Source organism: Camellia sinensis, chromosome 3, assembly GCF_055761805.1.
Source record: "Camellia sinensis isolate YWXY chromosome 3, ASM5576180v1, whole genome shotgun sequence".
NCBI lineage: Eukaryota > Viridiplantae > Streptophyta > Magnoliopsida > Ericales > Theaceae > Camellia > Camellia sinensis.
The window spans coordinates 216,425,468-216,497,556 of record NC_138963.1 but is presented as its reverse complement, the minus strand read 5'-3'; the positions used below and the strand labels follow the sequence as shown (position 1 = coordinate 216,497,556).

Here is a 72,089-nt window from a genome sequence, read left to right as displayed (position 1 = left end):
TGAAAAGAAAAATATTGGAAGAAAAAATATAGAAAACTATGGAAAAAATAGAAATTCATTAGAAAAAATAGAACTTTTAATAGGATAAATTATAAGCGATTACCTAAAGAAGAAAAAGATAAAAGAAAACAAAGATATATTAGAAAACCCAACAGTAAAAAATGCAATTGTTTTTATGTGGAGAACCCAATCATTTTGCAAAAGCCTGCCCAAAAAGACAAAGGCCTAATACTAATAAACAGATAGAAAGACTACATATAATAGAATATTTAGAAGAAGAAATAGTTAGCATAAATAGTGATGATTCAGAAGTGTATAGTGTAGTCAGTGACTATGAATACCAAATAGAAGCCATAAGTTCAGATAGTGATTCAGAAAGTGATACAGATGTAGAAAATCTTTTAGGACAACTCAACCAAGAAATAGGAATGACTCCTTCTCATGATACTTTCTTTATGATGGAATGCAATGCAGATACTGAATGTCAGCATAATTTTCAAATAGTACTGGGATTTGATACCACTAGATGCAGTTATTGTAATTGGTTTCCAGCTAAAGATAAGAGAGCTCAGTGTTTATTATGCAGTATAACCTATTGTGTAATCTGTCTAGAAGAATTAAACATGACACATAAGACAACATCAAGAAATAACAGCGAGCTGTTAGAAGATCAGAGTATAGAAAGCAGAGAATTACATCTAACAATTAGAGAATTAGAAGTACAAGTAAGAGAACTTAAACTTCAAATACGTGAGATAGAAACTAAAGCTAATTTTGACATAGAATGTTTAGAAGCAGAAAATAGACAGCTTAAACAACAGTTAGAACAGTTTCATACTAAATACCCTTTAAAAGATAAATTGGTTGAAGAACATATGAACTCTTTAGAATTAGTCAACCTAGTTGATTCTCAACCCTTTATCAATATTCTCAAGCACAGTCAGATAATACATATTTATCATTTAATTACCCTGTTATACCCAAGCCAAATTTAGTTGAGATCTCTTGTGTAATTAAATATGTAGAAAAAACCTTTAGTATAGATGCCATGATAGATACAGGAGCCAGTAAATCATACATTGAACAACACATAGTTCCACTAGGATGGAGCACAGCTTTAACAACCCCAGCTTTAGTCAGTATAGCCGATGGAACTAAACAGACATATACACATTGCATTAACGGAGCACAGATTAGTTTTCATCACATAGGACCTCAAACTCAACATATAAAATGGTTCCCTTTACCTCAAGTTTGGATTGGAAATATTTGACAAAATCATCATTTCATCTTAGGACTTAAATTCATACTTAGTTTACACAGCGGCATGTTTATCAGCCAAAACAACATCAGCTTCTTCAAACGAACTGTACATACATCCACAGCATATGCCCTTAGCACCATAGCCCATTCATCAGAGTTGCATGCGAAGCGTGGTGGTACCATAGAAGTAGATTCAGTTCCCGCTAGTTTTTTATTTCCTAGTAGAAATATTTTTCCCAAGCTAGCCCAAAAGTATATACTTAATGAGATAGCAAATACTTCTTTAGAAAATTTAGACATAGAAAATTATGAATTAGAAGAATTTGATTTTGAAGAAAAAGGAGACTATTGGAACCTAGAAGATTTTCAACATACAGTTAACCTAGAATTAATTTTTGCAAAAATAGGAAAATTAAAGAAAAAACCAGTATACAGAAGAACAGAAAATGATTAAGATGAAATAATAAGACTAGTTGAAACAACAGAGATTTTAGGAGAACAACCCATGAAATATTGGGAAAGAAATAAAGTTTTAGCCAGTTTAGATATAAAAAATAAAGATTATAGGATTACATCAGCACAAATAGATCATACGCCAGCAGATATAGAAGAATTTAGAACACAGATTAGGGAGTTACTAGATTTAGGAGTAATTAGACCTAGTAATAGTCCGTATAGGAGCGCTGCATTCATGGTTAGAAATCATGCAGAGATAAAAAGAGGAAAAGCTAGAATGGTTACAAATTATAAAAGATTAAATGATAATACAGAAGATGATAAATATATGTAGACGCGCCCTCGAGGGCCTCCATGCTACAGTTCGGACTCAAATGTCACGGTTCTGAATCTAGTCTCGCAAAGTGCAATGCAAGACCGATAAATCACTAAAGAGTCCAAATCCAGCAAATCGTTTTGGAAAACTGATTTTTGTAAAGAAGTGCCAAACATGGACTGCTTTGTCAGATACAGAGTCGCCACCTAAATATTTTATTTTTGGAAAAATTTAGGAAACCCTGACTCGTGCCCAAGGCCACATGTCCGTCATCACCAAAGTTACCTCTACTCGGGAACTTGGGTACGATTAGGGAAGGTCAGCTATGAGCACCCCCGCTCGCCCGATCAAAGATCGGCCACTACTAAACACGATTATCTAGTTTTTGAAAACACACGTGTTCTTATTCCGGTTAATTAGCTAAAATTACTATGTGATGCGCACAGCAAAACAAGTATAGACTAGATCGCCTAATTTGGAACAAAGCATCGCATATCCGTTTGTTTGGAAATGGTTTGAAGTTTGCTACTCATAAGTAGGCTAAAATGCGGATTTCAATGAATTGTTCCAACTCAGACAATCCAACCTTCACCCACAGGCATTCAGGCAGTTAAACACTTAAGCAAATAGCCTCATGGCAAGCATGCTGTTATGTTAACATTCACACACATGCAAGATGCTAAAGCAGAAATACTTACAGTGTACTCCGAGCCAAAATAAAGAACTAGTTAGTAATCAATGCATGATCCTAGTTCATGTTAAGATGGCTAATGCAACACATGCAAAATGCAACTAGAAATAGACTCGGCTATCCTAAGATGGCATATAAGATGCAACAATTGATACATGTATTCAATTTGGAATTGAAATACAATGCAATTAGTATGATGTGCCGAGCCTGGTGCATGCAAGATAGATGAATGTATGCAAACATGCGAGCATAAGTATGCTAGACAGATGAATGGATGCAAACATGCAAAGCATAAGTATGCTAATTGAAACATGCCCTAAAACTAACCACTGAAAGCAGGTAAGTAAAGGGGAGAAAGAAATGGGGGTTGGAAGACATGCACACACGCACGCACACTTATTACAAAATTGGCCCTCTCGACGGAGGGTCCAAATAAATAATACAAACCAACTAATTAACTAACTAACAAGCTAATTAATTATTACACAACCGAATTGAATAACTAGCTACAACTAATTATTACAAAACTTAATTAATTAACAAATTAACTAATTAAATTACAAATTCAAAATGCTAACTAACAAGTAAGCAAAACAGTAAATAATGCCGTTCCAGCTCTGTTTGAAGAAGGAGAGTATGCATGCTCGGTTCCCGTCTCGGTAAGCTCTCCGGTTGCTCTCTAGAGGCTCTGTCTACAAGGTGTCCTTGAGACCTTGTTGCTGGAACTTACCAAAAACATGCTGGGGAGTGCATTAGTGGCCTGTCGGCCAAGGAGAGATGCTGCCGACCAAAAATGAAGGGGTGCCGGCCATCTGCAAGGCACTGCCGGCCACTGATGTGCTGGGACACCAAGCTGCAGTAGAGCACAAAACAGAGAAAATGGAGGGTCTCCTAAGGGTATGTACACACTATGCCATCCCATATCACGTTGAAACATCAAGGGAAAGGCATAGTCGGATCCACGACCATCAATCACTTATCCTGATGCATGATGGCCAAAGATCCAACTTGTGCAAATCAATATGAAATGAATGCACAAATAAACACATAAAGCCTAAAACTCTATCATGAATCATCAAGAGCGTCGGCGACCGAGAATTGAGACACATTTCATTACTTGAAGTATGAAACATCCCTCGTTTCTTATGCTCGGATTAACGCTTTAATCCAAACGACAATGCAAAACAAGCATGGCATAGACAATGCTAACTCGAACATGCAATCATGCAATATGACTTAAGCATGCAAAATGCAGTGTAATAAACATGCAATAACATGTAATGGAACTAGCATGCGACAACATGCAAAGGTAAAGCAAGCATACAACAATATGCAAGACGAGCATGCAACATGCATATAAGCATGATGTGAGGTAACAACCTTGAACAACATGATAAAATGCAACATGAACATACAAACATGCAAGGCATGTGAAGGCGGACAAGTATGCAACAATTTACGAAGTGGGACAAGCATGTGACAACATGGTAAGATGGGCTTACACTAAAGATGGATAGGCCTCAGCCATGCCTAAAATCAGTGGCCAATAGTGATGAATTGATAGCATGAGAAGCATGAAAAGGCAAGGTAAACATGCATGCCAATTGGCTCAAGGATTAAGGCACAAAGATGCAACTCTTAAGCACACTTAAAGAGTGACAAGCATGGAAGTATGACAATACTATGTCCTCAGAAATCTCATGTAAATTGATGCCAAATCAACTAAACAATGCAAGCATAGCATGTTAGAAAGCTCAAAGCTCAAAACTAACAAAAGGATTTAAGCCATGACCATGCAAGGCAAGCCCCAAAGGGCTAAGGGAACCTAAAACAGTCCCAAGGCAGGTCCAAATAAGACCAAAAATAAGCTCGAAGCTAGCCAACACAAGTTAGAACACAAGGCCAAAAACATGGAACACGCAAGGCTACAAAAGAGGCAATGCACTACACCTATTAAAGCCAAACATGGCATGACTTGGACAGCATAAAACAAAGTTACATCATGGTATAACAAGACCAAAAATGCACTGATATGATGACCCAAAGGCCTAGGTTTAATGGCATGCACAATGATCCATTCATGAGGCATAAAGAACCAAGGCTCCAAGGCATTAAAAGCATGTCAAATGCAAGTGTATGGCCACATTTCATGGACTGAAATAACATTTAGAATGATGGCAAAGCATGCAAACATCACATGTATGGCATGGTAGGGGTTTCAAAACCCAAGGCTAGCCTAAGCATTTGTACTATAGCTATACAAAACATGAGTGATATGGCCATGGAAGCCCAAAAAAGTGTTAAAACACCTCAAAGTAAGAACAAAATCATGCTGGAGCAAAGCCAAAATATGCTAGGATGATGAGTCAAAGCATCATGCACATGAAGCTAGTAAGCAAGATTTGTTCTACAAGTATATGGAGCATGCAAAATGCGACCAAACCAGTAAAAGATAGAGTCATGACATGCCAAATGATGACCAAATACATGTTGAAATGGACTGAACATAAGCTAGGATGACATGCTAAAGCAAGAAGCATATAAAGCTAGTTTATGAGATTTACACTACAAGTGTATTGCACATGCATGGAGTGACAAAACCAACCCAAAACAGATCTAAGGCATGGTAAAACATCACCAAAAACCTACTGAAATGGACTCAATACAAGCTAGGCAAACATGCTACTTTGATGAGCTACAAATGGGATTACACTACACATACAAGATGCATGCAAAAGGTGACCAAACTAGCCATGGAAAAAGCCAAGGCAGGTCCTAAAAGTCACAAAAAAGCCTCAAAAGTACAAAGAGGCATGTTCCTTTGGAAGGCCAAAAATGCAAGCAAACAAAAACCAAAAGAGAGGGGGCCACCCCCTCTGATTTGAGGCCTCAAAACTACATGCCTACCACTGAAAATCCACTGGATTTTAGTGGTTATAAGGCCAAACCAAGGCTAGCTCGGAGGCCTTAAGGCATGGCTCAAAACAACGCCAAACAAGGCCAACAAGAGGGTTGAAGACCCTCAACAACCAAAAGACCTTAAACAAACTTCAAAAGAACTTAAATAAAAGACTTTTTTCAGTTGAAAGCAAGGCCTAAAACAATATGCAAGGATGGCCAAAATGAGGTACAAAAAAGTGCCAAAAAGGAGAAGAAACTCACCATTGAAGATCAACTTTGAAACCAGCAACTTTAGGGGATGAAACCTCACTTTCAGAGCTCAAGAATTCCTCCCAAGAACCTCAACCCAAATATGGTGGTGTATCTCTAAGTGTTGTAGTGTAAAAGTGCAAGGAAAATGGACTTCAAGGCACAAATATACAACAAAATATAGAGAGAGAGGGATATTTCTTCTCCAAAGAGCTGAACCTCTTCCAAGGGGAGAGGCTCTCTCCTTATATAGAAGGAAAACAATGCAAAGCTTCTTCAACAAGCTTGGCAAGAGCTTCATCCCTCCATACACGTGTATGGAGGGCAGATAAAAGGATTCCAGCTGGCTTAAAATATCTGGAGTAAAACCGGCTGAGACAGAGGTTTTGCCGGCCATTAGTGGTGGCCGGCAGTGGCTCATTGATGGCCGGCAGGAATCATCAATGGCCGGCAGTGCACCAAGAAGCACATTCTGCAAGGACCAAGTCATGGTCCAAGAATGAGGCAGAAAGGATACAGGGTCTGGAAAGCTCGAACCTGTGACGTTCCGCCACAAAAGTCGAATACCCGATGAGCAATCGAACTTGTGTCCGGATGTACTTGCAAGCACAACCGAGTCTTGAGGACGGTCAAAAATGGGGTGTCTACAATATAATATACCAAATAAAGATCAGCTCATAAACAGAATACAGACAGCAAAAATATTTAGAAAATTTGATTGCAAGTTTGGATTTTGGCAGATAAAAATAGAGAAGGAAAGCATACTTTGGACAGCCTTTTGTTGCCCACAAGGACGTTATGAATGGCTAGTTATGCCTTTTGGACTAAAAAATGCACCTTCTATATTTCAGCGTAAGATGGATATTATATTTAATAAACATAGTTTTATACTGGTATACATAGATGACATATTAGTATTCAGTCCAGATAAAAATAGTCACATAGATCATTTATATATAGTATTAGAAGAATTCATAAATAATGGAATAATAATTAGTAAGAGAAAAAATGGTATTAAATAAACCTCATATAGAATTTTTAGGAATGGAGTTAGGAGATGGAAAAATCAGGCTACAACCTCACATAGTTAAGAAAATTTTAGATTACCCAGATAAATTAGAAGATACAAAACAATTTCAATCATTTTTAAGAATTTTAAATTATGCACGAATGTATATTCCTAACCTTAGCAAATAATAGGACCCCTATATAGTAAAACCACACCCACAGGACAAAAATATTTCAATCAACAAGATGTAGCTCTAGTTAGAAAAATTAAAGACATTTATAGAAATTTACCAGACCTACAACTTCCCTTAGAATCAGAATATATAGTCGTAGAGACAGACGCAAGTCAAGTAGGATGGGGAACAATATTATTAGCTAAACCCAGTAAGTATGATGGTAAAAATAAAGAACACATTTGTAGATATAGTTCTAGAAAATTTAAAGAAAAAGACACGACCATGACCAGCCTAGATTTTGAAATATTAGGAGTAGTATATATAATAAACAAATTTAGATTATTTTTGCACAAACCCTTTACAATTAGAACAGACTGTGAAGCTATAGTTAGATTTCATAATAAACTTAATGAGCGCAAACTAAGTACTAGAAGATGGGCAAAAATTTTAGATTGTCTAGTAGGACAAGGATATAAAGTAGAATTTGAACATATTAAAGGGAGTGATAATAGGTTAACAGATTGGTTAAGTAGAAAAATTTATTTAGAAACAGAAAATAACCAGCTTAATCTTTGTGCAGATAATGGAGAACAGCAAAACCATGAACTTTGGGGGATTTGCTCTTCCCATTTATGAAGGCAGAAACAAGTTCAGACCATTGACAGGAATTGAGCTAGACCCAGTTCAACAGCGTCTTCTAGATAACCTTTGGAACAGTCATAACCACCCAGCTAAACGTCTGTCAGCTCTAAACTCTTTTAGTATATATATTTCAAAAATCCAGAATAAACCTTTGTCCAAAAGTTTTTCTTTTTATGTAGTAACTAAAGGAACCAAGCCTGGTATTTACCATGATTGGTTAGAAGTTGAACTCTTAGTTAAAAATTTTCTCATACCTCAGTTTAAAGGATTTTATGATTTCGAGTCAGCCAATACATATGCCCGAAGACAAATAGGAACCAGCTTTATCAGCCAGATAGCTAAAGATTACCTGGACACATTGGGCAAGATGCAGTCAACCATTCTTGCTACTAGTGGAGTTCCAGTTAGCTACATAATTGGAAGTAGTAGTAATGATCCTCAGATAGATTCTCAAAATCCTCTCCAAATGTGCAGACATTATGAAGGCCTTACCAGAAATTTCAAGAAAATTATGGAAAAAGGCAAAAAAGTTAATGAAGAGCCAGACTAGCTCCGAGACGAAGAAAATCAATTGATAACAACCATTCGAATCCTAACCAACCAGCTTAAAAAATTAGCTCCAAGTAAAGCAACCGCCTCTTTTCCTAACCTAGAAATCAGACAACTCACTGGTGAGAAATTTGAACAATTGAGTGCTAGAATGTATTTCTTCAGGCATTCTATCATTCGATCTTTTTGTGAGAAAAGCCAAGAAATAGAGGACCTTAAACCCTATATATATACCTTAGCCGAAGATAGCAGAAAGAACGAGTTAGTCACTATTCAGCAATTTCTTCAAGATCTCTCCATAGTAGGAGTTTAATGCCCTGGTATAGCTTATTAATGGACTTATCTCTATGAAGACGAAGAGCAGTCCTTCTCAGAAGAGGAAAGATGTATGGACAGGTCAAAACATTTTGGTCGATGCCAGTGTAATTTAGATTTCAGCATTTGCCTTTGCCAGATAAATCTAGCAACGTTTGAACCATTGGAGATAGAGATTAGGGGCAAAACGCGTTATCTAACGGCCTCACAATTGTTAGATTACAGCTTTGTCTTTAGAATAATTTTTTCAGATCCAGATTAGACAGATAGCTTTGGAAATAAACTTGCTCATTCAGTACTTTGTGTAATGGAAGAGCATCATCCATATGTAGAAGCATTAATTGATAGCAGGCTACCTGAGTGGAAAGAAATAAGGTGCATTCCAGCCAAGCATATAATGTACCTCAGAGGAACCTCAACATTTCCGAGATATCCAGGACTTCTCAATCGGAGACCCTGGCCATGTAGAAAATTTTCACTCAGAGATCAGCTCAATAAATAGAGGAAATTCGCTAATAATCCTCTATTAGCATATAATGGAAATTATGGACATCTAGTTTACGAAGATAGAAATCAGAAGATATACTGTAACCCAACTATCCCAGGATATCCCTTCAACAAAGAAACATTCGTTGATGAAAGTCAGTATCCTAACTACCAGCATAGCGTCTCTCATGAGTCACCACTAATAGGAGAAGCTGACCAAGATAATCAATGGGAAGATGAACCAGCCATGGGGGATGATTTTTACGACCAACTTTCAGCGGCAGACCTGGACGATCTCTCAGACAGAATGTATGGTTTAAAAAAAAAAAAAAACCTTAGCCTTCTTTATTTTATATATATATATATATATATTATAAAAAAAAATTAAAAACTTAGCTCCCGTTTAGCATAAAGTTTTTGGAGTTAAAATGTTAAAATAATCACAAAAAGGATAAAATAGGTTAAAAAGTTAATATGATAAAATATTACATTTAAACCATAATTATTTCATTTTTTATCTTTTATAAAAATTAAAAAAAAAAAACCTAAATGAAACAATTTCAAAATCAGAACCAGACCCTAGTCAAGAAATGGCGACTAGAGACAGCCGCAGCAAATCAGAGAAGGTGAAGACAATCTGCAAACAATTCGACGCCAACAGAGACGGTGGTCTCAATAGGAAACAAATGGCGGCACTCGTCTAGAGTCAAATTCAGCGATGATCAAATCGATACCATTCTCGACCAAGTCTTCAAGTTCTACGCTGAATTCATCGACGCCGACAAGGGTCTCACCTGCGATGGCCTTTTGCGGAGCTACGACAACGGTGCCGCCGACTTGGATCGCGACTTCGATTGAACATGTGTGCTGTGCTTCTGCTGTTGATCATGACAATTAAGAATCGAAAATAGGATTTTGATAAAAGTAGAGGAAATCAAGGTGAAATTTGATTAAATTACAAATTACTAATAAGTCGATAAAAATTATCATATGATATGTGGTTGTAAAAAATAAGGACTGGAAAAAAAAAAAATTCAATCTCAAAATTTGATACAGAATTTTAGATTACAAATAAGGGCTCATGAAATCCGTTATCTGATTTTTGGTCATGGTTTGTAAAATTGTACTTTTCTTGATCGAATTATTTGTTAGTTCATGGTTTAGAACATTTATAATTGATCATCAATTTTGTAATTTTTATCTCTTAATTTAAAAATTGTTTGAAACATAGATTAAAATCTTAAGATTTTCAAAACAGTATTATTTCTCTATCTTAGAACACGAAATTTTTAAAGTTTGGGAGGCATCAATTTGAAATTCTCTAGCCCTAAATTAAAATTTAAATATCCAATTTTCGTAGTTGACCCTCAATTCTATAATTTTATCTCTTTATTTGAATATTTTGTTCTTTTTTATTTTTATTTTTTTGATCAAAGAATTTCTATTAAAATAAAGATTGCCAAACGGCACTTACAAAGAAATCATCAACAAGTTTATATCAAATTAAATAAAAATCTTGTGCAAAACCAAAAAAAAATACCAAAAGATGAAAATACAAATTTCACAATTTTCCATAGTGATAATAGTGAAATTTCACTACTTTCCGTCTCAAATTATTTGTAATTTTCACAATTTTAGACATCTTAAAAATCGTTTATATTTTTCAATTTTGAATGATTTTGAAGACTTTATCTACCAAATTAATTAAGATATTTTAATTTGTGAACAAAAAAATACATAATCTATTAACTTAAAAGACACAAATGGTACAAATAATTTGAGACAGAGTAATTACTAGTTATTTTTCAAATCTTCCATTTACACTCTCATTTTCAAAATGAATTCACGAAAGATTGTGTAAATGAACAAAAATGATTGAGAGCATTAAAAAGGGAGTATTAGAGGGAGTACTAATGAGCTAGCTTCCCATATGATGTGATGGGTGTCTTTGTTTGTTTGTTTGTTTTTTATTTTATTTACATTTTCAGCTCATTAGAGCTATTAGTGGTATATTTTTTAGAGCTCCCAATCAGCTCTGGTAAATGAATAATGTTAGATGTATCAATTAGTAAACAATTAGTGTATGAATCATGCTACGTAGCTCGAAAGAGAGGGCGCCTGAATCCCCCGAATTCAAAACGACGTCGTTTCGTCGTTTTGATTTTTTTTTTTTTTTTTTCAATCAAAAAAGAAGAAAGAAGAACAAAGAAAGAAGAGAAGAAGAAAGAAGAAGAAGAAGAGGCGGAGATAGAGGCAAGGGGCGGAGACAAAGGCGGGAGGTAGGGGAGGGGGGCAGAGGTAGAGGTAGAGGTAGAGGCAGGGGACGGAGGCGGAGGCAGAGGTAGAGGCGGGGGCTGCGATGATCGGAGGCGGAGACAGAGGCAGAGGCGACGGCAGGCGGAGGCGGGGTTGCGACGACGAGTTGCCATCTCCTCTTCCCCTCTCTTCTCTTTCTCTTCTAAATTTCGGGCTGTTTGGGGGGACAAATTTCGGGGGAAAAATCATTTTTCTTAGTGTATTAATAGATGATGTGACATAATTTTAGAGGTTTTGAGTCTTTGTAATGTATATAATGGGTGAAGTCATAATTTTAAAGTAACAATATTGTAGCATTTGTTGATATACTAATTAATATATTAAGTAATACGTATAGTACCACTGTTGTGTAAAATGAGAGGTGATGACATGATAATAATGACTAATAAATTTAAGATTTTTGTTAATATCCTTGAAATACTTGATAAGTAGTTTAAAATATTTATACATGAGAGTGTGTACAATAAATAATATATAATCAATTTAAATATTGTTAATCAATTCTCTTAAGGCTTCGTTTGGGAAGTGGGTTGACTTTTTGACTTTTTTGGCTATTTTAGCTTAGGCTAAAAAGCTTGGTTTGGGAAAGATTTTTTGGTTTTTTTGACTTTTTTTGTGAGAGAAAAGTATAATGATTATGAGTTGGATGTGATATTTTATTTGTTGTGACTAAAATAATTTATTTTATTTTTTGTGACTAAAATAGTCACAAACCATCTTCCCAAACCTAGCCTAAGACACTCATAGGCCTATTTTAAAAAATAGGTTAAAAGTTAATTGTTTTATTATTTTATTTTTTTTTAAGAAATATACAAAATAGTAAAGATGTGATATAATTAAAAAAATAAAAATAATTAAAAAGTTGACTTTTAATCTTATTACCGAATTAAGCCATAATCGAACTGTAAATGAAAATGCAAATTTGACAAAATGGTAATATATTGCTAATAAAATTTAAAAAATAAGAAATTAAAAATAGTATCCAGTTAACACCACCTAATAATTAATAGACACATATCCATTCTAGCCAGCTGGCGATTCATAAACTTTAGTCCCAAACCAGTTAAGCATATGAAAACATTCATCACCAAGACCCACTAACCAACCATACACATACATACCAACAAAAATTTATTAACAGATAAGAAGTCAATTATGGTGGAGTCTCTAGAACCCTACCACCTCCATGATCACAGCCAGAAAAAGTAAAAAGAAAACTGGAGAAAGAAAATGCAAGAGAAACTAGAGAGAGAAAGAGAAACTTTTAAAAACTAGAGAGAGAGAGAGAGAGAAAAGTGTTCCACTTTTTGTTTTCTCGTCTGCCTTTTTATCTTCATTAGATTAGATTAGATTAGATTAGATCCAATGAGACCAAGCTAACACTATCCACACAAACCCAGAAACAATTAAGAAGCACCCACCCACCCCCCCCGGAAACAATTTCAAGATTAAGGTTTCAAAATTCTTTCTCTTCTGAAACCCTAGAAATGGCGACCAGAGGTAGCAGATCAGAGAAAGTGAAGAGAATCTTTCAACAATTTGATTCAAACAGAGACGGTGGTCTCAACAGGGAAGAAATGGCGGCACTCGTCGTCGCTGTAAACCCTAGGGTTAAGTTCAGCGACGAGCAAATCAACGCGATTCTCGACGAAGTATTCAAAACCTACGCTGAATTCATCGATGGCGAGAAGGGTCTCACCTACGATGGACTTTTGCGAACCTACGACGACGGTGCCGGGGACGTGGACCGCGATTTCGACGCGCTAGGGCTCGAGCTGAAACCAGAGAGCGGCAATGGAGTCTCTGCGGCGTCGGAAGAAGCTTCATCGTCTTCGATCACCGACGAGAGGGTGGTGGAGCCGCACAAGAAGCAGAGGACCGCTGCGTGGGCTGCGTCGCCGAATCACGGCATTGTGTTCGACGATACGTGGAAATTGGTGGACGATTTGGAGATTCTGATCAAGAGATTGAAGGCGAAGCAAGCCAAGGATGGGAAATTGAAAGGGGATAATTCGGATGTGTATTCGGACCCTGGATGGTCTAGAGAATTGGGTCCATCCTCAGAGATTTCTGATAAAAGGGTTTTCTGGGAAGAGTCTGGACATGATTATGCCCTGTTTGTTAAAGAATTGGGTGTTTTGAGATCAAGAGCTGATGGAGCAAGGTCTAGAGAAGAGGCTTTTGATGGGCACATGGCCATTGGTAGGGTTTTGTATGAGCACCAGTTGTATAAAGAAGCTTTGGTGAGCTTCAAGAGAGCTTGTGAACTCCAACCCACTGATGTGAGACCACATTTTAGAGCTGGGAATTGCTTGTATGTCCTTGGAAGACATAGTGAGGCAAAAGAAGAGTTTCTTTTGGCATTAGAGGCAGCTGAGGCAAGTGGAAACCAGTGGTCTTATTTGCTTCCCCAAATTCATGTCAATTTGGGAATTTCACTCGAAGGCGAAGGTATGGTTATTAGTGCTTGTGAGCATTATAGAGAGGCTGCAATTCTTTGTCCAACTCATTTTAGGGCTTTGAAACTTTTGGGTAGTGCTCTTTTTGGAGTAGGTGAATATAAAGCGGCTGTGAAAGCTTTAGAAGAGGCTATTTACTTGAAAGATGACTATGCCGATGCACATTGTGATTTGGCTTCTGCTTTGCATGCCATGGGTGATGATGATAATGCAGTTAAGGAGTTTCAAAAAGCTATTGATTTGAAACCTGGTCATGTGGATGCTTTGTATAATTTGGGTGGGCTTTATATGGATATGGGGAGGTATCACAGAGCTTCAGAGATGTATACTAGAGTTTTAGGTGTGTGGCCCAACCATTGGCGTGCACAGCTCAACAAGGCTGTGTCACTGTTGGGGGCTGGGGAAACTGAGGAAGCTAAGAAAGCTTTGAAGGAAGCATTGAAAATGACAAACAGGGTTGAGTTGCATGATGCTATATTACATTTGAAGCAGCTACAGAAGAAGAAATTTAAAGGGAATGGAGGTTCGTTGGATGGAGGTGGAGACGAGTCGTTTGTCGTTATAGAACCCTCAAAATTTAAGACGGTTGGTGAGAGGACAATATTGAGGCAGGAGCTGGCCAATGCACTTGATATTAGGGCTTTTCAGAGGATCACAAGGTTGAGTCGCTGTGATGTTGAACTTTTAAAGAAGGAGATGACTGAAAGTGATACACCAGTGTCCTATTCTGGTAGTGGTGCTCCTGAGAAGTCCATACGAAAGGCTTCATTGGAGGTAATTCTCCACCGGTTGCTTAATTTCTTGAGGCCAGAAACTTTTGTTGGAGCTGTTAAAGCTATAAACCAGAAAATCCTCTCTGTTCTGGATGAAACAGAGACATGTAGAGTGGATTTGGGCATGTTTTTCGCTGTTCTTGCACCAATTTGCAGTGGCTCTCCTGAAAAAAGAAAACGAGTTGCATTTGATGCGCTGTTGTGGCGACCTGTGAATGAAGATTCTACTCAGATAAAAAAATCAGATGCTTTACGGTACATCAAATTGTTGAGGGCCATCTACATTCCAGCGCATGGTCTGAGTGAAATGCTGGAAATCCATGGGGACGCAGACGTCTCTGTGGTGTCTTTCACGGATTTCCTTGTGATGTTTGACGATCCAGACTGGGGTTTCGGTATCATATCCAGTTTATTAAAGCTTGAAGCTGTGGATAGAAATCGCCATGGTAGACATGTTTGCTCAATTTGCCGCTACCCTATCATTGGGCCCCGATTCAAGGAGATGAAATCCCATTTCAGTTTGTGCAGCCAATGCTACAGCGAAGGAAAGGTGCCTCCTACCTTCAAGCAAGAAGAATATAGATTCAAGGAGTACGCAACTGAGTCAGAAGCAATGAAGGACAAGTGTACGTGGTTCAGTTTGCATTCTAAGAGCTCCTCCCATAGCACCCCTACCTAGTTGTTTTCAGATGATTGTGTAATAATATCCCAGATATAAATTTAGTTGTTCATCAGTGTGAAATATATAGCCTCTAAATGTGTTCAGTGGGCTTTTGTGCCCTTTGTATAATAAAATCCTTGTAAGTGGTTATGCTAAATTCATTGTTTCCCAAAAGCATCTGTAGAGATTTTTTTGGTCAGTTGTCTTTGTTCTAGCTGTTGTTTTTCATGAGTAAAGAGGTCTATGGTCTCTTGTTGTTCATCACATCTTCTGTGCAGAATTTGATATAAACCGTGAAAATAAAATTCTGGTCTATGAGTTTACTGGATTACTTGATTAAATTTACTTATATATTTGGGAGGTTGATAAAACCTAGGCTTGTGTTCTTATGAAAAAACCACCATACGAATATAGTTTTACTTGGCCTAAAATTTAAAGAGATTGTTGCGCTATGGAGTTCTTTCGATTCAGAGTACTAAATTGAAAGATCTAAAAGCACTACTAATGAGGTGGTAGTGTAAAGAAAAAGAAGAAGAAGAAAAAAAAAAGAAAAAAAAGAAAAGGCCAACTTATCACATTAATGGTGGAATTCACATGATGTCATGTCATTAGTGGTGTTAAATTAGTGATATAAAGCATTTTTCTAGAACCAATTACAGCCAGTACAAGCACAATAATGTTCCCTTTTTGTTGTTTTTTGTTTTTGTTTTTTTGTTTTTGTTTGTTTGTAATGCCTTGCTGATTATATGGTCAACAGATTAATGAATATATGTCCTCTAGTCCCATATAAGTTGAAAATAACATCTTAGCTACTTGCTAGTTTAATTTAAACAAGAGATTGGGCTTACTTTACCGAGTAATGCTAAGATGACTATTTATTTTTATCATATTATCTTATTATTTGATTTGTCATTTAATTTTCAGCATTGCATTTGAAACATATGTGAGTGATGAGATTCAATTACATTGATGTTGTGTTAACGTGTAAGATAAAAAAATATACTATAATATAAAAATATAATAAAAGTAACATTATTATTTTTTTTCATTTTCCTCTAAAAAATGTGTTAATGATGTTTAGGACAAAATTGCAATGAGCGAAGAATTGAAGTTTGAGTAAGAGCCAAAATCTCCTATAGTTTTCATCATAAAACATGACTCAAAAGAGTTTTTATATGGAATTGATGGCAACAAAATTGGGTATAAAATTGTAAGAAAATAGGGTAGGGTGGTTAGCATGTCTCTTCCCAATATTAATTACATCGGAATAACTATAGATTAATTATACTATTATAGTAATTATTTGTTAAATCACTGTAGTTGGGTTGGCCCAACAAATGTAGGCAATATTGATGGGGGTTTCAAGTGCATAATGACTTGTTGATGCCTACCAAAAGAAAGATTGATTCTTCATTATTGACCTCAAGGACCTAACCTCGCCACCATCATTGCATTGGTTCACTACCAATTACCCTTTTTCAAAGTGTTAATAATTTTTTTTTATGTTAAATACTCAACCCATATTAATTGGATAATTATTTATCAGTTTACTATCTAACAAAAGAAGTAATAAAAAAAAATTCGTTTGTGTTTGGTTTAGTTTTAGAATTATGATATGAGTGTGGAGTTGTAATTTAAATGTGAAGTTGTGAGTTGAATTTTGAAAAGAGAAAATTTGTTTTATTATGAGTTTTGAAATGAGTTTTGAATTTTGAATTTTGAAAAGAGTTTTGAGTTGTATTTTGAGTTTTTTAGATTTATTTTTTTAAATATTTAAAATGTTTAAGAAGATTTTATTTTTTATTTTAAATATATAATTGTTATTTAAATATTTTATTTTGTTTTGTAAATATTTTAATATTTTCAAAACTCATAATCAAACATATAATTCAAAACTCATAACCAAACTATTTTCAATACTCTATTAAAAATAAATTTTTAAAAAATATTTTTTAATTTTTTGACCTTTAAAATTATTTTTTATTTTACATTTTTTTCAAAAAATATTATTTTTATTTTTATTTTTAAAGAAAAATATTTATTTTTTTATTGGGGAAATTACAAAAAAAACCCCAGTGCTTGGCGTGTTTTTTACATTAAAACCCAACATTTTAATTTTAACAATTTAAACCCTGAATTTTTAACCGTGTACCAATGTTGACCCTCCGTCTGCTTTCGTTTGTTTCTGTTAACTTTTTACACTTAGTTGATACACGTGTCATTTTTTTATTCATCCATAATGATTATAATTATTTTATTTCTAAATTACTTTTTTCCTCCCCTATTTCTATGAGTGCTCTTTCTCTCTCTCTCTCTCTCTCTCTTTCAGGATGAACGATCGCTGACCTCCGGATGCCCCATCGCGGACCTCCGCTTGTTCGCCGACCTTCACGTTGTTCGCCAACCTCCCTCCACACCGCCCCTATGCTACCACAACATCTTCCATATCTCTCTCTCTCTCTATCTATCTATCTATCTATCTATCTCTCTCTCTCTCTCTCTCTCTCTCAGCTCTCAATCGCCTTTTTCCTCAAATTCATATCAGAGCTCTCTGATCAAACTGGTTCACCGGAGTGGCTGGGCATGCTAGAGTGAGAAAGCAAGGGAGAGAAGCATTATTAAAACCCTTTCATTCTTCCCCAAAACCCTAAGACTCCATAATCGTTTGATCATCTGATTTGGAATTGAAGGAAGAGCTTTTTCGGTCCTTGCGGTAGTAAAGATGATTGTAGGGAATCGGAGCTATGAGCAGTGGTTGAGAAGTGCACGACGGAAGAAAGAGGGATTTGCCTATGCGTCTGGCATCTCTGATAGTGGGATTGTGGCAGTCGATGGTTCGTCCACCGCTTCTGCTATCGCTGAGATGAATGGTGGAGGAAGACGACGATAATAAGAGAGAGAGAGAGAGAGAGAGAGAGAGAGAGAGAGAGACTTATGTGGAGTTGTGGGTGGCCATGTGAGGTAGCGATCGGTAGTGGGGATCGACGAACGGCAGCGGTGACAACTGAAGTGTGAGAGAGAGAGAGAGAGAGAGAGAGAGAGAGAGAGTGTGTGTGTGTGTGTGTGTTGATAGGAAAAAAAATGGGATTGATTGATGACAGAGGGAAAAGAAGACAGGGTGAGAAGAGAAAAGATGGTGAGAAGAGAAAAGATGGTGAGAAGAGAGAAAGTGTTGGAATAATTTTAGAATAAAACAATTATAATAATTATGGGCTAATCAAAAAGTGACACGTGTATTAAATAAGTGTAAAAAGTTAACAGAAACAAATGGAAACAAATGGAGGATCAGCATTGGGACACGGTTAACAATTCAGGGTTTAAATTGTTAAAATTAAGATGTTGGGGTTTAATGTGAAAAACACGTTAAATCCTGGGTTTTTTTTTTTTTTGGGGGGGGGGGTTGTAATTTCCCCTATTTTATTTTATTTTTTTAAAAAATATATATTTTAAAATTTTTAAGTATTGACTAAATAATTTGTTATGATTTACACATATAAGGCAATCCAATTTTTTTTTTTAAAATTTTAAAAAATTAAATATTTTAAAAAAATTTTAAAAAATAAAATAAAGTATTTAAAATTAAAAATAACATTTTATAAAATTTTAAATATTTACAAAATATATTTAAAATATTTTTAAAAAAAAAATACAACACACAAATGTATGGAATACAATGTACATTAAAATAAATAAATATTTAAAATATAAAATATTTACCCTAAAAAAATAAAATTAAGATATTTTTTAAATATTTAAAAAAATAAATCCAAAAAATTTCAAAATACAACTCAAAACTCAAAATACAACTCAAAATTCTTTTCAAAACTTATAACCAAACAAATTTTTTCTTTTCAAAACTTAACTCAAAATATGGCTTTACATTCAAATCATGATTCTAAATAATTTTAAAAAACAAAATAATTTTTTTTTTGAATTTTTTGAATTTTAAATAAAGTTTTGAAAAGAATTTGATTTTGAATTTTGAAAGGAGTTTTGAATTGAGTTTTGAGTTGTATGTTTGGTTATGAGTTTTGAAATTTTTTTATTGGAATCACAATTCCAAAACTAAACCAAACGCAGACTCAACATTTCTTATATCTAAAATTTATTGATTTGAAATACCACATAATGCTAAATAATATTTTAAAATTACTTAATAATTACTCATTAATAAATAACAAGGTAGGTAGTATTTTAAAACTATTTAGGGTATAATTGTTACAAGTAGTTTTCCTTTGGTAGGTTGTTAGACCTACTTCAGTGACCTACTCTTAACATCGAAGTTAAAATTATAACAAATTCTCTAAAAAGACTCCAACTATGTCAATGTCAATTTATTTTACTTTCTTTCATGATTATACTCAAAAATAACATATTTACATGGTGCGTGCAAGAAAAAAAATAACAAAAATAACATGCATGATTACCAAATTAATATTTTAGGTACCAAAATATGAATTTGGCGTTGCTAAAATGTTAATCACCAAAAACACTCTTAAGAATGTAAAATCATGCAAAAATGTTAAATGTAAATTACACTTTTTCACCCTCAAAATTACACTTCTAAATGTAAAATTTAATCACTTTAGTACTTTATAAATAAAAACAAATTGAAACAAAGTTACAATTAAGTAACCCATTTTGCAACGACACCACAATTGAGCTGTCCTTTTTTTGTTGAAATACACGCAAGAATCATGATGTGTTCATCCAACAGGCATGAAAACAAGGAAGCAATTTGATTGAATCTCTGTTCTTTGCAAAAATATTGATACCATTTTATCTTCAAAATTCACAAACTAGCTATAAATTAATCAATAAGTTGCAAGTAATTTTTTCTAAAATAACAAATAAATAAACACGAGTAGCAATTTAATGTGTACCAAAACTGGGAGGCAGGTAATGCACACGGCATTCATGATTATGCTGATGATGATGACAGCAATGTCGATGAAAGTCACAGTATCGTCATCAAGACAATTCTTGTCGCCATTGCCATCACCGGCATCCCTTCATCTCCACCCACTTGAGCAGCAGCTGGGTCAGAATCAGATTCAACCGACGACTGTTGAAGACGATGATAATTTCATCCTCACCGCGCTTACAGACGATCAAAATCAAGCTATGATTGTAGAAGAAGATTATGGGTACTGGAATCCCACACCATATTTTGGTGGTGGTGGTGACACCGCACCAATTCCTCATGCAAAAGTTTCCTGTTCAGATGAGACCTGAACAATCATATGATGCATTAACCTATCCAGGTCAATTTTTTTTCTGTTTTACTTCTTCCCTATTAATCACCGTTCAGAAACAATATCAGAAATTATAATGCAGGCATTTTCTTGCAGGAATCCCACAATGCAGACTACAAATTCTCGAATAAAAAACTAAGGTATATGTTTTATTATCCTATGAAGCTGATCCATAACGCCTCCCCATTTTTCTTTATTTTCTTTTCTTTTTCCTCGTGCCAAAAAGGTTCAGGTTACAATGTTCAGTTGTCCTTGAAAACATTAACTGGGGATAGCCTAGTGGCTGACACTTTCAATCAATTCCATGGCTAAACATGATGATACTGAACAAATAGTAGCATCCCTTGACGAGATAATAAGAAATAAGCCCATGTGTTTCTCTTTTATAAGTCATCTGCTTATATTACTTTATTTTGCACATGACTTTAAATAACAATAATCTACTAGTGCTAGTCCAACTATGATTGGATAGAGGCCCATTCTCCATGCAGGGACACCACTTGGTCTTTTCCCTTCTACCCTTTTTGACCAGTAAAAATAAAACATAAAATAGCATAAAGATATTTTAGGATTTTAGTACGTACCATCATTGTTAGTCTCATTGGTTATTGATGTCCTCCTGTATGATTGTATCACAACAGAGACTTAACTAAAAATTAATATGATAATTTCTTGAATAATATTAGGGATCATGAAAAAAATATCATGAAATGTTTCATGAAGATTTTTTGTCTTTTGATTAATGTGTGAGCTTTTATTATATGTGTAATCTAACAGTGGAGAATCTTTCATGATCATTTTCATGAATATATTTTACCATGCCTGTTATGTATACAATAGAACAATCTAATCCAAATAAATGAAGAATACATATTGGCAGGTTCACAGAAATTAAGAACCTCATATATGACAATCCAATATCATAATACTAAAATAATCAGCTTTAAAATAGAGAGTTCAAATTATTAGTAGGGTACAATCCATTCAAGTGATTCTACAATTAACTGATAGAGGAAACCAGAAGGCCAATTTAGACGACTCTCAAATTTGACACAAAGGCTTAAAACTAGAATTGTAATGAGCATATTTTGCTACCAAAGAAATAAAAAATGTGATTACTGATGCACTGACCTAGAAAGTAGCTCATTAGATTCTAAGATGATAAAAATTGAAATCTAAAACCAGATTGAAACACAAAATGTCAAAATAAAAGATCACATATACTTGTAACAAGAATCCCACAGAAAATTAGACCAAGGGCATTTTTTGCATGAACAAAATTTAAATAAGATATCAATGAAACAAGGGCTGTCATTTGAAGTCATAACCATGCACAGATTTCAACCAATACTAAAAATCAGAACATCTCCAATGGTCAGCATGCTTACATAATATGAATGGAAGATAGACCGGTAGAGGCATCAATTCTCCGAGCACGCTGGGCTTCACATCTGTACAGTCCCTTCATTTCTTTTTTCACCCAGTGCTTCACGCATTTCTTTTCTTCCTTTACGGAAGCCTGTATGCAAAGTGTTTTAACATCAATGTAAAGCATGATATAAGCAGATCAGGAAAATAAGAAAAATCAAGTGCAAAATTCTCTTGAGGGCATGATTGAGCTTATCCGCAAGGGATTCATGACATTCATCAATCATATTCATCTTCACCTTCGGTACCAATATTCCTGAAGTTCCAGTTGCAAGAATCAATTCAAGGTAAATAAATGACTGAGAAGTTCAATATAAAGATAGCACGAGCAAAAACAGATCAAACATGACGAGATGCAAAAATGCACCATGGAAAGAGTGCTTAGGCAGAAGATTGCTTCTGTAAACATACATGATGTTAACCAGGATTTCTATTTCAAATGTTTAAGAAAGGTTACTTTGAATTCCAAAGTAATTCAAAATTGATATTCGAGAGAAAGTCTATAGTACATTTTATTCAAAAAATGTACCGTACATAGAAAATAAATGGCTAAGATTGAACCACATCATTAAAAATGGCCTCATAAACATGTCACTTTTTATAGTTATGAGTCAAAATCATATTTCTTCATAACTATAATCAAATTGATCATAACTTGGTCATAACAACATCTCATGACCAACACCATTTTGTTCATGACTAATATCTCATATTTCATAACCATAATCACATATCTCATAACCACACCACTTTGATTATAACCAATATCACATATCTCATAACTATTACCCACATGAATCATAACCACAGCTTATAACCAACCCTTTTTGGTCATAACCAACATCACATATCTCATAACCACTAGTCATATATCTCATAATCAACACCTTTTTTGTTTATAACCACACCACTTCGATCATAATCAATATCATGTATCTCATAACCACTACCCAAATGGATCATAACCGCGCCTCATAACCAACCCCTTTGAGTCATAACCAACATCACATATCTCATAACCACTAGTCATATATCTCATAACCGCTACCCACATGGATCATAACCACGTCTCATAACCAACCCCTTTGAGTCATAACCAAGGTCACATATCTTATAACCATTAGTCACATATCTCATAAGTAACCGCACCACTTTGATCATAACTAATACCTTATATCTCATAACTACTAACACATATAGCATAACCAAACACCCTTTGACTCATAACCACACCACTTTGCTCATAACCAAAATCACATATCTTATAATCACTAATCAAATATCTCGTAACCATTAGCCACATATCTCATAACCAACACCCTTTGGTGCATAGCCAACAACAAATATATCATAACCACTAATTACATATCTCATAACCACACCAATTTGATCATAACCAACATTAGATATCTCATAATCACTAATCACATATCTTATAACCAAACACCCTTTGGCTTATAACTACACCACTTTGCTCATAACCAAAATCATATATCTCATAATCACTAATTGTATATCTCATAACCATTACCCAAATATGTCATACCCACATCTCATAACCAACACCCTTTGCCTCATAACCAACATCACATATATCATAACCACTAATCACATATCTCATAATCAATACCCTTTGACTCATAACCACACAATTTTGATCATAACTAATATCACATATCTCATAACCACAGCTTATATATCTCATAAGCAATATCATTTGGCTCATAACCATACCATTTTGATCCTAACCAACATCACATATCTCATAACCACTAATCACATATCTCATAACCACTACCCACATATAGGGGTGTAAATTTGGCCCACGAGCTCGCGGTACACCTGAAGTCCGCCCGCGCCCTGGGTGGGCCCAACCAGGCTCGAGCCTAAGCCCAACCTAAGACCCCGGGCTATGTGTTTTGGAACCCGGCTCGGTCCGGGTGTGTTATGGAGCGCAACCTATCCGGTGAGCTTGGTTCGGAATTTTTTTCCCCATCGGGCCCTACCTAATCCCAACGGCTCCCTGCCCCCTGTCAGTGCAACGGTCAAAAATTTGAAACAGTCATATAATCGTTAATTCCACCAATAACCAATTTTATTTATTTTATTTTTATATAGATAAATTAACCTCTCCCTCCCAAGTCCTATAAATACCACCTCTCTCATTTTATTTCTCACAAACAAATCTCTCTCTCAAACTCTTATTCTCTCTGAACTCTCAACTCTCTCAATTAATTTTGAAGTGTTATCCCTAAGTGACAATTGCAATTGATCATCTATCTCTATTTTAGATTTATTTTTAGTCATAGTATCTTCATTAAATGTAATAGAAATAGTAATATACAAATGATATACTTTTTAAAATATCTATATACACATATAGACACATATATATATACATAAATAATTTAACTAAATTTTAATAAAAAATATGTTAAAAAAATTATCTATGACGTGATTTTATTTTGTTCTACTAAATCATTTTTCTCTTAAATTTTTTTCCCAACTTTTTTTTTCTTTCTCTACTTTATTTTCTTTCCCTTGATTTGTCCTAATTGTGCCTGAGCTCTTTCTATTTCTTACTCAGACTTCTCTATTTCGTTCAAATTATCGAACGACCATCGTTGACAGTTCTTCCTCACTGGATTCTTCCTCTCTCTACTCTTGTGTCTCTACAATAGATCCTTGAACTTGTCACTACTCTCTCTGTCTATTTCAACATTATTGATGGTGATATTTCTCTATCTACTAAATGCATCTATCTCGAAACTCTAGCTCTTTCACATTAATATGTCATACATACACAAACCTTTGGCCCTAGTTATGATTTGAAAAGTTTTGTTATTATCAATTTGTACATGTGTCATAGTTTTGTTGAAAAATGAATATTACGCATTTTGTTGTACTGTTCTGCTATCTCAGTCCTCTTCATTCCTCAAGCATCTCTCTTATTCCTTACTGTCACTATAGATATCTCTGATGTTCCTTATTACAAATGACACCACCTTTGATGTCATTTTCACAGGCAATAAGCCTGTTTAGTCTCTCTCTCTCTCTCTCTCTCTCTCTCTCTCTCTCTCTCATATTCCCTTTATTCTTGCTCAGTTAGTTAATCTTCTCTAACTCTCATTTTTTATTCCGTGACTTTAAGTCGTTGATTAAATTATTTGATGATTGTCATTACATTTTATTTTCTTTGTATCATGAGAGATCCCGATTGGTGATTCTAGGATTTTTAGTGATTTGTTAGTCATTTTATGATAATTGTTATGAAACTTTGTTGCTTGATTACGATATTTGTGGTTTATAAATTTTTTTGATATTTTTGCTACATCAATTAGTTGTGTTGTTATGCATTTTTTGATTATGTTATGAAAATTTATGGGTTGGCTATGACATTTGTGATTTGTAAATTTTTTGATTATTTTTATTATGCCAATTAGTGGTGCAGTTACGTATTTTGTAGTTGATGTTATTAAATTTTGTGAGTTGGCTATGAAATTTGTGGTTTTTAATAGATGTTTTTGTTACACCAATTAGTGGATAGTTACATATTTTTTGGTTAATGTTACGAAATTTTGTGACTTAGTTACGACATTTGTGATTTTCTATAATTTTAAACAATTTTATTACATCAATTAGTGATGGCGTTATGTATTTTGTGTTTTATGTTACAAAATTTTGTGACTTGATTGTGATATTTGTGATTTCTAAAATTTTAAATATTTTTGTTACGCCAATTAATAGTGTGGTTATACATTTTCGTAATTGATGAGTAAAATACTCTTTTTTTATTAATTTTACTTAATAAAAATAGCTGAAGGATTTATATTAAAAAAAAAATTGAGTATAAATTAACAAAATTATAAATTAATAATTTATTTTATTATAAGCTCTATTCATTAATGGTTTTTTTTTTTTGTTTTTTTTTATATATTTTATTTTAATGGTTATTACATAATTCCCCCCAAATAATTTTCTCCAAAAATTTGAACAAACATCCAAATTTTGTCAAAATCAAAATTCCCTCATTAATTGTTTTTGACAAATCCCTAGACCTTTTCTTTAGCCCAAACGTTTTTAGAAATTACTCTCTCTCTCTCTCGGTCATCGCCGTTGCCCATTGCCGCCGCCGAGACTTGTTTTGCTTTCACCGCCGCATCCTCTGCCACGGAGAAAAGCTCCCAAAGCTATTGACGAAGATCTCTTGTAATAACCCCAACCCATGATTAACGTTAATCCATGCATAAGTATGCATAATAAATGATTAAAGTAAATTGTTGTATCACATGTTGCCTTATATGTGTTTATATCTGTTTAACGTAGAAAGATTTGTTTATGTTTCTATTTCAATTTATGAATTGAAGGCCTTATCAACATCTGATCCGAAAATTAACTTGGTTTATGTGTTATTTGGGATTTTTAGAATTTTATGGTAGGTTTAATTGAAATTCGATTCGGAACGATTAAATTAAAGTAATTAGTGCTTAATTAAGACTAATTGATGAATTCCTTAATCCAAGCCTAACTGAGGCACTAGTGGACTCTTATATGCATCCATCCACTCTCATTTCATTCTTTTTGAGCTACAAAAGTGGGAAAAGAGAGAGACCAAAAGTGAGAGTGAGTTCAACAAGGGAGAAGTGGTGAATTGCTAGGAATTGTCAGAAACTTGAGGAGAGTTTAGAAATTTAAGCCTCTACACTTGTGAATCCAAAGTATAAGGTAAGAATTCAAGCCTTTAGTCTTGCTTTTGAGTTGGTAAGTTCATGAATACAAGAGGATTAAGTTGAAATTGAACTAGAATGAAGGAGTATAAATCATACCATGCATGCATGCATATTTCATGACATTTTGAAGTTGTCTCCAAAGATTTTCCCTTATGCATGTTGTAGTTCTAGCATGGTTTGAAGAATTCACACCATTTCTCACCATTGGACCTCATTTGATCATGTTTTGGAAGCCATCAACCCAAGTGAATACATGCATGTCATGTTCATATCATGTTCTTACATTTCAAGTTGAATTTTTGCACAATCGACTTACTTTTGGGCCTTGATTTTGTGCAAGGATCTTTAATTCTTAATGTTTTCAAAGTGTAAACTTGTTTTCTCAAGTTTTGGGGGCCAAGAGTTGTGTTTTGATGAGTTAGATTCAAGTTTTGAGCTAAGGAGTGCAATCTGAAAATTTCAGATTTTGCATTTCCGCTCGAGCGAAGGAATCTACGCTCGAGCGACCACTCTGAGTGCATGTACTTCCGCTCGAGCGACCAGAAGTCTGCTCGAGCGTGAAATGCAAGCTCCTAGAAGTTCTTATGTTTTGCAGTCCGCTCGAGCGACAAAAATTGCACTTGAGCGAGGGCATGTCTCTTATGCTCAAGCGAGCATCAAGCGAGCATCGAGTGGAAAAATCAAGCAACCAGCACTTTTACAAAAGTTTACAGACCGCTCGAGTGACGGATCTTGCGCTTGAGCGATCACTTACATTTTGCATGTCCGCTCGAGCGTAGGAAGTTGTGCTCAAGCGAGGACTCTGTTTTCAGCAAGTTTTGTTAAGTGTTTTCAAGTGCATTTTTGCATTCTCATTCCATCCTAGGCATACCTAAGCCAAGATTAGGGCACAATAATGAGGATAAAAGTAGAGACACACCAAGATAAGAAAAGAACAAAGTAAATGTTTCCGGGTGTGTAATTCAATATGAATTCGTTTTGTACCTGTATAGGTCACGTGCCACAAGATATCTGAGTTGCCTACTCTATTCATTTATTTGGAGCCACCTGTTATTTGTGAGTAATAACTCTGTAAAGTTATGTTAGACTTTGATTATTTTTTGATGATATGACATGATTAGTTTTTCTGAAATGCTATATTTTGTGTGAGTGAATGATCGTCCAAGTTTTTGAAATGTACTCGTAGCATCCATAACATCATATGATATTTTGCGTCCCTTTATGGGTCATCGGAATGCCTTTATGGCCGTCTCTTTATGGGTCATTGGAAACATCTCTGTGCACACAAGTCATCAGAATGCCTTATGGCTGTCCCTTTATGGGTCATCAAAATGCCTTTACGGTTGTCCCTTATGGGTCATCGGATTTGTTAACGCTAATAGATATGCCACGTACTATGATGTGAAATATATAGACTCTGAAAATGAATATGATCAAGTATATGAATCTGTTTCTGATTTGAAATCCGTATATGCATAAAACTCCGATTTCTAACTCTATGATCGACATCATTCATTTAAATCTTTACTTTGTTATTATTCACTGGGCTCCCGCTCACTATTTATGTTATGTATGTAGGTGACTAGGAGCGCGACCAGGCTTAAGATGATGCCTGAGGAGTTTTGTATTTGTCAGCAACCCTTTGTGCCTCCCGAGGAGGTTCCAGATCATGTCAAGTCCTGTGGCTATGTTTTTTTTTAATTTATTTATTTAAGACCTTGGTTCTTTTGTTTTAATTATAGACAAGTTTCTGCTTATATGTACATTACTTGAAGTGACGTGTATTAACCGTATCTTTTGAAGTCACACATATTTTTATTGAAGTTTAAGAATATTAGTCTCATGTATGTCTTCACAGCTCAATGGACTATGTATATTTCTATTTATTGCTTCCGTAGCCCCTAATTTCATGTTATTACGTTAAGAGGCCTTCGGTAATCCAAGGGTTGCTGGCCGGTTACAATGCTAAACCTATAGGGGCGGGCTTGGGTTGTGACATTTCTACAGGATCTCGCCGGAGCTTCTCCACACCAAACACCGAAGAGTGAGTTTATTCCTCTGCCCTTTTCTTTTCCTCCTCATTTTAGTAGCTAAAGTAAAGCTACATGTCTGTTGCTTATATCAGAGTCATGATAGCGTAATTGGAAAACCAACAAAAAAAAAAAGGGAAAAAATTAGAGTAATACTCTTTTTGCATGCAGTGATTTGTGAAAAAAATTATAAGAAAAAGACAAGTTTTTATCATTTTAGTTTATAAATTAAGTGACTAATGGTAACAAATAATGTCAAAGAGTAAAAAACAGAATAATATACCCTTAACATACAAGAGAATTGAGTATACAAATTGAGTTTAGCCCTACTATCATATGATTTTTGTTGGGTTAGGTTTCTCAAGTTTAAGTCTAAAGTTGAGACAACTTGGGAGTCCATGGGATCCACCACAAGATATAATAATCCAAACAATTCATTTAGTTAACAGGAGTATAGATTGGAGAATATATGTAGGAGCTCTAGCAAATTGCATTGTTAGGTTGAAAGTTGTAAGGGTGACTAGAGAAAGTCACAAGAAAAAGAGTAGCTAACTAAAGATATTAAAAAAGGCAATTGTAAGCGGTGAGAAGAGAGTGCGAAATGATTTATAGTTAGGGCTGGATGTAGGATAAGATGAATTTGATTTGAGAGAGTGACTTAAGAAAATGGGTTAGTATTACTTCCTCTCAATTTTCTTTCATTTTGCTCTCTAATTTGAGTTTCAATATGTAATTATAAATTAAAAGCTTCAGGTTGTCACGTGACAAGAAATTGACGTGAAACAATATATTTATTTTTAACTAAGTGAAAATTTTCTTTGCTTTACTATCTATTAATCAGGTTGCAACATAATTATTGTTAGGTAATACTTAAAATATCTATATAATAAGACACAACATTTTTTGAAAATATATAAAATATTTGAGAGATACATTTGGTATTAACGGTATAAATCTTCCCAAACAAAAATAAATAGGTGAGATCAATTCTTTTCCCACCCAAATGCTCTTTCTCTCCATTCTTTCATCTCAACCCAAATCCTCCCTCTTTCATACACTCTTCTCTGTCTGTCCTCTCTTCTTTCGACCAGCGACTATCTTCTCTGGCCCTCTTCGTTCGCCTTTCTCCTTTTGCGACGTTATCGGAACCATTCGTATCTATCCTCTTTCACTTGGTTTTTTCTTTTTCTGTTTTGTTTTATTTGTACTTTGAATCTAATTTTTGAAATGGGAAATGAATTTGAATTTTTGAAATAGGTATTTGTTTCTAAACTACAACTTAGAAATTTGCAATCCATTATATTTTTATAGGTTTCCAGCGACTCTTCCTCTCTCTGGAAGTTTATCCCAGAATACCCACTACGATGACGGTACCGATCAATTTTTCCCTCCTTTCTCTCTATTCTACACGGCTTTGAGGTGGAAGGCTAAATCCTCACTTCTTTCCCCTCTTTTGTTATTGTTCCATCGTGTTTTCATGTAAATTATGTTAGGTTTTTTTTTTTTTTTTTCTTTTGGAAGAGGGTGTGAGAATGTAGGGTTTTTATTTGGGTTTTGATATGATAATCTTTGTTTTTATTTGTGTCCAGAAACTATTCTTTGGTAACCATATTCTTTATAATGTAGTTTGTCCTGTTTGGTTATTGAGGTTTTGGCTACTACCATTTCTTGGTTATGTTGGAAGGTCTATTATGATTGTATTTTTATTAAATTTTGTTTTTTGTTTTTTTTTTTGGCTACTGTTTTTTTATTGGCCACTTTAAGTCTTATGGGTAGCTTTCTGATAATGAAAAGACGTAGACTGATTAAGGCAATTGATTTCGGTTCTTTGGTATTTTTCTTAATTGACTTGGGTTATGTTTAGGTATTTGGATTGCTCTAAAACACACTAGTTTGTAAGATTTGCTTTATGCTCTGTTTGGTTGGGGAATTTGGAAAATAAAGGGAAAAAAGTGCGTGAAAGTAAGTGAAATGTAAGCATATTTTATTCACATTTCACATACCTTTTCCTTTTTCCTTTCCAAATCCCTTCCCAAATTCCCCAACCAAACACAGTGATTCTTAACCACGGAGAATCATTCCCCGATATGTGTTTGTGTTTCTAAGAGTTTGAAATTGCAATTGGATTTCCTTTTTTTGGGTTGAGGAAAAGAATTATTTCTCTTAGGTGTGTTGGAACAATCTTTTGTGTAAAATAAATAAATTGAAATAAATAAAACAAATTACATACCGAATTTATTTTTGCTGAACCGAACGTATAATTAAAGATCAAGTCGAGTGTGTGACACTCTGTCCTTAAGATAGATTTGCCCCGCTACGGTGCTTACGATTATGTGGTGCCTATCTCCTAAGATACAATGATCTTTACAAATTTGTAGTAGCACTCCAAACAAATTTGTTCGGCGAACTAGAACCTTGTGTTCTATACTCTCTTTAATTATCTCTAAAACTAGAATGAAGATTATATATGCAAAGGAACAAAATCTGGACAGCAAAATGTATTTTTTTAGACTGTTTTCGATGCTTGAACACTGCTGGAAATGTTGGTATTTATAGGAAAAAATTCTATCTAAACAGGTGCAATAAAAAACAAAACAGATATGAAACAATTTTCAACAGGTGCAGTTTCAAAATTCAAACAGATAACTGCAACAGATCTGGTGACAGTTTTGGAAGATAACTGCCTAGCAGTTTGGATCTGTCAGGGCAGTTTAAAACCTATAGACAGTTTGAATTTGAATCTGTTGTGGATTGAAAATGGCACATTTATGGACAAAAAAAAAAAAAAAAAAAATTCAAATTTTGAATTAATTTCCCGCAATAATTTTTGGAAAAAATTCAAATGAATTTTGTCCAAAAAATTAATATAAGAACCGACCTGACCCTCAACCCACACCCAGGCCCGGCATGACTTGGCCGGTAAGACAGACGGTGGCGGCGGCGTGCGCACACGTGTGGTGGTTTGAGCCAAGGTTCCATTTGTCCATAACTCCTCCCTTCTACAAACTTGGGGTGCCCCTTGGGGCCCAACCCAAGTTAGTACACCAAAAGCTTATATACCCACAAAACCTCTCTTAAAGTTTCAATGTAGGACAACCCATTTCAAGGAAACCCATATCTACTTCTTTAATTATCCATTCTACAAACCCAAAAACGACGTCAACTTCCCATTCACTCATAAATGGTTTTGACTAACCACCTTCACCGTGTGACTTGCCACGCGGCAAGGAACATGTCACCTCTTCGGACCCACCCCAAAAGACGTTTGGGGCCCACTCAATTTTAGACTCAAAATTGGCCCAAAATAAGCCGTATAAAACTATTTTTCCAACAATCCCCTACATGAAAGGAATTTGACGGAGAGAAAATGCAACAACATGATCTAATTATAGAGAGTATAGAAATTGGAAATATTCTGCAAAGGATAGGTAGGTTTTGGCTTTGCATCTTCCCTTGTGAGACACTATCAGATTTACTAGCTAACCAGTGAACATGATGTCTTGAACTGTTCAGCCGTTTGTGTAAACCAAAACAATATAATTCACACAGAATATCACCAGACACAGTTTAGTTCTCACTATTGTATTCATTTTGGCCCTGAACAACCTAGTCTTTCATGAGTGGTCTAGAGAATTGTCGCCCTTCACAAATCTCATAGAACCGGCCTAGTTCACACTCACATAGGTGATTCTTATGAAGAGTATCCTGCCATACTCCGCTAGGTTTATATAGATATAAGAATCATTAAAAGTATCATTTAACCTAAAACATTGCAGACATCATTATTTTATCATAGAAATGGGTAGGAGTTTGACTCCCCAATGATCTTTCTGAGTCATACACAACTCAGTTGTCCCTTTGAACCTAGATCTTGGGATCCCCAGTCAACTAGGTTGAGTTGCCGTTGTGGTAACTCTTATTTAATAGGCTTAAGTCTCATTTCCCTTGATGAATTCTCAACTAGTTCTCTTGCTAACCCTTTGATTAGTGGATCCGCTATGTTGTCTTTAGACTTCACATATTCAATGGAAATAATTCCATTAGAGAGTAGTTGTTTTACGGTATTAAGTGGACGATGAATGTGTCGCAACTTACCGTTATACATATGACTCTGTGCTCTACCTATTGCCGATTGACTATCGCAATGTATGCATATAGCAGGCACCGCTTTTGGCCATATTGGAATATCTTCAAGGAAGTGACGAAGCCATTCTGCCTCTTCCCCAGCTTTATCTAAAGCTATGAATTATGATTCCATAGTAGACCTAGCAATGCAAGTCTACTTGGAAGATTTCCAAGATACAGCCGCACCACTAAGAGTAAAGACATATCTACTGGTGGACTTTGAGTCTCTAGTATCTGATATCCAGTTTGCATCACAGTATCCTTCAAGTACTGCTGGATATCTAATATAATTCAGCCCAATGTTACGAGTAAATCGGAGATATCTTAGAGCCCTTATAATTGTTTTCCAGTGTTCTACTCCCGAATTACTCATATATCTACTTAATTTACTTACTGCATAAGCTATATCCGGGCGAGTGCAGTTCATTAAGTACATTAAGCTTCCAATAATTTGGGCATACTCTAATTGAGAAATACTTTCCTATACATTCTTAGAAAGAAACAAATTAACATCCACAGGTGTTCTAGCAAGATGATCATCATCATTGCTGAATTTGTCAAGTATTTTCTCAATGTAATGAGATTGTGACAAAGCATATTCTTCTGATTTTTTGGTAATTTTTATATCAAGAATAACATCAGCAATGCCCATGTCATTCATGTCAAAATGTTTATTCAACATTTTCTTGGCAGTTTTAATCATGTCATTATTACTACCTATGATGAGCATATCATCCACATAAAGACATACAATGACATAACCTTTGTCTGTATTTTTAATATAAACACATTTGTCACACTCATTAATTTTAAATCTATTTGACATCATTGCCTTGTCAAATTTCTCATGCCATTGTTTTGGCGCTTGTTTTAAACCATATAATGATTTAACCAATTTACACACTTTCTTTTCTTTTCCTGGAATAGAAAATCCTTCTGGTTGTTCCATGTAAATTTCTTCATCTAACTCACCATTTAAGAAAGCGATTTTCACATCCATCTGATGAATTTCTAGATTGTACAACAATGCAATAGCAATTAGCATTCTAATGGATGTTATTCTAGTAACCAGTGAGTATGTATCAAAGTAATCAAGACCTTCTTTTTGTCTAAGATCTTTGACTGCAAGTCTTGCCTTGTATTTATCAATTGATCAATCCCTTTTCATTTTTCTTTTGAAAATCCATTTATATCCAAGAAGTTTACACCCTGGTGGTAAATCTACCAATTCCCAAGTGTGATTTTGCAGGATGGATTCAACTTCACTATTGACAGCTTCTTTCCATAAAGGAGCATCAGGACTAGACATAGCTTCTTTAAAAGTTAAAGGCTCATTTTCTAACAAAAAAGTTAGAAAATCTGGACCAAAAGATTTTGAGATTCTACCACGTTTACTACACGTAGGTTCTTCTTCGTCATTTTGATCTATCTCTTGCTCTTGATCTTGTTCTTGATCATTACTGGTAATAGCATCAAAAGATCTTTTCTTATTACTAGTTTGTTGTCCAATCTTATTCGAAAACACATGTTCAAAGAAAAATACATTTTGAGATTCAATAATAGTATTTACATGCATTTCAGAATGTTCTAATTTATAAATCAAAAATTGATATACACTACTATTCTTGGCATAACCAATGAAAATGCAATCAATAGTTTTAGGACCTATCTTAGTCTTTTTAGGACTAAGAATAGCCACTTTAGCCAAACATCCCTACACTTTTAAGTATTTGTAGGATGGTACTCTCCCATACTACAATTCATAAGGTGTGTGATTCACTTTCTTTTGGGGTACTTTATTTAAAATATAATTAGCAGAAAGTATTACTTCCCTCCACAAGTCGAGTGTGTGACACTCTGTCCTTAAGACAGATTCGCCCCGCTACGGTGCTTACGGTTATATGGTGTCTATCTCCCAAGATACAATGATCTTCACAAATTTGTAGTAGCACTCCAAACAAATTTGTCCGGCGAACTAGAACCTTGTGTTCTATACTCTCTTTAATTTTCTCTAAAACTAGAATGAAGATTATATATGCAAAGGAAAAAAATCTGGACAGCAAAATTATTTTTTCAAACTGTTTTCGATGCTTGAACATTGCTGGAAATATTGGTATTTATAGGAAAAAATTCTGTCCGAACACGTGCAATAAAAACTGAACAGATATGAAACAGTTTTGAACATGTGTAGTTTCAAAATTCAAACAGATAACTGCTATAACTACAACAGATCTGGTGCTAGTTTTGGACAGATAACTGCCCAGCAATTTGGATCTGTCCGGGCAGTTTAAAACCTGTAGACAGTTTGAATTTGAATCTGTTGTGGACTGAAAATGGCACATTTATGGACAAAAAAAAAAATTCAAATTTTGAATTAATTTCCCGCAATAATTAATACAAAGAACTGACCCGATCCACAACTACGCACGTTCCGGCACGGCTGGATGGACTACGGTGGCGCGCGCGTGTGTGGTGGTTTGAGCCAAGGTTCTATTTGTCTATAACTCCTCTTTTCTACAAACTTGGGGTGTCCCTTGGGGCCCAATCCAAGTTAGTACACCAAGAGGTTATATACCTGCAAAAGCTCTCTTAAAGTTTCAATATGGGACAACCTATTTCAAGGAAACCCATATTTACTTCTTTAATTGTCAATTCGACAAACCCGAAAACGACGTCAATTTCCCATTCACTCATAAATGGTTTTGACGAACCGTCTTCACCATGTGATTTGCCACACGGCAAGGAACACGTCACCTCTTCGGACCCACCCCAAAAGACGTTTGGAGCTCACTCAATTTTGGACTCAAATTTGGCCCACAATAAGCCGTATAAAACCATTTTTCTAACAAGGTGAATGATTAAAGGTGACCATAGAGGAGAAATTCTCTTGGGTGATCATAAAGGAGATATTATATAGATTTTTCTTTCCTTTCATTGTTTTTTGAAAACCAAACAAAACCCAAAGTAATTGTTACTAACAAGTTTTGATGAAATATATATACCCATTGTTACTATTAGGTTGTTACTACCAATGATGTCATGAGAATACTAGCTATTTGGTAGCTTTGTTTGTACCATCTTGATTCAAAGATCTCAACAACAAATTAGTTGATGGTATCCTCTTTTTGCAACCTTGGCCTAATAATCTTGAGGTTATGAGTTCAAGTTATAAGGCAACCACTTTGTGCACTATGCTAAAGGTTAGGTGTGTACCCAATCTTTTCCCTCCCAAGCACACATTAATGTGTATTAATTGGTCGGTTTTTATTTTTTATTTATTTTTATTTTTTTATTTTGTGAAGAAATTGTGTCGCAAGTTCATTGACAATGATTAAGCCAAGTTTCATTAGAGAACTGCAATCGGTCATGGTTGTTGCGAATTTATATTAGATTACTGCCTTCAACAAAGTTCAAACTTTTTATTGCTATTTTTTAATAATTTTTGGTGTTATTAATACACTGAGAGCCATGAATTAACCATTAACCATATTGAAGCAAACTTCAAAACTAAGCGCCATGAATTAGAAACCAAATTGTTAATGCAACTTGTGCTATTGTTCCTAAATCGTGGGCCTTCAATTAATGCCTGTGTTTGGTTATATTTGGGTGGTAGTGGACTGCCAAATGAAAAGCTCTTGCACCTTTTTTCTTTCTGGCTACTCAAATAAATTGTGCAACAATTTTGGTTTTTTTTTTTTTTTGGCATGGATTCCAATGCTCCAAAGGGAGAACACCATTTTAGCTTTTCCTTATTTTGAAGTTGTTTCTTAAATTTCACGTGATCAAGAAAGAAACCCCAACTTATAGCTTATTTATTTTTATGGAATTGAGTCCACTATGTTGGTGTGTTTTTTTTGGAATTGATTATCGCTTGTTTAGAAAAATGACTAGATTTTGCATAGGACTTTTTCCCTAAGTAAATTGTATAATCTTATTTGTCATTCTGCAATCCTACTATTTCTTTCATTACTGCATTCAATTTTGTATTGTTGTTATTGTATTGTGAATAGATTTGAAATAGTTGTCAACTAATATAAAAAATCTTAGTATCTTTGCAAAATTTCCACCAAGGTTGCTCACGAAAATTGCATTGCTCATGAAAATTGTAGGATAAGCCATTTTTTTATATATTTTTATTTCTTCGCATCTTGATTGTAACCCATGCAGAGCTATTCTTGTGATTAATAAAAATAGACAATGATTTATGTTGAAAATAAATAAAAATTTAGAACATAAATTGACAAAATTGTAATTTAATAATTTATTTTATTATAAGATTCTTTGATCGCCTCACCGCTTGCCGATTTGGTAAGTTTCTTTTTCTCTATCTTTGCTCTCTCTCTCTCTCTCTCTCTACTTTCTCCTATGCTATCTTTGCTTTTGGCTCTCTCCCTTTGGTTTTGGCTCTCTATCTCATCTTGTTTCTTTTTAATTTTTTTTACTGACTTGATTCTATTTATTGTGAAGTCGTGAGAGGTTGAAAATTTCTTACATTTGATGAGCATTTGTGAAAAAATATATAAATGTACTAATTTGACTTAAAATATTTGTCAGCTTTTTGGTTAAAATACAAATGTAGGTTGTTTGGTTAAAATTTTAATGTAGGGTGTTTGGTTAAAAGATAAAAAAAAAAATAGTTGTAAAAAATATGAAATACAAAAAAGAAAAAATGAAAAGAAAAAAGTACTGATTTAACTTAAAATATGAATGTAGGGTGTTTGGTTATATTTGATGAGCATTTGTGAAAAAAATATAAATGTACTGATTACATTTATGGTTGACAAATAGGCAGATATTTTTAAACTCCAACGTTTATGAAGCTTGAATGCTTCTAAATTGTCGTCTTGAAGCAATGTTCTTGCTATTACCTAACAGCATCTCTAATGATTCAATTGCAAAAAGACGATTATTGCTATATTTTGGTAATGAATAATGACAAAATATTAGAGTTTAGCAATGTTGCTTCAGTAGTTACTTTGCTATTTTTTAGATTTTTCTCTCAAAATATCAAATAAAAAAAATATTATATATGGTGTTGCTTTAATAGTAACTTTGTTTTTGTTAGATTGTGGCTTCACAACATTGGTTTTTAAATGATGGTCTGCAAATCCTTAGCTACTATATTTCATAGTTTTTGAAGTAGATTTAATGCCTCTTGTCTTTAGTTCTTCATGATAGTGTTGAGTTCACTGATTTTTGCTGTTCTTCTAAATAAACAAATTCTTTTGGTAGCCCTTATTACAACTAGGAAGTCACCTCTTTAGGCAAGTAAATTATTCTCTACTCAGTGAATTAAAGCTTGAATTATGGTTACTATATTTATATCAATTCTTGTGTGTTTTAGATTCTTTGTTATCTTAATTAATTGATGTGTAGCGAAATTTGCAGGTACCAAAAGAGTACTGAGCTCCTGATCTTGAAGCTTCCATTCAAGAGGCCTGTCCATGAAATTGCTCAGGACTTCAAGGTAATTGAATGGTCCCAATAGATAAACATTAGGGTTTTTATTTTTTTAATTTTTTTATTAGTAGTGTATGTTAATGTAATGTTTTTGAATTTTTTATTTATTTATTTTATTTTATTTTATTTTTTGTGTTGGGTTGTGGATTTGAATAGGTTACATTCTTTGATAGCTGACTGAAATTTTGAATGGTTTGCTATTGTTTTTGTTTTTTTGTTTTCAAATTATTACCTCTTCTACAATTTGTTGTTGGTTTACTTGTGTATATGTGTGTGTGTGTGTGTGTGTGTGTGTGTGTGTTTGTCTGGAAAACTTTTATTTATGATGGACAACACTCTTTAGCAAGTTTGGCCTCTCTCTCTCTCTCTATATATATATGTATGTGTGCATTCTTTCTCAGTTTGATCATTGTTGTTGCCTCTATCAGGTTAAGCTTGAATGACTGCAGTGACAGTAGGTTAGACAAATGCCTATTTTTTTGAATTAAGTTGTTGGTCATAGATTTCAAAGCATTGTTGAGTATGACTTTTCTGTTTTGACTTTTTATTTGCCAATTTTATTTTGGTCAAAGTAGCTTGTGGCCCTTTCAAGAGTTTCATATGACAAATTTGAGTGTGGACTTATTGACAGTGTCCAATAAAGCATCTATCTAATTGTTCCTCTTTGGAACCTATCACTCTCAGTAGAAAATACCAAATGTGATTTAAATAATTTATGGTTTTTAGATAACAAGTTTTGTCTTTGAATTTTGCCATTTTAATCTGCTTTGAAATTTTGTATTCTTAAAAGGAGTAGTGTGCATTAGAGCTATCCTCCATATAATATTCTCTCTAATTTATACGAATTATGGGCAACTTTCTCATGTCCATCATGGATTAAAATTTTTCTTATTGCTAGCTACTTGATTTCTTTATGAAATTTCTGACAATGTTGGTTTACTTGAAATATGAAGGAAAAACCATGGACAAAGTTGTTCAATAGAAAAGAGGCCAACTGCATGCAATAAATCATAACTTCTTGGGCAAGGATATGAATGACATACGGATGCGGATATGTCTCCTCTCCAGTTTAGTTGAGTCATGCTGTTTAGTCTAGAGGATAAATTATTTATTATCAAAGAAATTTGTGAAATATAATGGCTGGTTTTAAGGCTAAGTTGGTGTTGAAACTTGGTGCTAATGAGTTTCTGCTAAAGCAATATAGTGGTTATAGATTGGAGCTTCAGAACATGGTGTGTATTTGTTTCTTTTTAACTGTAGAAATAGAAATTTTGTTTGAATTTTAAGGTTTGTTAGATAGTGTTTAAAAGACAGATGGTAGAAATTTATAGATTAGAGCTTCTAAGGTATATTTGTTTTTCTAAAAACTTTTTTTTTGGGGTTAATCTATTAATGCCTTCTATTTGGAAAGGAAAAAAAAAAGTACTTGTATTGGTTGGTTGGTTCCTAATGTTGCAGGTCATATTGCCCATTTGAATATCACACATATGAACTGCTTCCTTACAGTTATCAATACTTTGTGGAATAATGAGGAGTGGGTGAGAATTTCTTCTTCTTTTCCCTATCTATTCAATTTTATTAAATTGTTCATATAGTTAACTAGGTGAGATTATTGCTGAATTTTTTTTGTTCAATAAGGTAGAAATACAAAATTAGAACAGGAATGAGTTCAGCAAAAAGGAAGTCTTGTTCGATATGGATTTCTAACATCAGCTAGTTCATGTAATGAATTTTTTTAAGACTTTAACAAGTTTTACAGTTGGCTTACCATTTCTATACTTGACTAATTTCACCGAAAAAAATTAGACTGCAAGCATGAGAACACACATTCAAGTCGGAGAGAAACTATTTGTTCCTCCATGTTTCTCTGATCTCTACTAGTATGAATGAACCACTTTGATTATGTTCTTTCCTTTGTTTCGATTGGTAGATTTCTATAAATCAGTTTCTAATATTTCATTTCCTCTTACTACAATTCATGGGCCTTTGCTACAAGTGGTGTCTTGATATGAACTGCATTATGTGGACAACAAACATTAGTGGCATAGTAGATTGTCCACAAATGTTGAGCTCAAAACTTGTATTCTTAGTAGTGAACAAACAATATTGAATTTTAGATGTTAAATTGAGTGGGTTTGTGGCTTGGGATACGTTTGAGAGAGTATTTGAATTCAATAAAGTTAATAATAAATTGTGATTAGTTTGGTTTGGGTTAGATTTTTGCATCTTTTTGTAAGTTGAATAAATGATAATAAATAAAAGCTAAAAATACTTTTGTCCACTTTGAAAATAATTTATTTATTTTCAACTTAATGGATTTATTATTCTGTAATAAGTTGTAAGTAAAACTACACTACACAGTTGAAACATAAATTAGAAAATAAAGAATAATAAATTGTACCAAGCAGTCCTTATATTGAGAGGTGCCATAATTACTTAGTTTTCTATAAATTAGCCTTATATCTTTTTTCCTTTACAATTTTTTTTTTTTTTTTTTTTTTTTGGGGTTCAGAACTTAATGCATTTTTGCTTTTGATACCCAATAATGGTATTACTTTTGGATTGGCCATCTGGCCAAACTTGCATAACCTGAATTAGAGTAAGTCCAATAGTTCTGACAAATGCCTTGCCAAAGCCAAAAAATTGGCTCCAGTTCACAAAATGCCTTGCCAAAGCCAAAAATCTAGTCGTTGAAATGTAACAATTGCGACTACCGATTTTAGTCACTAAAATGTGGTTGTTAATGGTATTTTGCAACCAAAAAATTCTGGTTGCCCTTTAGTCCTGGTTTTTGGCGACCACAACTTACTTTAGTCGCGGAAAGCTATCATTTAGCAACGACATATTTTGGTTAAAAAAAGTCTATTGCGGAAAGTTATCATTTAGCAACGACATATTTTGGTTGCAAAAAGTCTATCACAACAGCTATTCCTGGAAGCTTCTCAAAGACCTATTGCGACTAAAATTTTATTAGTTGCAAAAAAACTTTCAATTTTAAAAATCATTTTTGTCGATGTAATGCTAATTTTTTTTTTTAATACCTAAAATACATTTGCAATTAATGCATATTCATGTCCATCCAATTAATTTCAACATACCAATCCATTAACAATCCAATCTACAAACAAAAAACCATCAAAAGGAAGCCAAAATAATAATTAATCTATCTAATTGCTACCACCTGTCAACATGAACATATTAATATTTGACAAAATAACCATTTATCCATCCATTTAGTTTACAAAATAACCATCCATCCATCTGTCCATTTAGTTTACAATGAATTCACCACATCAAAAACATATTTAACAAAACCATCAAAGATTTCAAAAACCATTCATATCCAAGTGCGTGCCATATTTGTCTGATGCAAAATATATCAAAAACTCCACGTATAAGCACAACTTAGAATTAATGCACCAACAAACTCATGTCCACAAACATGCATGACTATACCTCTAACTATCTGCAATAAAAATAAATAAATAAAGAAAGCGTTGTTAATAATAATATTTTTTTCTTACATTTTTATTTAATTTTGTAAAATTTTGTGGATCTAATTCCATTCCCAAACTAGCAATCACACAGAGCCTCACTAGAAAGTTCAAGGGAAGAAAAAAAAAAAAAACCAAAAGAAAATAGGGAATTAATAGATATGCATAAATAGTAGTCAAATACCTTAACTAGAAAATAGGACATTTTTCTGGCACCAACCTTTGGAAATCCAACGATTGAACCAGCTGTCAAAATTGTTCTTTGCAATATGCTAGTCCATGTCTAGGCCATAGGCAAAAGCACACAAAATGCCTGTAAGAATTTTTGGAAGCAAGCTTGTATAGAAATTTAAGACATTTATATTCATCATTAACATAGCATTTGTGTACTCTAGTATTGTAACTGAGATATACGTTCCTCTCCTAAGAACAAAACTAAGCATTTGCTTCCAGAAAGCATGTCTAAATGCTATTCCAATACAAAAAAAAAAAAAAAAAAAAATTCTAAATGGATCCAACTGCTAGCTGTGACATTTTCATGTTTGATTTTTATTTTTTATTTGATACAGAGGAAAAGAACAGCAAAAAACAAAACTAAGCAGTCCTACTGTACAGTCTACTAAAAGCAGAGCACTAATTCCTGGGGGGATCTACTAGGTCTACAATGCATAAACTTTTTGGTTTAATGGCCGCAATATGGTAATGCTGTTCTCCTCCTTTATTGGTGAAGTTGTGGAATATAATTTTTTTATGTAGTTTAAAATTATAGATTCATCTCTAGTGTATAAAAGGCAAGACAAAATCATCTGAAGGAAAGGCTTCCTAGCCACCAAAATGTGGTGGAACTGAACAAAATTGCCATCACAGCATGTCATCTTTGTGATGCAGTCCACAAGCAGGCCCCAAGATGGTGAAATGAATGGCTAACAACTACAGCCTTAGGCAATTGTAGGGTGGTGAAATGAATGGCTTGTTGGAAAGTGGGACCCAACCGTCGGTTGAGGTAGGTCTGATTGGTTTTGTATTCTCTAAAGTGAGAAGATTACAATATAAAAATGATGGGCCGAAACCATTGAGTTATGAATGAGAATTGTCTCGTAAAGTAAGCATCAATAGAAGTTGGGCTTGGGCCTAGGCTTGGATTTGGACTTAGTTTTAGTCTTGGTCTGGAGTGGTTTAAGCTTGTGTATGTGCATGTGCATGTGTTGGACTTAGTCTTGGGCATAGGCTATGTGCTATGCTAGACTGGGCTTGTCTTGTGCATATGTTTTAGACCGGGTGTGGATTGGGTTGTGACCTAATACCCATATCCATTTTGCGACCCATCTAGTTGGATTATTTAAATAGCATTATATATATATATATATATTTATTTATTCAACCTTTGTAACTCTCATCTTTTGATGATAGAGTTGATGATCATTATGCACATGAGAGTTTTGCACCTTTGTAACTTTAGCCCTAAAGGCTAGAGTTGATGGTCATTAATTCTAGGTTTTATGGTAGCCTTCATGGCTAAGACCTCTTCCCTACAAGTAGAAAAAAAGCCTTTCCCCTCCAACTTAGAAGAAGGGTTTTTTGAGAGATTTTTTATGGAAAAATGGAGATGTTGTTTTGAGATAAAAAAAAGTTGGAGACGATTTTTTACACCAAAGAAAAATTTTCCTATCTTTTGCCAATCCCTTCTTTGGTTCTTGTTAGAGAGAGTGCAACCATTATCAAGTTCGCCAAAGCTAACAGAAGGTGCTTCTGCATTAGCCCGGTCTAAACCGTTGTATCTTGGGAGACAGAGACAGAAGTCGACGTTCCTCCAGCACCCATGGTAAGACGGCTAATCTGTTTTAAGGACACTGTGATATCACACAAGCTTCGGTTTGCTTCCTTTTACTAGTTTTATTTTATTATGAATTTCTGTAAATTCTAGCATGTTCTTGTTCTGAAATTCAAAGTGATTGTTTAACATGAATGTATTTATTTTATTTAAGTACACAATTTATGCAACATGGCTAACCACAGCCTTAGGCATTAGCATGATCTGATTATACAACAAAGCCCCCAAGATGACCCAAACAACCTGCAAGAATTGATGCTAGAAGGATGGCCAAAGAAAGACCGGTGTCTTTTATCTGGTTCTTATTTCCTGGTAGTATCTAGGCATTTCTTTTTTCCTCCTCCCTTCTTCGAGAATTTTATTACCAGAGGGACTGAAGCCTAAGTTGCATCATGCCTCAGCCCCCATGATAATAAAAGAGAGATTTCACTGTCATAATTTTTCAAGAACTACACCAATCGGGATCAGGGTGATTGAATCAAGCTAATGATCAACAATCCACCTTTTTTTTATTTTTATTTTTTATTCTTTTTATATATATATCAGCCTCCTGGTTGGAGAGAAAAGTCATAGAAATTAACTGACAGAATATCCCATAAGTTATTATCATCACAACAAATAAAGAGCATGAAGATAGGTTTCCTTGGAAAGGAAAAGAAAAGTTTTGTGGATGTTTTGAGTTTGAGCAAAGATTGACAGAACACACAAAGAATCAATCTTACACAAGTACCATTCATAGAATGCCTTAAAATTAGTTAATATGTATCTCCCGAACTTTGTAAGCATAACATCGATTATCAAATTTTCGAGTTGTATCATTCATAGAATGCCTTTGCATGCACAATTATCACAGATAGTATTTTAACCATGAGCATAATAAACATGATTTTCTATTCTAGTTTCCTATTGAGACCAAGTTATCTAAGCCCATATCAATATATGATAGTCCAGGTAGACACTTACAAGTTCCATTATATAGTAAGTGCTAGAAGTGCGAGAAAATTATATACCTTTTCGCACTAAATAGACAAAAGGCTTTACAAAAAGAATGTGTTTTTTATGACAAAAAATAAAAAAAAGAGAGTTGAAGCTCACATCAAATGTGTTTAAAAAGGTTGTCACAACACAACTAGTGTATGTTTTATAAAAAAAAATGTGGTTGTGTATGTGTGCGTGCAGAATAGTTTCATCGATCTGTAATGGTCTTCTAAATCAAATAAGCATACAAATTGCACCTTGAAAGAAAATCAAAAAACATAATCAAATCTTTGTTCAAGTGGAAAGGGATTTGCTTTTTTCAAAGGGAATGAGATTGTTCAAAAATTGTCCAAACTTTTTTAGCCATTGTTGCAAAATAGATTTTAATATTTTAACCAACAATTTTGAACCTTGATCTTTTACCTCAAAAATCCTATGTAACTCCTTTAAGACCACGATTGTGATCTATCGAATTGAATGAAATGATTTAAGATAGAACTTTTTCTGCTATAAGACTAAAATAGAACATAAAATTTAAAATTTTGTTTTATCTTTAGCCAAACAGGGTTAAGAAGTCAAACTTGTGAAACTGTATAACATTTATTATTATCATGAGACCTAAAAATCACTGAAGTTCTAAATTGACACCTTGACCTCGTGAACCAAGAACTTCTTAGTGAAATATTGACCCTTTGAATTTCCTAAATTTCAGTTCACTACGTGTCACCATGAAACATTATTTATCAAAAAGCACATGTATCAAATGTATCATACTCATTCAAGATTCTTCCAAAATAGAGCAATCAAATCAAACAAAAGTAAAAGAACCAACAATCACCAAACACCCAATAACTAATATACCTAAAATATTATAAATTTGTTCAAATATTTATGAGTAATCAAACAAATGAAATAAAGAAAAACGTTATGTGAGAAAAAACAATTTATACCTTTGATTATATGAAAAACCCAACAACTGATGACATGTAGTAACAAAGATGTCAAAAATTGTGTATCTACAATACCCAAACAATTTTTGTAAGTAATATGAAATTACGTCATGTGTTGTTAAATTAACACAATAAATAACCCAAAATAAACATATTGTGTTAAACAAAAGTACCAATCAAAGCTACAAGGTCAAGCAATTTTAAACCCATGTTTCAAATTCCCCCACCGAATGTAATCAAAAACTTCTTGTAGCTTATATAAATCCATTACACTTCTGGAGAAATTAAACAGATGATTGTGTGATTTTTTACTAGGAAAGCATCAAACACTAAGAATAGTCTACACAAGAACTTGGTCTCTTCTTTTCATCCACATTCTACCGTATGTAGTGTTTGGTTATGGCTCATATTTTTTTCTTCAGTTATGATTCATATTTAGTTATGACATTTGTGGTAATCCACAACACAAATATTATAACATACATATGGTACACACCCCAAAAGGGTGTAGTAGTATAACCCATACATACGACACATAAACCCATATAAACTCTAGTTTGGAATGAATCAATAAATCGAAGACCCCAAAAACAGAAGAGCAAGAATTTTTTAAAGGCAGTACTTTGTTTCAAGTATCTTCATCATCTTGTAGAAAAATCAATAAACAACAACAATTATTTAATATAATTTTCAAGAAGAACATAGACTAATTTTAGTCCAAAAAAGCCTTCAAGGGTATGTACAAATTGAATAGCAAAAGGAATCAATCAAGAATAGATAAAAAAACAAAATCAACTCTGCAAATGCAATGTGTTTAATCAGTAACGACTTGACTGATAGGCCATTAAGACATTTGTCGAAGGCCTCAAGCATTGAAGAGGTCCCAAATATTTATCTATTTTAATACGCTATATAATTACTTTTCTCATTTACTATTAGCTTTTACCTTTTTCTAGTAAAGGATAAAAATGCAAAGAGTCCTCATGCAAAATGATTAGAAAATTGAGTTTCTCTTTTGTCTCTCTAACTTTCTCTATTATCTTATTCAATTGTAGAAAGTTTATGTAACGCCCCGAAAATTGGGCATGATATATCTATTTATGCAACAAAACCCACCTGATAGACAAACACATATATATAGCTAACTAATCTATACACCTATTTCCATTAAATCCCAAATGCCAAACAAATAATAAGTGCCCTACAGGCTTACAAATTTATCCAAGAACATTCTTGATTACACAAAATGGAGTTTCAACTCAACACAAATACAGCCCTGGGCTTACATTCAATAAATAACAATAAAACAAAACTGAAGCCTTAGCTCTGAGCCCTCCCAAATCAATGCTTTGGCGGAGGCATAGCACCTGCACCTGAAATGATTTCCCTTATAGGGTGAGCCATAGCCTAGTAGAGACATATTACACAACATATGAACAATGACAAGACTAAAGAGGAGTATGCTTATGCCATGCACATGATAAAACAGTTTATCTCTCTTTTTATAAAGCATGCAATACTGAGATACAACAACAAATATAAAATCATTTCCATTTTAAACCATATCTGTTACATGAATACGAGCCCTGTGAATATCTAGGTGAGTGTTTGCAAGTAGGCCCAAATGCACTGCCACTGTCATTTTTACCAGTAAACTGGAAGACATGACACCTAACCGCGCGGTTTTACACCTCTTAACCAGATTCACTAAGTATTCATCTTTTCGTAAATAGATACATTTCCAAACATTTCTAAAAAATTGATATATTTCCAATGAAATGACTGTAATGCAATGTCCAATGCAACAAATGAGGAATGTGGTTCAATTTTCCTAAGTCTCATGCATTTCTACAACAATCATGGCTATCATCTACCGATAGCCCAAACAGATATTTCTAAACAGATATTTAAACAATTAAATTTCAAAAAAATTCCGATAAGTATAATATATTCCATATCTCATCAAATATGAACAATTACACTAGTTTTCATATCACAATCACGTCTGGTAACCTCTCAAGGTCCATTTCTAACTGTGTCGGTTTTATTCCAACAGATACATTAAGCAAAATAATATCGTTAATGCCCAAGAAAATATCATTTTCTTTCCAAACTCATTCCCCAAGCATTATTCAACTATGACATCTTATTTTGATCAAAAGCCTCAAAAATTTAATGTAATTCCTTTGTTTTGTTTAAAAATGCTCTTTTGGTCACAAATCGGTAAAAATTTCAAAACCAATCGAGTCAAAGTCCGTTTTTGTTCAAATTTAAAACATAGCTCTTTCATAACCTTACAAACATATTCCAAGTTTACATTTTCGCAATTTGGGCATCAACTTTTTATTTTTCTCAAAATTTCCTTTTTAAACAAATAAATCACGAATTTTTCAAAAATTCGTATTAAATTATATACAACTCTAAACTCCATATAATCAAGTAAAAGTGCATAAAGAAGTGTAGGAAAAATCTCTACCTCAAGTTAGAAGAGGAAACAAGCAAAAATCTAAATTTTCGATTTTGACGGATTTTGATCTCCACCGATCAAAATGTTGCTCTCACTAAACTCCTCACTTTGATCTTAAGAACTATGGTCTAAAACCTAATAGATTTTGGTGGATCACAGCTGTGAACTATGTCAATGGGTATGAGAAAGGTGTCAAAGTTTGATGAATTCAGCATCAGAGACAGCAGAGATCTCTAGTTGACTATGTTCATCATCATCATCATCTTCATCTCCCATTGGAGTTGGCAAGTTTAGATCTATCAAACTGTCTCCAAATTTACTAGCAGACTTTGATGAACTCAACAAGTGTGGTCTCTTGTGACCACCAAGTGCTTGACCTGAACCAAACACTTTGAAACAAATTGGACACTCATGAACCTTCTGATTCTGATCCATATTGCCTGCAAAGCAGCCCTTGACTACCTTAGTGTGACTCGTTCTGTGTCCATCCAGCGCCTGAAACGATCCGAAATCTTTCTTGCAAGTTTCACACTGGTATTTCCTCTGACTCGGTGGTCTCAACTCGCCCGAGTCATCCGAACTCCAAGTGTCCCTCGAAAGCATCATCAAACACGGAGCAACATCTTCCTCAGTGGATGTATCCGAGACCGAACTCACCTGTTCCAACTCGGTCACCGACTCAGTCAAACTGGTTTTTCAACTTGGGACACTTCCGAGTCCGCTTGGATCGCCGGCGAGTTGGGTTTCTAGATGACTCGGTCTCGCTCTCTCTGTCTTGAACTACTGACCCTCCATCGAGAAACTCGGGATCTACTAAATTGAAACTCCTTTTGGGGCTCTCTCTCAACCCATAAACCAGAGATTTCTCTTCACTCTCCTCTCTCACTTGTTCATCTTCTGAAGAAGAAGACAGAGATGAAGCTGACTCAGTAGGCTCACTGAGTTGTTGTGGCTTTTGGGTCTTTTAAAACATATGTGTCCTGATGCTCATGAATAATGAGAAAAAAAAAAGATTGTAACTAAGAAGAGAGAGAAGGAGATATATTAATATTCAAACCCCTCGTCCTACTCATCACACCCCACGAGAGACAGAGACAAGAGAGTGCATTATTCACTACAACAAAAAGCACTCTTGGCAATCAAAATTACATTTTTCGTCGCTGAAAGTAGTAGAATTGGCGACTAAAATGGAATTAGTCGCCAAAATTGATCACTTTTGCCGACTAAAAGAGTTTAGTCGCCAAATATAAGGGTATTAGCGACTAAAAGGCAGTTTAGTCATCGAATGTAGGGGTTTTAGTAACTAAAGGTTGTTTAGTAGCCAAAAGTCACGGTTTTTGGCGACCAAAAATGATTTAGTAGCCAAAAGTGATGGTTTTGGCGACTAAACGGCAGTTTGGTCGCCGATTATAGGTGTTTTGCCGACTAAAAACAGTTTAGTCGCTGAAAGTGAAGCTTTTTGGCTACAAAAAAAAATTAGTAGCTAAAGGTCAAGAATTGCCGACGAAAATGTAGTTTAGTCGCCCAAAGTAGAGGTTTTGGCGACTAAAATTCAGTTTAGTCGCCAAAAGTGCTATCCTTAGGCGGGATTTAATTCTTTTAGCGACAGAAAACAAATTAGTAGCCAAAAAGTAGAGAATTGGTGACTAAAATTCAGATTTAGTCGCCAAAAGTGCTATCCTATTTTTTTTAGTAAATAATTTATTTTTTACATAAAATATATTAAATAAAAATAATTATTTATATATATATAATTTTGTATTAATACCAGTCAATATAGTATATAAATAATAAATGTTGCATTAATATTCATGTGATGTTGTAGTGGCGTAGTGGGGAGAAAATGTTGTTAAAGGTTAACAATGTTGGGATGTTGCGGGTTCGAAACTTGGGACTAGTAGAGGCAATTTTTTTTTTTTTTTTTTTTTTTTTTTTTTTTTTTTTTTTTTTTTTTCTGAAAAATGGTTTTGGCGACTAAAGTCTGTGGTCGCCGAAAGGTATACTTTTTGGCGACAAAAATTTAGTCGGCAAATGTTTAAATAATAAATAAAAAAAATCAGTATTGGCGACTAAAAGTTTAGTCGCGAAATGTATAATTTCCAAAAATGGAATTGCATTTGGCGACAAATTCTTTCGTCGCTGAAGACCTGTATATTGCCGACTCACAGTTTTTTAGTCGCCAAAGGTATTCACGACCATGTATTCGCGACAAAACCGGCGACTAAAAGTTTTTGTCGGGGAAAGTGAAATTTTGACATTTGGCGACTAAAAAAGGACTTTTGGCGACTAAAAATTTAGTCGCCAAAGGTGTTTTTTCTTGTAGTGATTTTCTCTTTAATCATTTTCTTCCACCGAAAGTGAGCAACCCTCAAATAAATTTTCGCCACCACATTTTTATATTTTTATTTGGGTCTTTACAGTTTAACTTGTAAAAGCCTACTTGCCTAATTTCTCTCTATCTTCTTACTGCAACAATAATACACCATTAAAAAATTCAAAATTCACTTTTTCTCTCTTTTGTAGATGTAAAAATAATTCAGGTAAAGAAACAAGCAACAAGGAACAGTCCGAAGATCTCAATATACAGTGATAGATACAGGGCAGACCCAATTCTCTCCATTTTAAATGCAGCAACTATTCAATCTCTAACTTTGATGATTTGGCCATTTGAAGGTAAGTAAATACACCAATTAGCTTATATTATTTTACTATAAATTTTCTTTTACACATTACTCAGTTAAAATAAGTGTTTGTTTTATTTGTCTAGATTTTTTATTTTACATGTATCAGATAAAAAATTGGGTATGCCAAACTTTAAAAAATATATATATTACTAAAACTTAACAAAGTAATTTTGTAACTTACAAGCAAAGAATTTTATTTTTCTATATAAAAATTTACAATGTAAAAATAAAAATAAAAATAAAAACCTCGTTTAGATTTTTCACTTTGGATACAAAAATAAGCAAAAAAAGAAAAAAGAAAAAAAAAAGGGGATATACAATGACTGAGCAAAGTGAAAGCAATTAAAAAAATGTGAATATGGCTAAGAACAGATGTTAATTTTGAATGAGAACAAATATCAGATATTCATTCTTTAGTGTTAGGGTTTTGAAATCAAAGCTCTAATGGCACAACTACCTTTGGTGGCCATAGATATTAATTTTGATTGAGAAAAAATTTAATAACAGATATTCAATAAGGGTTAGGGTTTTGAAATCAAAGCACTAATGGCACATTTAAATGAAGCTTAAAGTTAGCAACAAACCTAAACTACGAAAAAGAGTTCTCGGGAAGATTCGATTAGTCTGGAGGAGAAGGGAAAAGACGACGACTAGGTCCTTGCTCACAAACCTGTGGTGGAGATGTCCAGAGAGTGAGAGCTTGTGAAGAAGATATCGACATGGCTGAAGCCTAGATCGCCGACGAGGCTGGTGGTCCTCGGAAGCTTCGGCTATGGTAGAAGAGAAGAGAGAGGAAAAGAGCCAAGAGGGCCAAACTGTTCTACCACCACGACTGATTCAATTTTGTCCCCTCATTGGTAACCAGCTACACTGGTTGCCAATTAAGAATTAAATTATGTAAATAATTTAGTTTTCATCTGCTTATGAAATCGTATGGAATAAATGCATAACTGAATATAGCTAAGTTATGAATTAATATGATACTGATTAGGGAAATTCTTGGTGCCTCAAACTGAGTTGTCTCGAATGGCTTGAATTTATGTTCACCGGTCGACCGGCCGGCCAGACGGCCGATCGGATGACCGGGTAAAGCACTTGTCTACCACGGTTGTTACCTTGTCAACCACGACTGTCAGTCTTTTTATCGGACGACCGACAAAACAAAATTCGAGCCATTCGAAGCAAGATCAAATTTGAGGTACGTAACATTACTCTACTGATTATAAGTAATATGATATTGGTTATGATATAAAAATCAAAACACTTAACTTTTTTGCCTCTATTTTATTTTTATTTTTAATTATTTTTTAGTATTTAAAACACACACACACACAAAAATAAATAAAAAATAATAAAAATAAAACTAATCAATACACAAAGATAGTACATAGATGAAACATTATCCAATAACTCAACTGGGATGGCATCAAGACATGACTGCATGTGTTAAAGTAAACCCAAATTCATATAATGGGGTGTTTTGGGAAGGGGGAAAAAGAAAAGGCAGCTTTTAACTTTTTACCTTTTTGGGTCATATCACTTCTCACATTTTTTACCTACAAAAAAACAAAATAGACTAAAAAAGCAAAAAACTCAACTTTTTACCAACTTTCCAAAACACCACAATATTCACAAATAACATAAGTACAACTTATTTCATTCTTGCAATAAACTCTTGCATTCACATCCCTTATACCATATGAGCATCAAGAAGTCTATACCCTTCTCTCTCTCTCTATATATATACATACATACATGTATGTATGTATATGTAGTAAGTAATAAACCTTTTCATTCAGCCCTCTTCATGCCAATGAACTAGTGCTCGAAGCATAACAAGGAACATAAACATCATAATCGAAACCACTCGCATGAAGGGGTGTTAAGTGTATGCAGTAACCTCCAGAAGTAACCCCGACACCAAATCGGCGAGACCAAGCTCAAAATAAGGAGCACCAAGCCAAAGCAAGATCATAGTTGTAGACACCCCATTTTTGATCGCCTTTAAAACTTGGGCGCTACTAATTGTTTACTTGGTGATGAAAGTTGTGCAGTGCAAAGGTTCGATTTCTTCGGCAAGAGGAGAGTCAAATCCCAACCTTACACCCCATTTTGGACCAAAACTATTTTGAATGGTTTTTAGACCTTAAAACCCTATCTTTCAAAATATTTTGAAACAAAGTTCCTACGATATTCCGAGGCTCGTATTTCGTTAAACGTTGCGTTTTTTCGGTAAATCGAGCAAGGACAAACTAGAGATGAATGGGAGAGAGATGAAGTTTTTTTGAAAAATCTTTCAAAACACCTTATCTAGGGGTTTGAGGTTGAAAAAAATGGGAGAAGAGAGAAGAAACCAAGTTGGAGAAGAAGTTGGGCATGAATCCGGATAGGATCGAAACTAAGCAGTCTTTACTAAAAGAGGAATAACGTTTTTCATACTTGGAATTTTGAAGTGAGGCTGCCATCATTGGAAAGAAGACTTCCAGGGCTTCATTTTAGGCTCAAGAATGATCTACAAAGGTGTCGAGACGAAGGAGATATTCCCATTTGAAGTTGAGCCCCAAAAGCAGATTTTTCTAGCCAACCAAAGGTGGAAGTTTCTGGCCCTGAATGGGATTTTCTGGCCATGTGCCTGCCATGAATGGCCAATGCTGGCCCCCTTCCATCCAACAGTGTTTCTTGCCAGTCAACAATGATCAAGTGCCGGCCATCAATGAAGCAGTGCCGGCCATTGATGAGAAAAAATAGTTTTCTGCAGATATTTTACCTCCAGCTGTTTCTGCAATGTGCCAGCTGTCCCTAGATCAGATATTTTCAACCAAGCTCTTGTTTTTGCTATATATGAAGGCCATATCTATCATTTTGGGAGGTTGAAAAGTTTGGGAGCCTCTCTCTCTAAAATCCCTCTCTCTCTACAAAATTTTGTGAGCAAAATCTCTGCCTTTCTCTCTAGAATCCTCTCTCTCTTGCCCTTTTGTGCATAGAAGTAGAGAAACACTTCTAGTTTGCCTAGACATCCTTCATAAAAGTTTCACATCTTTGGGCTGAGGTCTCTTGAAACCTATTTTGGGCTGCAAATGGCTGGTTTTTGGCTCATATAGTTGCTGTTTTGCTGCTGTGCTTCAAGGGTAAGGGTTTACCCTTTTTAAGCTTATTTTTGCATACTTGTTTGGCCACCTTTGCATTTTGTTTTGGCCTAGTTGTTAACTACAAAAACCTCTATTTTTAAGTGTTAAAAATGGTAGTTTGAGGCCCTTTTAGAGTTAGGGATGGTCCATCCTCTTTTGTAGCTTATTTGCTAAGCTTTGTGCTACCTTTCAAGGCCTTTCAAATAATCTTTTCTTGGCCTTTTAACCACTAAAATCCAGAGGAATTTCAGTGGTAGAAAGTTGGTTTTGAGGACCAAAATAGGAGGGGTTGGTCCCTCCCTCCTCATATCCTCTTTGCAAGTGTAGATAGCCTAACTTGTGAGCATGTATTTCTACCTTTTTGTAGCTTAGTTCAAGCATATCTTAGGCTCTAATTTAACATGTTTTAACTCTATTTTTGGCTGGTTTGGCCACTTTTTGCTTGATTCTTGCACTTGTAGTGTAATCTTGCTTACTAGCCTAACATGCCTAATGAGTTAGCCCATCATTCTAGCATGTGTTAGCTTGACTCCAGCATGTTTTTGCTACTGATTTAGCATGCTTTAGTTCTTTTTTGGATGGTCTTAATCATATGTGCTTTGCTTTGTATAGCTATAGTGTAAATAGCTTTTACTAGCTTTGTGTTTTAAGGCCACTAGCATGCTTTGCTTGAGGTGTTTGCATGCCATAGTATCATTTTACATGTGATTTCAGAGCATATATCATTGTTACACTCTCACATATTCCACTCTTTCATTGCTTTTGAGAGGTGTGCTTTGTGCCTTGTTTGTGAGCCAACATGTGCGCATGTTTTTCTTGCCATCTATGCTTCAATTTCAGCATGTTTGAGCCACTAATTTGGCATGATTAAGCTCTGTTTTGAGCTGGTTTGATCACATGAGCTTTTCTTTATATGCTTGTAGTGCAATTGTGCTAAATTGCCTAACATGTGCTATTGTTTTGGCCTTTTAATATAGCTATTCTTAGCCTATTTCAAGCATATTTTAGAACTCATTTTGGGATTCTTTAGGACTATTTTGGACTGTTGGTCCCTTTTGAGCATTGTATTGCATGTCTCTAGTATTGTGTCCTTCACTAATTTCAATGCTTAAGTCTCTTAACATGTTGTGCATGAGTTGTTTGCATGTTAGAGTCTTGTTTTTCATGCCACCTTAGCACTGAAATTCTGCCATCTCCTTCATTTCTTCATTCTTTTATTTGTTTTGAGGATTGGTTAGTCTTGAGGTTGTGTTTAAGCTTGGGATTGAGGCTTATGCTTAAATGGCTTTAACCCTCTTTTGAGGGTTCCTCCTAGTCAAAGGCATGGTCTCTGTCATGTCTTAAACCATTCTTTTGATTGACCTCTATCTCATTAGAGGACTTTCACATTTGGACAAGTTAGTTAATGAATGGTTTGGTAACATTAAAATGTGTAAACAAGAATTGAATCAAGTAAAACATGCCAAGATAAGCATTGTTGTGTTGCATTGCATTGTGTTCAATCGGATGTTATATTGAACACAAGGAAGATTGGTCCATTTCATACTCAAAGTGATGAAAATGAGCTAATCCCCTTTGTCTCCATTGCCTTTGATCACCCTTGATAAGGTAGTGGTCCTAATGTTTTGTTGTTGCTGCATTTATTGAATTTGTACAAGTTGGATCCTTGGCCATCATGCATTGAGATGCTTGATTGATGGTTTTGGATCCAATTGTGCCTCTCCTTTGATGTTTTGAGATGATAAGGAGTGTCACAGTGCAGACATACCCTTGGGAGACCCTCTATTTTCCTCTGGTTTGAGCTCTGTTGTAGAATGGTGGTCCAGCACACCAGTGGCTGGCAGTGCCTCACTGATGGCTGGCACTGCCTTGTCCTTGGCCGGCAGAACACATTCTTGGCCGGCAGGATGCCGGTAGCAAGCATTCAAGGCCGGCAGGCCACTGGTGCACTCCTCAGCATTAGTTTGGTAAGGTTCAGCAGAACATTCTTGGAGTGACCCTGCAAATAGAGCCTCTCAAGAGCAATCCAGTGGGCTTTTTGGGGTAAGAAACCGAGCATGCATCTTCTACCTCTTGGAGCAGAGCTGAAGTAGTGTAATTTAATGCTTTACTGGTTAGTTAGCATTGGTTTTGTAATTTGATTAATTAGTTTGCTAATTGATTAAGTGTTGTAATAATTAAGTAGCTTAGCTTAGCTATTTCTTTATTGTTTTGTAATAATTAGTAAGTAGTTTACTAGTTATTCGATTGGTATGTAATAATTAGTCTAATTAGTTTAATTAGATTAGTTAGTTAGCTTAGCTTAGCTAATTCATTCGGACCCTCATTCGAGATGGCGTAATGTTGTAATAAGTGTGTGTGTGTATGTGCATGTCTTCCAACCCCACGTCTTTCTCCCTTTTATTTATCCACTTTCGGTGGTTAGATTAGGGCATGTTTTGATTAGCATACCTTATGCTTGCATGCTTGCATCATTCATTTGTCTTGCATGCACCGGGCTCGGTGCGTCATTCAAACTGCATCGTATTTCAATACCTCTTTGAATACATGTATCAAATTGTTGCATTCATATGCCATCTTAGATAGCCGAGCCTATTTATTTGCATTATTGCATGTGTTTCATTAGGCATCTTATATAGTTAGGATCATGCATGTTTCTAACTAGCTTTTGTTTTGGTTCGGAGTACACTGTAAGTGTTTACGCTTTAGCATACTTGCATGAGTGTGAGTGTTGCCATGATAGCATGCTTGCTATGAGGCTATTTGCTTAAGTGATTAACTGCATGAATGCCTGTGGATGAAGGCTTTATTACTTGAATTGGGATGATTCATCAAATGTGAGTTTTAAACCCCCTTTGTGAGGTGGCAAATCATCATGTTTTAAGCCCATCTGAGTGTGGCAAATCTGCGCTTTAGCCCACTTGCGAGTGGCACTTTCAAACCATTTTCAAAAACAAACATGAGTTGTTTTGTTTCAATTCTTGTGATTCAGTCTATACTTGTATGCTGTGCGTATCACATAGTAAAGTTAGATTAATAATCGGAATAAGAACGCATGTGTCTATAAAATAACATATCATGATAGTAGAGGCCGATCTTTTGATCGAGTGAGCGGGGGTGCTCATTTCAGGACCTTCCCCTCTCGTACCCAATTTCCCAAGCCAAGGCAACTTTGGTGATGACGAACATGTGGCCTTTGGCACGAGTCAGAGTTTTCTAAATTTCCCAAAATAAAATATTTAGGTGGCGACTCTTTAATCTGGCAAAGTAGTCCAGTTTGGCATAATTTGATTTAAAATCTGATTTTCCAAAATGATTTGCCGGATTGGACTCTTTGGTGATTTATTAGTCTTACATTGCACTTTGTGAGATTAGATTCAGAACTGTGACAGGAGTCCGAATTGTAGTAGCAAGACCTAATTCGTGCCTTCTCCGAAAGGGGAGGCACGCGGAGGAAGTTCGGGGGGTCTACAATAGTGTAAGCGCTAAATACAACTATAATCACAAAGCTTAGAATACTGTTATTTAAAGCCTTGTTCAGCACAAATCCACATAGAAGCATAACTACATCCACTGTCGTCTTCTTGATCCATTTTCGGCGTGAGCGTGGTGCTGAAGGCTGTTAGGACTCGCCTCGATTTCCGGGATAGGGGCGACACCCCCATACCAGTATGATGTTGATCAAGAACGAAGTGATGAGAAACATTATAGCCAGTATGGGATTTGTGTTGGCGTAATAAGAATCCTTTTTATGGAAAGCCAAAGTTATGAAACCCGAAGTAAGCAACAATGTTAGAAGGATACAAAGAAAGAGAAACACAAATCGATTCATTTTGGTTTTCTCTCTTTTTTTTTTGAAAGATTTTTATATAAGAGAAACCAAAATGAATCGATTTGTGTTTCTCTTTGTTCGTATCCTTCTAACATTGTTGTTTACTTTGGGTGTCATAATTTTGGCTTTCCATAAAAAGGATTCTTATTACGCAACACAAATCCCATATTGGTTATAATGTTTCTCATCACTTTGTTCTTGATCAACATCATGCTGGTATGGGGGTGTCTTCCCTATCCCGGAAATCGAGGCGAGTCCCAACAGCCTTTAGCACCATGCCCACGCCGAAAATGGATCAAAAAGACAGCGGTGGATGTAGTCATGCTTCTATGTGAGTTTGTGCTGAACAAGGCTTCAGATAACAGTATTCTAAACTTTGTGATTATAGTTGTATTTAGCGCTTACAATATGATCTTACTTTGGCTTGGTGCTCCTTATTTTGAGCTTGGTCTCGCCGATTTCGTGTCGGGGTTACTTCTGGAGATTACTGCATACGCTTAACACCCCTTCATGCGAGTGGTTTCAATTTTGATGTTTATGTTCCTTGTTATGCTTTGGGCATTGGTTCATTGGCGTGAAAATGGCTGAATGAAAAGGTTTATTACTTACTACACATACATACATACATATATGTATGTGTATATATATATAGAGAGAGAGAGAGAGAGAAAGAGAGGTATAGACTTGTTGATGCTCATATGGTATGAGGGATATGAATGCAAGAGTTTAATGCAAGAATGAAATAAGTTGTACTTATGTTATTTGTGAATATTATGGTGTTTTGAAAAGTTGGTAAAAAGTTAACTTTTTTGCTTTTTTAGTCTATTTTGTTTTTTTATGAGTAAAAAATGTAAGAAGTAATATGACCCAAAAAGGTAAAAAGTGAAAAGTTACCTTTTTTTTTTCATTCCCAAAACACCCCATTATATGAATTTGGGTTTACTTTAACACATCCAGTCATGTCTTGATGCCATCCCAGTTGAGTTATTAGATAATGTTTCATTTATGTATTATCATTGTGTATTAATCAGTTTTATTTTTATTATTTTTGTGTGTGTTTGTTTTAAATACTAAAAAATAATTAAAAATAAAAATAAAATAGAGGCAAAGAGGTCAAGTGTTTTGATTTTTCAAATGACACTGATTAACCAGCTCCAAATAGTTTATATACTTTTTTTTTTATAAAGTTCCATATCAAATATATATATATAATAATAATTTTAAGTTTTTGTTAAAAACAATTCTATTAGGTTATTTATTAACAAGATCTGATATCATTGTGTTTGTTGAAAACCAATCAGAATATACGTATTAATTTCATGTATAAAATTTGAACTAGAATGAAACTAGGAGAAAATTATGGGGTCTAGCTCTCCTATTTCAGTAAAAAAAATATATATCTTGTTTCATAAATAAAATAGCCTCTTAGTACGAAAGACATCTCATTATTCTCCTATCTTGCGTTTTCTTTTTATTTTTTATAAAAAAAAACTTTATTCATCCTATTAAAGATTGTTTGTATGGTATTTGAATTTTTTTTATGTGTATATATATAATTGATATATTGTATTGTATATATATATATATGTGTGTGTATTTGTATATATGGTGAAAAAATATTATTCATTTTTTGACCCCTGTAATGAAATTCTGATTTCGTCTTTGAATTTGAAGATGTGATTCGAATCTTTTCAATTAATGAGGAGAGTAAAACTTAATAGCTATTTTCATCCAATTAATAGCAATAATTTTATTAAGATCATGAGATCCATAACATACCATATTTGTTAACTCATATAATTGCGTTTTGTGGTTCGAATCTTTTCTCATAATTGCGTTCCTTATATTCTTTTTTATAATTTTTATGAGTAATGCTATATATACTAATTAGTGTACTAACTAATGCACCAATTGATAATGTGACATAATTTAAGATATTTTTGATATTTATAATTTGTATAATGAGTGGAGTTAATAATAAGGTCATAACTAGTGTTGGTACACTAGTTAGTACACTAATTGATGCATGTAGCACCACTCAATTTTTATTGTTCGTCAATTTTGGTGGTTGAACTACGTATCCAAAACTTTAAAAAAAAAAAAAAAAAAAACTCAAAATATTTAATATATAATCAAGATTTATTTAAAATATAAATTCTATCATACAAAGTCAAATCTTAATTATATATTATCTTTCTTGGTGCATTTCGGTGCATGTGTTCTATGTAAATAGCTTTACTGTTGGTGGTTACCTCCACTTATAAAAATCTTTTCCGTTTTTTTTTTTTTTTTTTCTTGAATTGTACAACTTCAAGATGGATGATTCTATTTGCACCTAAATAGTATCTCAGTAAGTCAATAATTTTAATTCCTATTATATCTTAATATAAATTTACTAATGAGGACAATGAAATATTATTTTTTCTCGTGTACACCCCAATCACTTATACATAGTTTTTATATTAAAATCTATTCAACGAGGATAATAAAAAAATTTAAAAAAACCAAAAAAACAAACAAAAAATCACAAATTTTAACTATGACTGCTTTAACACAGGACCAAAGATTAACACAAGCCTAATTTTCACTCTCACACAAACGTGTCCTTCGTCTTCATGAGCTGCAGGTGCTTAATTTCAATACCACTCTACCCCAAGGGTTTCGAGTTCCTGATTTGATTCAATTCCCTAGCCACATCCCCTATAAATTCACTCTTTTGATCTCCTACAAATCCAATTTCAGGGAACGTCTTCTAACTTTTCTATTTTTTTCTTTTTTATATATTGATTTGTGAAATTGGATTTGGAATTTGAAGCATTGGAACTGTGAATTCCAGTGCGAGGAACAAAGTGTGTTGGGATCTGAAGATTGAATTGATTTGTTTATTCAAATTATCTTTGTTCGAATTGATTTGTTTATTATTTGGATATATCATAAATTATGATTTTATTGAAGGGTAATTTGTAAAAAAATATAAGGTATATTGAGAATGAATTATAAACCTAAATAATTTAACAGGTAATACTGAAAAATTAGACGTACTGAATAATTTTTTGGGTGCAAATAGAATCACCCTTCAAGATGTTGGGCAAAATTTCCAAGAATTTCAGCCCAAAATGACTTTCATGAACCTTGAAATGTTTTGTGGCCTTAACAGATGGGCTTTTGGAGGAAGCCCATATGGAAGTCCATTGTGTCGATGCAACCGAACACAATCTCACGAAACAAACCGATCACTGTGTTGCTGCTATTTGCATTAGCAATTAGGCCAGGCCCAACCAGAGTATTTCTTACCCAGTTCAAAAAAAATTAAGAGTTGAACAACATAATTTAAATTAGGTAAAGGTTTGGTAACTCAAATTTTATTGTTAATTTATATTAAATTATATATAATAAACATTAAATATAAAAAATAATAGATTATTTTCATACTGTTTGGATTTAATCAAATTGTAATGTAATGTAGTTTACTGTTTGACATACATAATTTTTGAGTTTTTTTTTTTTTTTTTTGGTCTGTAAGAATTAAGAGAGAGACTTACAATTTAGAACCCACAATAATATGACAAATGAGTTGGACATTAACCTATAACCCATCATGTCAATATGAAAAAACATTAAAATCATATAACAATTAAAGGGCTTAATTTTCCTAGGAGATATTGGAGCTAGGCATGAACAGTGAGAATTGAGAAACTGGATTTATTTTATTATGCTTTTCGGATATATACTCCATAATCGAGCGTAATCTTTGTGATATTATTACTGTTTGTTGTGTTTTTAGACATATAATGTTTCAAGATTAGAAATTTCGAAGGTGAATGACAATTTTAATGATAAGTTGATTTAGAAAGCAAAGTCGATCCTGAAGTAGCTGCATTGCTTGTTGATAGTGATTTGTGTCTCTTTGAGTTTGATACTGAGGACTTGGAATTATTTCGCTATAGTGAAATTGGATTTAATGTTTAAACTTTGGGATGAGACAGGCACTTTGTGAAATTAAATGTATTGTATTCTTATGGAAGTGACAGAATACTCATCATCACTGCGCTAATGTAAATGTTGGGCTCCGAAGGGTGATGCTATGGTATACATTAAGATGTACAATACATCTAGTCATGAATTTATATGATGTTATATGATAACCAATATCATATTAGTCATAATCAGTAGAGCAATGTTACGTACTTCCAATGGCTCGAATTTTGTTTTGCCGGTCGTCCGATAAAAAGATTGACAGTCGCGGTGAACAAAGTGACAACCGCGGTAGACAAGTGCTTTACTCGGTTGTCTGAGTGGTCGTCCTATCGACTGTCTGGCCTGTCGATCGACCGGTGAACACAAATTCGAGCCATTCGAGACAGCTCAATTCGAGGCACCAAGAATTTCCCTAATCAATAGCATATTAATTTATAACTTAGTTATATTCACTTATGCATTTATACCATACGATCTCATAAGCAGATGAAAACTAAATTATTTAAATAATTTAATTCTCAATTGGCAACCGGTGTAGCCGGTTACCAAGGAGGGGGCAAAATTGAATCAGTAGTGGTGGTAGAGCAGTTTGGCCCTCTTGGCTCTTTTCCTCCATCTTCTCTTCCACCATAGCCGAAGCTTCCGAGGACCACCAGCCTCGTTGGCGACCTGGGCTTCAGCCATGTTGATATCTTCTTCACAAGCTCTCACTCTCTGGACATCTCCACCACAAGTTTGTGAGCAAAGACCTAGTTGTCGTCTTTTCCCTTCTCTTCTAGACTAATCAAATCTTTCTGAGAACTCTTTTCCATAGTTCAGGTTTGTTGCTAACTTTAAGCTTCATCTAAATGTGTCATTGGTGCTTTGATTTCAAAACTCTAACCCTTATTGAATATATGTTATTAAATTTTTTCTCAGTCAAAATTAATACCTATGGCCACCCAAGGTAGTTGCGTCATTGGGGCTTTGATTTCAAAACCCTAACCCTAAAGAATGAATATTTGATATTTGTTCTCATTGAAAATGAACACATGTTCTCAATCATATTCACATTTCTTTAATTGCTTTCACTTCGCTCTGTCATTGTATATCCCCTCCCTCCTTTTTTTTTTCTTTTTTCTTTTTTTGCTTATTTTTATGGAAGATTTTTTTGGAAGGATTGGTGGTTGAAGTATTGATTGTTGAGCGTAGAAATTTACATTTTCTATTTGTGTGATTTTCTGGTGTTACATTAGAGTGTTACATTATAGAAATACGTTTGAAAAAAATACACTAAGGAGTTTTTTGTGTATTACATTGATTGGAGTGTTATGTTTGAAAAAAAAAAAATACACTAACGAGTTTTTATGAAATGTTACGTTGTTACGTTTGAGAAAAGTGTACTAAGGAGTTTTTTAGTGTATTAGATTAGAGTGTTATGTTCAAGAAAATTACACTAAGGAGTTTTTGTGTATTATATTGAATAGAGTATTACATTTCAGAAAATTATATTAAGGAATTTTTTTAGAATGTTACATTGTTACGTTTTTAGTGTGTTATATTAGAATGTTACGTTTGAGAAAAATACACTAACAAGTTTTTTAGTATATTACATTGGAGTGTTATGTTTAAAAAAAAATATACTAATGAGTTTTTTAGTGTGTTACATCGATTGAAATATTAAGGCCCTACATTTTAGCCAAAAAGTCAAAAAGTTACTAAATTAGCCAAAAAGCCAACAACCCATACCAAAAAGTCAAAGATTCACTTTTCTCTACTTTTTGCACATCTTTTCCTAAAAAGCCAAAAAGCCATCCCAAACATACTAGTTTTTTTTAGCTCATATTTTAGCCAAATAGCCAAAAAGTTACTAAATTAGCATGTTCCCAAACGAGGCCTAAGTTTGGAAAAAGTAAATTAAGGAATTTTTTAGCATGTTACATTGGAGTGTTATGTTTGGAAAAAGTACACTAATGAGTTTTTTTGAAGTGTTATAATTTTAACATTATGAAAAAATTCACATTTGTCTCTCAACATATAACATGCGTGTTTATACTTGACTTTTTATGTAATTCACATTAGAATGAGACATTTGGGTCCATAAGAAAAAAAAGAATGACTAAACAGTTCATAATATCACTATTTGAAATTTATTAGTAATTCATCCTTAATTATATATATATTTTATATAATTATATTAGTCTTAGTCATTCATTAGTTGTAGAAATAAAAAAAAATGGTTCACTTTGCTTGGTTTGAGTTTTCTAAAACCACTTTTCAAAAAAATTTACTCTCTTATTTTTCGTATTTTTTATTTTTATTGATTTTTTTAATATTTTAAGCAATTTTTTTAATTTTTAATTAAGTTAAAAAAATATTTAAAATTTTAAAAATATTCACTAAAAAAAACGAAAAACAAAAAACTCAATTTTCAAAAAACTTAATTCAGAAAACTCAAACCAAACACACTGAATATTATTATATTTTTTACATGAATATTATTATATTTTTTACAAAAATATATATTTATGTTTATTTATTTATCATCTGCATTAGTTTCGATTGTTACTAAATTAATATAATTATATCAAAAATATGAGGTTAATTATATTATCTCTAAATTTTAAGGGAGTTAGTGTAATTTATCCCAAAAAATAATAAATAAATAAAATATAAAGTGTTACATGCAACATATCTCATGATTGCATTTATTAATTTTTTTTCTCAAATTATTTCTCAAAATCTTCTTTCTTTTACCTTCACGTGACAAAGGAGTAAATCCTAAGATTTAGAATAAAGCTATGGAGTGTTTTGGGAAGTTGATAAAATGTTAACTTTTGATTTTTTACCAAGTTTTTTAACTTTTTTGAAAAGTGGTTTGAAAAATTGGTAAAAAGTTACTTTTTGACTTTTTGATTTAATATTTTTTTACAGTGTCACATTACATTAAAATGATTAAAATACCCTTGCCCAACTTAAAAAATTTACTTTTTACCCATGTGCGTTTGAACATGGAGGGTAGTTACGTAATTTCACAGGCTTGCATTTTTCTCACTTCCCAAATGGTTTTCTTCGTTTATTACTGCCATGGCTTTTTTTGTCATGAAGTAAAACGCAGCTTTTTACTCCTCTTCCCAAATGGCCACTATATGTTCACCATATAACCCACTAAAAAAATTCTAGATAAGCAAGTTTGGATTAGCAAACTTCCCATTTTAGAGTAAGTTAAGGCATGGTTTGGGAAGAGAGGTCTGAGCTGTTTTTAGCCACTACTAGACAAAAAAGGCTAATTTAGCCACTATCCGACAAAACCAAGCAACAAGGCATTCACGTGAACACACACAACCCAGCATATGGTGATTTTACCAAACTACCCCCCTCCCACTTATGCTTAGGGGTGTGCGCGGTGCGGGTCGGTGCGGTTTGAGAGAAAAATAGAAACCGTATGGCGGGTGGCGGATTGATAAAAGTGTCACTAGAATTTGCCATTTTCCTTATCAAAAACCGGCGGTTCGGTTGGCAAATAATGGCGGATTTGCCTTGGCGGTTCGGGCGGATTGGCGGTTTATAAAAAATATAATTCAAATTACAAAACTTAAATCAAAGAGTAAAAAAAAGACGAGAGATATCGTGATGTTAAGCATCTTGCGAAGCTTTCTTCTGATGCAGCAAGTGTAGCAACAACATGATAATATCAACGACTATGCCATCAGTTCATTACAAGCATCTATGGAAGCTACAATGATCAAATACAATACATAAAATTCCCCTCGAGCAGTAATGTAATACTATATTCTAAGGTATAGAACAACAAGCAAACTTAAGTAAAAAAGAATTTTTAGAATCCTATAAAACATGATTTAATAGCGGTGCGGGTCGGTGCGGTTTGGAAGAAAAATAGAAACCGGCGGATTGATAAAAGTGTTACTAGAATTTGCCATTTTTCTTACCAAAAATCGGCGGTTTGATTGATAAATAATAACGAATTTGCCTTGGCGGTGCGGTTCGGTGCGGTTTTGGCGGTTTCGGCGGTTTCGGCGGTATTATGCACACCCCTACTTATGCTTCATCGCAGCAGAATCGCCTCACCACACACACAATACCTACGCTTGGTTATGGCACACACAGGTGTGGTTCACGCTGAAGCGAAGGAGGACAATTGGCGATGCTAAACGGCGATTACAGCTCACCAACCTTGCCAAACCCAATCACTACCGGAGTACACATCTGCGCCGTTGAAGAAGACTCGGGGAGCTTGTTAAAGCCGAACGCCACCGGACGGCAAATCTGCGGCGTCGAAGAACAGCTCACTGTCTGCAAAACCCACCCATCGTCAGGTACGTTGAGCTTTCTGTTTTGTTTTGGTTTTTTTGTTCGTAAATTCGTCCCGATCTCACCGATCTGTTCAGTTCATCCATAAAACCCTTATGTGTTATTACAAATTTGCCTCGTTGGTTTGTCTTTGTTTATTGGGGCTCTAGGAAACCCACTACAATGGGTTGTAACATTACGACCAAAACCAAATTTAAATGTGTGCAATTTATTTTTGTAACTCCAATTGCTATTAATGAAATGCAGGGTTTGAATGTGAAACAAATTTTTCAGTCAAAAGGTTCAAGTTTTTTTTTTTTTTTTTTTGTGAAACTGAAGATCTGTTCATATATTTGTCTCCAATTCTTTGTTGAGGTTCTGTGAGATTGAAATGGTTTTTTTTTTTTTTTTTGTTGGGGTTTTCCAATTTTTTTTTGTTAAACTGAGGGTTTGTTTCACACTATTGCTAGTAAAGACATGCAGGGTATGATTCAAACAAGTGTTTACTTGAAAGGTTCATGTTTTTTTAGTTTTTCTTTTCCCCATCAAACTGCAGATCTGTTCATATATTTGTCTCCAATTTATTTTTGTACAGGTTCTGTGCGATGAAGTGTTTTTTTTTTTTTTTGGTATGTCGCATTTTTTTTTTGTTTATTTTGTTCAACCGAGGTTCTGTTTCACTCGTCCAAACAAATACATGGATGTAAATTGAGGTTCTGTGAGATGGAATAAATGGTTTCTATCTTCCCATGCTCATGAAAAATTACAACAGATAGTCCATTGGCCCTCTGAAAATGAAGGAACAAGAAAAAGGAACAAAACACATGCATGTATTTTTCCTTTTACATTTAACCCTTTCACCCCACTGTAACAAGAATTTTAAAAAAAATTATATCTTTTCCGAAAGTATAGTTGTTGGCCAAAAATTATTATGTTCCCTCATTTGTAAGGAACAACACATGGATGTCAATTACAGCATGTCATATTTTCTATCTCAAATCAGGTTATTTGTAATTTGCAAATTAGAGAATTTCGCAATACAATTCATGTTGAGCGTGTTTGTATAAATATCAATTCATGTTGTTTGTAAAATAGCGATTGTCATATATTTAGCTGTTGTAAAATATAGAATTTGACAATCCATGTTATCTTGCTTAATTGGGAATTGGTAACACATGGAATTTAGTTTCTAAACTAGATGAATTAATTCATGTTCAAGGTTATTGTAAATCTGAATTTCTTTGTTTACGTCGTCGGATAGACCAAATTAATATGAATTGTACATTACTTCATAACTGGAAAGCATGAAATGTTCTCATTCAATTATTTTTTTTAATAGCAAAACCATGAAATTTCACATATGGAGATATTTGTAATGGACATCTTACTTTTTGCTTGTTATAAAAGGCCAGTTTTAAATAACCATGAAATGGTCATTCCTAAATTTCAAACAAGCTAACACTTTAGCATAAATTGTGACGAATGTGCCACCTACATGCTACCATTAGTGTTTCACCCGATCAGCAAGCATATCGTGGTTTCGTTTACCTCTATTGCAACTTCCAGCACATGGCCCCGTCGGATGTGTGCATGTGGGTACGACTACTGTATTGTTAAGATATCCAGGTCGACTAAAAATTCAGGGCGTCCCTACTTTGCATGTCCCCGCCTTGTGGTGAGTGTCCAATCCATTAACGGTCATAACCTAGTTTAATGGCGAACCAATTGACTAATAAATGCCTTATTTTGACTCGTCAGCCCTGTGTCAGTTGGATTGGTTGGTGCGAAGGACCAATCAGATAGAGCACGGATTTTGCCTCATCAAGTAACGACATTGTCATGCATTTGCGAGATGATGTCATACACATTTAACAATCATTGCGTCTCCTTAAAACAATTGTTTCTGTGCTATGCATTGTCGTTGTCATTTTGTTATTGCGTATGTAAGGAAACTTAGAATGTTGTTAGGAATATTGACAGCAACAACTAACTTTGTCTTGCTTTAACTTACTTGTTTGGGGGACAAATTAATGACTACTTGTATTTACTGTATGCATGTTACAATTCGTACGTTGCGTGCTACTTTTATGTGATTATAATGCTATAGTAATTATTGTGCAATGTTTATATGCTGTACAATTTAGCATCCATTTTCTATGTTTATTGTGCAATGTCCAATTTTGTCCTATAAATTGGTTGCCTTAGCTGTGTTCGTGGTCCAAATGGCATCCATACGTACTTCATCTCATACCCAAGCGAAAAACAAAGGCATATATGTGGAGATATCAGGCAGTGTGGAAGAGACACAGAAACAGTTAAACCACAAGGCCTCCTGGGACAGTGATTTGATCAGAATTTTCCTACAGCTCATTGCCAATGAAATTACAAAAGGAAATCGACCATTCCTAGTCCTAATCCAAGCTGGGTACAAGTCTTTGGCTAAGAAATTTGAGAAAAAACCTAGAAGAAAACATGGCCTTAAGCAGTTGAAGAATAAATACATGAGTCTAAAGAAATAATGGAATGTTTGGAGGAAGTTGATGGATTCCAGCTAAGAAGTGTTAGGGATTGGCTTTGACAGCGAGACTGGTATGTTCCAGGCGTCCGATGAGTGGTGGGCGAAGATGGAATCAGTAAGTACAATGTAATTTCTGTATGGTCATGTCGTTTCATATTTCTCTGTTAGCAATTACTTTTTCTTGTATTTGTTTACTAAACATTTCACCTGTAGCATTGTAGACACCCCATTTTTGACCGACCTCAAGATTTGGACGTCATCGCTTGTACACTCGATGATTATGACTGCATGTGCTCGTTGAGTGCCCAAAGTCTTCGGTGGAATGCCCTGTCTTCGAGCCTTAAAACCTTGTCCATTTTGTGTCTTATTTTGGATCAAAATTGTCATGACCTAAACCCGTCCCTATAGGTTTAGCGTCGTAACCGGCCAGTAATCCTTAGATTACCTATGGCCTCAAAGAAAAAATATCAAAATTATTTAATTTATTAGGGCCTGAAGCGGAAGCAAAACAAAAATGATGATGTCCATTGAGCTATGTATACACGATCAACTGTAGTAATTAAAAACATTCTTAACACACTTTCATATATACATGTATGAAGACATATTTTATATCATATCTCACACACTACGTGAAGGACTTCTAACCAAGTACAAAGATTATCCCAAGCTTGACAAAACAAAAAAGAACAAAGTCTCTACATAGAGGCACTTTTGGGTGGCTTGACAAAGAGGCGAACTCCTGGGCAAACTCTAATGTTGATCCTCCAATTGCTCACCTATACCTACATGAATATAAATAGCGAGTGAGCTAACGCCCAGTGAATAATACCAAAGTAAAGAGGTTATATGAATGAGATTCTTAATTAAGTAATTCATATTTATGCATAACACATGTAAATCTAATTCAGAACGACTTCAAGTTCAAACCATTATGTTCAAGGTGTATCAGAGGGGCAAAACGAACTCGGGTCCAAAATCCTCATTCATACAGAACGACCTGGGGTCCAAAATACTTGTCCAATGATATTATAAAACGGCCTCGGGCTCAATCATAATGCCGAACGACCTCAGGTCCATCATTTCCATATTCATATCTATGCGCATATTTATACTGAACGACCTCAGTTCCATCATTTCCATATTCACGTCTATGTGCATATTTATACTCGTGATCATGATCACATTCATATTAGGACGGCCTTAGGTCCATTTTGTGTCCTTGACACACATATTAGACAGCCTTGGGCCCATTTCTTATCAAACATATCCTTTGTCAAATATATAGAATGGCCTTTAGGCCTATTTTATATTCATTCAGAATGACCTTTGGTCCATGTAATCAAATATACAGAACAACCTTTAGGCCCATGTCATATTCATTCAGAATGACCTTTGGTTTGTGTAATCAAATGATTTCGTGCTATTCAATTCATTATAGAATTTAGCACAATCAGATGAATAGAATGCTCATTCATAATTCGAATTCACAAATCTAGAAAACTTACACATGAGTAGTATTTAAAAATAGCATATATGAATATATCTTTACTAAAGTATTACTCACAGTGTTCAGATGTTTGGTTTGCCATTGTAGTTGACCCTACACAATTTATAATACACATAGAAATTGGGTCACAACACAATTTATTCCGTTCTTTAACTTGTTTAACATTCTTAGGCTTCTTTTATGTTCTGTAATTTATTTACAATGTTTAATGCATGCCTAAGAGTGCTTTGGAATGAAAGAGAACGGAAAACGAAGTATAAAACAACTTTTTAAAAATTCTAAAACAGGGCTCTCCACTCTAGCGGACCCCTTTGGTCTATAAAAGTATTGGTTACTTGTATTTTACGCTCGAACGAGACTTTTGACGCTCGAGCGAGAAGCCTTGTAAAATAGGGTTCGCTCAAGCGTACACTTTGCTGCTCGAGCAGCAATACAAATTTCTGCAAAACTTTTGGGAGCTCGATTTCCATGCTCGAGCTACACATTCCTTGCGCAAGCAGACAGGTTGAATTTTGGGTTTTTCTAGATTATGTTTGAGCTTCAAAACTTGGTTCCAACCAATGTAATTAATATTATAAGACTCATATTTCCACCATATAACTTTTAACACGAATATAAGGGCCAATTCTACAAGATTTGAATCTTAAATTTACATAAATCCATCTCATAAACTCGAATCATATCAAACTCACTTCATAGCTTCAAAGCTCATGCAAATTAATTTCCATATCATTTTGAAATATACATGCATGTGAACTATAGGCTTCATTTTCAACTTAAATAGTACAATTGATGATCAACCTCATGAAATTCAACATTATCATGCTCGCATGTGCCAAATTGCCTTCAATTCATTATAAATTGCATGTTTGTACTCAAATATGCAAACTCATGACAATCCTTTACATGCATGTATATACAAACTTCAAATTCAACTCAATTCATGTTCTTCATATCAAGGCCAATTCCAAACTCACAAATTCTAAAACTTGAATTGAGCTTTCAAAATAATTTCAAGACTTGGGTTTATACATGGCTTATCTAAAAACATATAACTCTTAAATAATCAAGAAAATATGATCAATTTTAAATCATTTACATCAAAACTCTTTTAATTTACAAATTAAGCTCATTGTTCATAAACCCATAAATTTTTAAAGCTTAATTCTTATTTCATCAAAACATAAAATCAATTATTAAAAATCCATGGTGCATGTACAATTAGAGTATTAAAACTTTGTAGAATTTGTCCATGCATGTAGAAATTAGACTCAATTCATGCATGATATTCCAAAATCAAACCTAAAATAATTAATTTTTAAATTAATTTTCATAAATTTGAACCTAACTCCATTGCATGGATCAAATCTTCAATACATCATTGTTGCATGTAATTTATAAAACACAATTCGATGATAATTCTCAAAATTAAACTCAAATTTAACAAATTTAAAGAATCAAAACTCATATTCTTCAACCTAACTTGATTTTACATGCAAAACCCAATTTCTATCCATTTATATAATTGATCTATAAATCTTCATTTTTAATCCTCTCAAAATCCATCTTGAATCAATTTATGTCTAAATTATTTAAACAACACTAGAAAGAGGATGGAATTTCTTACCTTAAGATGATTTTTCCACAATTTTTAGCTTGAAGTTTGGTATCTCACAAAACCCTCTTATCCTTTGTTCTTCCTTTCTTCTTGAATTTGAACTCAAGTCTACATCCCTTTCTAACTCCTAGATTTCCAGCACAATGCGTTACCCTTGTCTTTGATTTCAACACTTACTCCCTCTCTCTCGGTTTCTTTTTCTTCCAGCAAGGAAATTGAAAGCATTCCCTCAACATAATACTTATATACACACCCTCATCTCTTGACTCACATAGGCACACGTGCACACACACAGATATCTCAGTACACACCTAGATTTTCTCTACACACCCATATTTCTCTGCACACACACCCCCACACACACACATATATATATATATATATTTTCTCAAATTCTAAGTCATTCTACAATTTAATTTATGGTTAAGATTAATTTAATTAAATAACTCTTATTCTTAACAAATCTTAATTAACACATAATTAAATTAATCATAACTAATCATACATCCCACATAATTTAAT

General features: G+C 34.2%; 1 protein-coding gene, 2 long non-coding RNA genes and 1 pseudogene across 3 annotated transcripts; 3 read left to right on the top strand and 1 right to left on the bottom strand.

Moving 5' to 3' along the window:
- Positions 1-12,403: 12,403 nt before the first annotated feature.
- Positions 12,404-15,418, top strand: LOC114320202 (putative TPR repeat-containing protein At1g05150). Its single transcript, XM_028267317.2, has one exon. It carries the CDS (start codon positions 12,856-12,858, stop codon positions 15,277-15,279), a length of 2,424 nt encoding a protein of 807 aa, XP_028123118.2. The 5' UTR covers positions 12,404-12,855; the 3' UTR covers positions 15,280-15,418.
- A 32,687-nt stretch (positions 15,419-48,105) lies between these two features.
- Positions 48,106-51,414, bottom strand: LOC114263083 (zinc finger protein ZAT9-like; annotated as a pseudogene).
- Positions 51,415-65,670: 14,256 nt separating this feature from the next.
- On the top strand, positions 65,671-68,749 carry LOC114263057 (uncharacterized). Its single transcript, XR_014362927.1, has 2 exons — positions 65,671-65,947; positions 68,127-68,749. It is a non-coding gene; the product is annotated as an uncharacterized LOC114263057 (long non-coding RNA).
- Positions 66,317-68,042, top strand: LOC145820881 (uncharacterized). The gene is made up of 2 exons (XR_014362926.1): positions 66,317-67,596; positions 67,680-68,042. It is a non-coding gene; the product is annotated as an uncharacterized LOC145820881 (long non-coding RNA).
- Positions 68,750-72,089: the final 3,340 nt, after the last annotated feature.

What these genes read in the sequence shown, in the direction of transcription:
- LOC114320202 (XM_028267317.2), top strand. Translation starts at nt 12,856, where the DNA reads ATGGCGACCAGAGGTAGCAGATCAGAGAAAGTGAAGAGAATCTTTCAA.